General features: G+C 45.9%; 3 protein-coding genes and 1 pseudogene across 3 annotated transcripts in view; 3 read left to right on the forward strand and 1 right to left on the reverse strand.

The window, feature by feature from the left end:
• Positions 761-2313, forward strand: LOC110255903 (annotated as a pseudogene).
• On the forward strand, positions 14401-20791 carry CCL5 (C-C motif chemokine ligand 5). The gene is given in 3 exon segments (NM_001129946.1): positions 14401-14535; positions 15902-16013; positions 20308-20791. Coding segments are annotated over 3 exon segments (276 nt in total). The 5' UTR covers positions 14401-14459; the 3' UTR covers positions 20396-20791.
• On the forward strand, positions 24456-41458 carry HEATR9 (HEAT repeat containing 9). The gene is made up of 15 exons (XM_021067398.1): positions 24456-24956; positions 26667-26716; positions 29006-29187; positions 29412-29538; positions 29757-29813; positions 29991-30047; positions 31235-31292; positions 31682-31812; positions 36571-36753; positions 37146-37238; positions 37341-37460; positions 39333-39406; positions 39868-39919; positions 40585-40671; positions 40926-41458. Exons 1-15 carry the CDS (start codon positions 24869-24871, stop codon positions 41337-41339), a joined length of 1773 nt encoding a protein of 590 aa, XP_020923057.1. The 5' UTR covers positions 24456-24868; the 3' UTR covers positions 41340-41458.
• Positions 48841-71714, reverse strand: part of TAF15 (TATA-box binding protein associated factor 15) — a gene marked incomplete at its 5' end in the record, with an annotated part of 29591 nt that continues 6717 nt past the window's right edge. Inside the window, 11 exon segments of the mRNA NM_001315764.1 lie at positions 48841-48880; positions 50160-50754; positions 50862-50950; positions 51067-51148; positions 51949-52041; positions 54348-54477; positions 55553-55662; positions 57252-57284; positions 57919-57953; positions 67391-67511; positions 68964-69157. Of these exon segments, the coding sequence (NP_001302693.1) occupies positions 48841-48880; positions 50160-50754; positions 50862-50950; positions 51067-51148; positions 51949-52041; positions 54348-54477; positions 55553-55662; positions 57252-57284; positions 57919-57953; positions 67391-67511; positions 68964-69157 (1522 nt within the window).

The following is a 71714-nucleotide window of genomic DNA, read 5'->3' on the forward strand; positions in this document are numbered from 1 at the left end:
CGCGTCTGCAACCTACACCACAGCCCACGGCAACGCCTGATCGTTAACCCACTGAGCAAGGGCAGGGACCAAACCCGCAACCTCATGGTTCCTAGTTGGATTCGTTAACCACTGCGCCACGACGGGAACTCCTAAGATAGGTTTGAATGCAGCACAGAATAATTCAGGTGAGAACTTGAAATTGGATATTAGCCATAAAAATCCTCTGCTATAGAAACCCACTGGCCATCCCCTCTGCTATAGAAACCCACTGGCCATCCCCTGCCAGAAGAAATGAGTCTCTCCCTGGCCTGATGTTTCTCCCCAAGACCTGGGACCCCTGCACATCTCCCCTCTTCTCCTTCACAACCCCACCCCAGCTCTCAATTAGCCCTCCCTAAGCAATACAGGTAGGGAGGCAGGGAGGTACGGGGGTCTCCTCTTTGATAATCAAACATGCCCATGATGCATCTTTTTTCCATAAACCCACAAATAATTCCCTCTCTAAGAAGATGTTTTGCCCTCATTTTGCGCCGATCAGCTCAACTTAAACCAGCTCTACTAAAACATTTTTTCTGCTGCCTCACACATTTGCTTGAATGCTCACAGTGTAAAGTAGTCGTATTGTTATCCCCATTTCATAACCAAGGAAACCGGGCCTCTGCAAAGTTAAATAACACAGCCACTGAGTCAATCCACAGCCAGGCAAGAAATCAAACCCAGATCTGCTTTAGTTTAAACACCATGCTCTCCACCACTGCCCATCCTGGAAGAGGGAGCGATGTTTCTGCAGCTGGGAGGAGAAGCCCATTTTCAGAACTATTCCCACGAGGCAGGAAAGGCCAGCATGCTGCAGGGTCCTCCGTGGAGCCAGGAGATAAGAACCCCCGAGGCCGAGGGAGGCTGCTCCCCTACAGGCCTGACACCCCCATCCTCACGGAGCAACTTCAACTTCCAGAACTTCTGCTCCTCCCTGAGTCAGTCTCTTCCCTGACCATAGAGCCCCCTGCAAACGCTAGTGCAAGACCCATCCTGCAAACAGTCGCCTTGGGGCTGGCCGAACCGTTTCTCGGGGCTACAGAGAGGCAGCTGTAAACTCTCCCAGACGATCTACTCAGTGGGCACCCCCGGCGGGCAGGCACTGTGCCTCTTTCACCTTTACTGGCAAAGTGCCAAGCCCGGTGTTGCCCGAACTGGGCCCGGTTCCACGCAGGGCTGCTTCTTCTCTCCTTCTCGAGAAAGGGCTCGTGCAGGCTGACCTGACCTCAGCGACAGTGGGCACAGCTGCGACCATTCTCTGAGCACCTGCTGTATTCCTCCTCTCGTCTTCTCACTCCTGGAGTTCAGTAGTACTTGGCCCATTTTACAGATGCGTGAACCATCTAGCAAGATCACAGCAGTTTTCTGAACTTTTCACGGCTTCAGCAGCAAAAGCTGGAATTTGAACCCACACTTGTGCAACTCCCAAGCCTGTGCTGTTTCCACTACACAGCAGCCCCTGTGGGAGGAGATGATGACCTGCTCTCCCTCCCGGGGTCCAACCACCGGTCCCCTTTATGGGAAGGCACATAAGGCTGTGTTTTGGTGTGTGATTTGCAAAGCCCACTCACCTGATGGGACGAGAAGGAGGGAACCACGGGGGTGACTCATCCCACTTCAGAGAAGCCACTGAGAGGACCTGGGTCTCTCACTGGGCTCAGGGGTCAGAGAGGCCCTAAGACTGGGACTGAAACTCCTCCTGGACACCTGGGCGCATCCTGCCAGAGGACCCTTTATAAACAGATATATGCACAGGATACAACATCCCAAAGATACAAAACAGCCATTGTAAATCAACTATACTTCAATAAAGCTTTTAAAAATGAAAAATAATCAAAAACAAATAAAAATTCAAACACACACAAAAGCTGTAAGACCGAAAAGAAAAAAAAAAAAAAAAAAGAGAGAGAGAGAGATACAAAATAGCCCTTTCCAGTGGTGACAACCTCCCCATGAGAACACGCCTCTGGCAAAAGGTCTCCTTCATCCTTCTCCAAAAGAGGAGAAGAGGAAACATAAGAAGGAGCTCCTGGTGTGGAGCCCCAATTCTTTTTCCTGGATGTGAAATGCCCAGGATGCTATAAAATCACCACCCGCTTTAGCCATGCGCAAACAGTACTTTTGTGTGTTGGCTGCTGGACTGTTCTCTGCCAGCCCACAGGAGGGAAGGCAGGGCTTACAGAGGATGCTCCTTCAGACCAGAGCAGCGCCAAAAGCACCCAGAATCAAGATGAGTGGGAAACCATCCCAATAAACACATTTTAGATACAAAAAAAAAAAAATTGTACAAAATAGTATCCCTCCTACCCTATCCCCAAGCTTCCCTCCCTCCCTCCCATCATCCAACCTAAAAGGAGGGGAAAGTAACTGGTACCAGTACCTTGTGAGCCTCCAAAAGAGAATCTATACATTTACAAGCATAGATGCATCTTCCTTTTTTTTCCCCACATACACATAGCAAACTATAGAAGCTATTCTCTTTATTTCTCTCTCTCCCTTTTATTTTTTTCTTTTGCATTTTAGTGCTGCACATGTTGCATAAGAAAGTTGCCAGGATAGAGGGTGAATTGGAGCTATAGCTGCCAGCCACAGCCACAGCAACACAGGATCCAAGCCTCGTCTGTGACCCACACCACAGCTCACAGCAACACAAGGTCCTTAAACCGATGAGTGAGGCCAGGCATCGAACCTCCATCCTCATGGTTACTTGTCGGGGGCTCATTATTGCTGAGCCACAATGGGAACTCTGCTAATCTGTTTCTTACTTCTTGTATCTTAGAGATCATTCCATATCTGCATGTGGGAAGCTGTACAGTAGCTGCCCGACATTCCATTAGATGCAAGTGCCAGAATTAATCAATCAGTCCCTTGCCGATGGACAGTTACACTGTCTCCAATCTTCATTATTATTACAAACCAGGCCTATCTTGTATATATCAGGTTGCACATGTGCGCATATGTTTATAAGAGTAAGGCCTAGAAGAAGAATTGCTAGGGCTTATTAAATCCAGTACGTGATTTTTTTTTTTTTTTTGTCTTTTTGTCTTTTGTCTTTTGTTGTTGTTGTTGTTGCTATTTCTTGGGCCGCTCCCGCGGCATATGGAGGTTCCCAGGCTAGGGGTTGAATCGGAGCTGTAGCCACCGGCCTACGCCAGAGCCACAGCAACATGGGATCCGAGCTGCGTCTGTAACCTACACCACAGCTCATGGCAACGCCGGATCGTTAACCCACTGAGCAAGGGCAGGAACCGAACCCGCAACCTCATGGTTCCTAGTCGGATTCGTTAACCACTGCGCCACGACAGGAACTCCCCAGTACATGATTTTAAAATTTGAGTGGATTTTGCCAAACTGCCCTTATGGAGGATGCAGCAAAGTGTAGCTCCTCTACAATGAAAAGCAGCAAAGAGGGTGCTTTTTACATACGGAAAAACCTTTAGTTGAAAGAGACTGGCTGGGGGCAGACAGGCAGGCCTGTGCCTGGCCCAGACATTCATCCTAGGACAAGTGACAGAGTTGAGCCAGCACATTCAGCAGGATGCTCCCCACAGGCAAGCCACTCATTTCACCAAGGAGAAAACAGGCAGAGAGTGTTGGCATGCCTCACCCGGGTTGGAGCCTGGAAGTCTGGAAGCACAGGGCAGCTGTCCCTCACCCCTGATCTCAGCTCTGGTCTCCTGTGCGGACTTGGCCACAACATGCAGAACCAGCTCCTTTCTACTGAACTGAAAAGAGTTGGGCCGCCCACGTGGTTCGGGGCTTCCCTGGTCATCACATTCCCACCCACAAGGAACAAGGACTTACTCCCATACACAGTCACTCAGCCAGCTGCTGCTTCCAGGTTACTTGGGGCCCCGGAGCCCTGACCATCCACCGCTTGGAGGTGGGTAGCAGTGATTACCCTGGACTTTCATCCACCCACCTAGAGACTTGAAAAACTCAACAGATCCTCCCTGTGGTTACCGCTGGGTGGTGGGCAGTGAGGACAGAAGTGAGAGTAACACAGGAACCATGGGTGTTATCATCAGCCACTCTGGAAACAGTTCTCTAACCCTGTGCTGGGGAACTGCCATCACATCCACTAACGCATTTCACCTCCACAGCAGTTCTCTGACTCACACAAGGCAGGGATTCTTCTATTCCTTTTTCCCATTTTATAGATTTTAAAAATGAACTATGGGAGTTCCCATTGTGACGCAGTAGGAACAAATCCGACTACGATCCATGAGGATGTGAGTTCAGTCCCTGGCCTTGCTCACTGGGGTCAGATCCCAAGTTGCTATGTCTGTGGCTGGCAGCTGCAGCTCTGAGTCAACTCCTAGCCTGGAACTTCCACATGCTGTGGGCGTATCTCTAAAAAAGACCACGCACAAAAAAAATGAACTGTGAATTGCCCACTGCTAGAGAGGAAAAGAGACTAGAGACCTCGGGTTGCTGGTGGCTAATCCTGGCCATATCCTGTTCTACACCCATGATAAGCAATCTCCTGTGATACGTGACCACAAAAACCATCTCTTATCTGCCCACAATAACCCTGTCCCTGGAAATGTAGGTCGGGACCCTTCAGTAATGCAGATACACGAATTCCTTTCCCTGCATCCTCATCTTTTTCAGTTCCACAAATACATCCTTTGTGAGGAGACGGGGGTATTTCTGATGGGTGGCTTTGCACTGTATCTTAGCGCCTGGTGGTGGCCTCTGGAACATGAAGTTTCATGGTTGGCTGAGAGGATGGATAAGGTGGATGGATGGGTGGATGGGTGAATGGATGGGTGGAATATTAGTTTAATTTGTTTCTTTTTTTCCAATTTTAAAGGATTTCATTATTTAATTTTTTAATTTCTTATTAACTTATAGTACCATATTGTGTTAGTTTCTTGTCTTTTTTTTTACTTTTTAGGCCCACACTTCACCGCTAAGAAGTTCCCAGGCAAGGGGCTGAATCGGAGCTACAGCTGCAGGCCTACACCACAGCCACAGCAATGCCAGATCTAAGCCGTGTCTGTGACCTACACCACAGCTCAGGGCAATATTGGATCCTTAACCCACTGAGTGGGGCCAGGGATTGAACCCACATCCTTATGGATACTAGTCTGGTTTGTTACTGCTGAGCCATAATGGGAACTCCATTTAGCTTCTTTGCTTGTTTATTTTGTTCGTTTCTTACACAGCATACACTCCCCCTTCCAAACATCACCTTGACATCCTTTTATGGAATTGCTTCTCCCCCAGGATATAGTCTCTGTAGTACCACCAATCAGATACTCTATCCTCTCGTGGCCAAGAAGCATGCAAATGACACCAGCTTAGCTAGTTACCCTCCTTCACCTAGGACTGTAAATCCTTAACACAGGGAGATGTGGGTAGGAAAAAAGGCTAGAGGACATTAATCTCAACAGTAGTACCCTGAGGAGACCATCAAACAGTACCTGCTGCCCAAATACCTCGAGCTCCTCTGGTTTCTCACATGTCCTTTCCTTTTTTTTTTTTTTTTTGCTTTTTAGGACCGCATCTGTGGCATGTGGAGGTTCCCGGGCTAAGGGTCGAATCGGAGCTGTAGCCACTGGCCTATGCCACAGCCGCAGCAACATGGGATCTGAGCTGCGTCTGCAACCTACACCATAGCTCATGGCAATGCCAGATCCTTAACCCACTGAGTGAGGCCAGGGATCGAACCCGCATCCTCGTGGATACTAGCTGGATTCGTTTCCACTGAGCCACAACGGGAACTCCCTCACCTGTCCTTTTCCTCAGCCAGGTTCTCCAAAGTTCTGTCCCTTGTCTGAGCTACTCAGCATTACCCCTAGTACCTTACCCTCCTGCTTAAGTTGGCCAGAGTTGTTTTCTGCACAAAGAATTCAATGACACAGACGTGGAGGGGAATGGCTGGGTGGCTGGGGGAATGGAAGGAGGGAAGGGGTGAGGGAAGTGCAAGGGCAGAGCCGTGCGCAAGTGGAAGGACCTCACGAGCTGAGCGGTGAGTCCCAGGCCTCGGAAGGATGGGAGGGGAGGGAAGGAGACAATGATACCTGCAGAAGGAGTGCTATGAACCAATTTTGGGGGCAACAGGGCACCTACTCCCAAATCTCCTCCAGGGCACTATAAATCCTCCAGTTTTGTATCTTTTAACAGAAAATGGCCTCAGAAAGAATATTTCAAACCTCCATTTCCTAGATGAGGAAACTGAAGGCCACCAAGGGCAAGAGGTTTGCCCAAATCTCACAACCAGGTTAGGAGCTGATCTGGAACTAGACCTCAGGTCTCCTGATTGCCAGTCTCTTGCTCTTTTCACTGTCCAAAGCTTCCCCTGTAAGGAATGACTAACGTGCAGAATTTCCAAATCCCATTTTGAGGAAATTCCCCGAGGGGACTTCCTCCCTTAGGCTGGAGGTCCTGAAAAATGCCAATGCTTCAGGTGGTTCTAAGGTCCCTTGAGTTGTGGCCTGAATGTTCTATAGGGGGACAGGTTGGGGGGGGTAGTAGGGCAGCACGGAGAAGAAGCAAGAGACTTCAGGCCTCCATCCCCAAGAAAGGAGGCAAAGGGCAAGACGCAAGGGGCTTCCCAGGACCAGCGCAGCAATGGGGCAGAATCCAGACCACAATCATGAGAGTCCTGCAAGATTCTCAAACTTCTGTCACATCCTCTGCAAGCCTGCCTGTGAAGCTGTTTGATTTAAAAGAAAAAAAAAAGCTATTTGATAAAGGGCCTGTGTGTGGGCCTTCAAGGATAGCCGGGAAGGGAGAAGAGGGGGTGGGTCATGTCTGACCCCATGGCCAGGCTGAGAGAGAGAGAGATCCAGGAACCCAGGAAGAGCATGGGGCTGAGTCTCTGAAGTCTGTGGCACACAGGGCAGGAGCACTCAAGGCAGGTCTGAGTCATTACTGTCCTCTATGTGTTGTCTTCCTAATAAGTGAAACAGTGCCTAAAATAACTAACTCAGTGCTTGATAGCTGGTGGAAAATCACTGTCAACTCCCCTGAGTCTCCTGACACTGAGTGGAGAATAATAACTCACGTGGGGGTGGGGTGCATGGAGGAAGGAAATGCTGCCTAGACATCTGGGGAAAGAAAGAGACAGCATGCCTTTCTGAGCATCTACTTGTGCCAGGATTGGGTGCTGGCCAGGCCACTGGTTGCCTCATTTAATCCTCTGCCCGATTTCTAGTAAGGAAACCAAAGTGTAGACTAGTTAACAACTCAATCAAAGACCCAGAGAGTAAGTGATCTGCTTTCAGTCCCAAGTGCGTCCCTCTTTACCAGGCTTCCCACACAGGGGCTGGGGACAGAGGAAGGGAGGGGGCTGCCATGCTTTGAAAGTACACACACAGAAAAAGGGGGAGCTGCGGACAAACATGCAGAGGAAAACAAAAACAAAAAACAGACCCCGAAGTGTCAGGAGGAGGAGGCCTGAAATCATTGGTTCCCCCACTTTTGGAAGAACTGATTCTTCCGCGTGGGCCTCGCTCCCACGGCTGCCCCATCCCCCAGGTACCTTGTGGTGGGCTCCGCCAGCCACCCGAGGCGGATGATCACATCAGCAAACACACGTCTGTGGTCTCCAGCTACAGAAAACAAGCAGGCGTGCGCAGCCACTGTCCTGTGTGGTGAAGGTGCAAAGAGGCAGGGGAGGTCAAGCTGCAGCCTTCCAGCCTGACTGTGGTTGAACCAGGAGAACCGCTGTCATAGTTGGTACCCTACCCTTGACACATCGAAATGTGCCAGGTGATGGAGAAGGGAGGGGAGGCACAGAACAGGACGCCAGAGAATGAACAAACCAGAGCTGGACCAAAAGGCAAGGGCAGGAAGGAGCAGAAAAAGTCCTGGGGTTCTCATTGTGGCTCAGCAGGTTAAGAATCCAATTGGTATCCATGAGGATGCGGATTCAATCCCTGGCCTTGCTCAGTGGGTAAAGGATCCATCTTTGCTGTGGTGTAGGCTGCCGGCTGCAACTCCAACTGAACCCCTAGCTTAGAAACTTCCATATACTGCAGCTGGAGCCCTAAAAAGCAAAAATAGAGAGAGAGAGAGAGAGAGAGAGAGAGAGAGAGAGGGAGGGAGGAAGGAAGGAAGGAAGGAGAAAGAAAGAAAAAGAAGGAAAAGAAAAAAAGCCCTGGATGGGGGGTTTGAATCCTGCCCCAAGTCCCCTGAGCCGGCTGGGAGGCCTCCCCTTGCACCTTCACACTGCTGCCCCCTACAGCCCTCCACCAGCACTGACAGCGTCTATCCCAAGCAGGGCCCTGTGACACAAGGAAGGGGGAGAGAGCAGCTCACTGGCTCAGGTGGGAGATGCTTATGCTAGAAAAGAAGGGCTGAGGAGTTCCCGTCGTGGCGCAGTGGTTAACGAATCCGACTAGGAACCATGAGGTTGCGGGTTCGGTCCCTGCCCTTGCTCAGTGGGTTAACGATCCGGCATTGCCGTGAGCTGTGGTGTAGGTTGCAGATGCGGCTCGGATCCCGCGTTGCTGTGGCTCTGGCGTAGGCCGGGGCTACAGCTCCGATTCAACCCCTAGCCTGGGGAACCTACATATGCCGCGGGAGCGGCCCAAGAAATAGCAACAACAACAACAACAAAAGACAAAAGACAAAAAAAAAAAAAAAGAAAAAAAAGAAAAGAAGGGCTGAATGTAGGTATATGCACAACAGAGTCACTCTGCAGTACAGCAGAACTCGACACAACCCTGTAAGGCAACTATAAAAAATACTTAAAAAAAAAAAGAAGAAGTTCCCTTGTGGCGCAGTGGGTTAAGGAGCTTGTGTTGTCACTGCAGTAGCTTGGCTCACTGCTATGACGCAAGTTCGATCCCTGGCCTGGAAATTTCCACATGCCACAGGCACAGCCAAAAAAAAACAAAAAGAAGAGAAAAGTAGAAAAGGAGCGACAACAACCAGAGAACAAATCTCCAGTCCAGGAACGGAAAAAAGGAAGGTTCATGGAGAGGATGAGTGCAAACGACTTTTCCTCCGCTTCCCTGGAAGCCCAGACTGGGAATTCCTAGAGGGGGGAGGGGCTTTCCCGGCTTGGGGCATTTTTTTAAAAGCTGCCAGAAAAGCCAGAGCTGCTCCCCACGTGAGGGGGGGAACTCCGGCTCAGGGCAAAGCTCCAGAGTCCTGGTGGCATGAGGTTTCACTTTCCTTGCCCTTGGGTTCCTAACGTCAGTGTCACAATGTGAGGCTGGGCAGGCAGCCAGCTTAGCCTAGGAAGTGAAATGAAAGATGAAAAAGGAAAACTGGGCCAGGAGTGGGGGCAGGGGTGGTGGTGGGGGGACATTGGGCTGGGGGGAGCATGCATCTGGCTTTCGCCAGGAACATGCTAGTAGGAGGGGGGTGAGGACCTATGAAGGTGGATGAGGGGGCTCTGGACTCGGGGGGCGGGCAGTGAGCCTGTCGGGTCTATGGGCCTCTTATGCAAAATTACACACGCGGGGGTGGGGGTGCTGTCTCCACATGTTTGTGGAAAGTGTTTACAGCTTTCATCAGATTCTTAAAAGGCTGCTCTCCCCAAATCAGGTTGGAACCAATCTCTCACTCTACAGATGAGGAAACTTTGGCCCAGAGAAAGTAAGCAGCTTGCTCCAAGCCAGAATTAATAAGTAATACAGCTGGGGTTTGAATCTAGGAGTCAGACTTTAGAGAGCCCGTGAACTTAATAGAGATGCTGTAAGTTACTAAGACAAAAACAGCATTAATTTGGCATCTGTCAAGACCAAGACATTTGTTTGAAAGCAGAGGGAGAATACAAACAAACGAATGGACATGAAAAGGCATGGGACATTGTTACTTACCATTGCAAACACAGGTAAGCAAGTCACTTTACCTGTCTAGGCCTCAGCTGACCCACCTGCTTAAAATAAATACACGTTGTAATAAAGTGCACGAATCCATATCAACTGGGGGAGGGGGGCTGGCCTAGATTCCTGAAAAACCTCTACCAGCAAGTAGAGAGTATCCTTAAAAGAACTGCCACTTTCTTATTCTCAATAATAACATGATAATAACTGTGATTGTTATTAAGTACTTAGCAGTGTCAGGCATTGTGCTGAGAGCTTCACAAGCATGAGCATGCTTATGAGACCCTAACTGTTCAGGGAGTGAAGACCAGTGGAAAAGATGACTCAAAATAAAGGAGTGTGGCTTCCCTGGTTCTGAGTTAGCTCTCCCATCCCCCACACGCAAGCAGAAGCTCCAGAGGGCGGGTCTTTGACAGACTCACATGGTGTCTGCAAAGAGAGCAGCGCCTGGCTCACAGCAATTCTCAGCGACAATTTGTAGAGGGAAGAGGCACGATGGAGCGGTGGAGGCCAAGCACACTGGTGGGACACGGAGGGCAGAGGTGGTTTTGAGACGTTCCCACCTCCCCTGAAGGTCTCCTAAGCACGTCTGCAGTCATCACGTCCCCTGATCCTCTCAACCACCCGTGTGGTGGGTCAGACAGGCAGGTGTTTCTGGGGTTTTTTTGTTTTTTGTTTTTTTTGCATGTTTAGATTTTTAGGTGTTCCTGGTTTGTTTGTTTGTTTCATGTTTAGATTTTTAGGTGTTCCTGGTTTTTTGTCTGTTTGTTTGTTTTTTGCATGTTTAGATTTTTAGGTGTTCCTGGTTTTGAGGAACATAAAATGCCAGGTGACCAGGTGAATCATAATGACAGGCGCCATCCTTTGGTCACCCCGCTCCCCCCCCCATACCAGGTACCATACCGTTTGCATAGGTGCTCTGATTACCTTCTGGAATCAGTACATTAGAGCCAGAGAATATACGGATTCCATGAGTCTGAATTTTGATTTCGCACGGGAGAAAGTGAGTGGCAGAAATGGAATTAAAATTAGGTTCTTCTCTTTTCCTTGGCACCCCCACAATCCACTGGAACCAACAGGCAAGAAAAATACTCCTGTTGTATCTATTGCTTATCCTGCTTCGCAACTCTGCCATCCTACCCCCGCCCCCACTTCCCCAGTTCCCACTTCCATTTGCACACAGACATGCACACGCACTCACACACAGCAGAAAGGTTTACCAGGATTTAAAGACGAGGATGATGTTGGCTCATCTGTGGGTTCCTCACCTCTGTCCTCAGCTAGTGTCCCGATTTGGCGTATTTGGTATTCAGGAAAGTACTTTCCTTTCTTCCTTAAAGAGGGAAACTGAGATGGAGGAGAGGAAAACAGAAATAGAGCCCGCATGGAAAAACTGAGCCTTAGCAAGTTTCACGATTTCTATAGAAGCCATGCAGTGTGGTAGGAAGTCTAGGAATCCGACAGACTTGGGTTCCATGTTGAATTCCACCACTTTAAGCTACGCGGCCGGAAGCAAGTCACTTTACCTCTTTAAGCCTCAACTGACCCACCTGCTTAAAATAAATACAGTTTGTAATAAAGTGCACAAATCCATATCAACTGGGGGCAGGGGAGGAGGCACTGGTCTAGATTGCTGAAGAACCTCTGCCAGCAAGTAGAGAGTATCCTTAAAGGAACTGCCACTTTCTTATTCTCAATAATAACATGATAATAACTGTGATTGTTATTAAGTACTTAACAGTGTCAGGCATTGTGCTGAGAACTTTACAAGCATGAGCATGTTTATGAGAACCTAACTGTCTCAACAGCTGTGGGAGGGGCCGTTATTATTACCCCTGATTTATCGATGAGGAAACAGAGACCAGGGAGATGAAGTACTAGTCAGAGACCTCCTGGCTAATAACAGACAAACACCAAAGCCCCTGCTCTTAACCATTAGGCCACAGAGCCTCCTATGTGTTTGGTGACTAAGGGGACTATGAAAAGGGAAACAGTGCGTTGACGGTTGGATGTTTCTTAAGTGCTTGCAATTTATTTCTTGAATTTATTTCTTTACGTGAGATGGGTTAGGCTTTCCAAAATTGTGTTTCTATTGCTAATTGGTTAATGAGTCAGGAGGGAATGAGGGGATTCTTGGGACAAGCTCAGGACAGCACCCCTGGCATCTAGGGAGAATGCAAGAACAGTTGAACTCCCTGAGGGTCAGTGGAAAGAGCTTGAGTCTGGTCATCAGAAACACTCAGGGGAGTTCCCACTGTGGCTCAGCAGAAACAAATCTGTCTAGTATCCATGAGGAGGTGGGTTTGATCCATGGCCTCGCTCCGTGGGGTGAGGATCCGGCATTACCATGAGCTGCGGTGTAGGTCACAGATGAGGCTCAGATCTGGCATTGCTGTGGCTGTGTGTAAGCTGGCAGCTACAGCTCTGATTTGACCCCGAGCCTGGGAACCTCCATATGTGGCAAGTGTGGCCCTAAAAAGACAAAAAAAAAAAAAAAAAAAAAGGAAAGAAAGAAAGAAAAAGAAACACTTGCGTTCATAAACTGGTGCAGCCACTATGGAAAATAGTATGGAGGATCCTTACAAAACTAAAAATAGAATTACCATATGATCCAGCAATCCCACTCCCGGGCATATATCCAGAAAGGACGAAGACACTAATTTGAAAAGATACATGCACTCCCATGTTCACGGTAGCACTATTTACAAGAGCCAAGACATGGAAGCATCCTAAGAGTCCATCAACAGATGAATGGATAAAGAAGATGTGGTACATACACACAATGGAATACTACTCAGCCATAAACAAGAACAAAATACTGCCATTTGATCTGCAGCAACATGGATGGACCTAGAGATTATCATACTAAATAAGTCAGAGAAAGACAAATATTATATACCACTTATATATGGAATCTAAAAGAAAATAATACAAATCAACTTACAAAACAGAAACAGACTCACAGACAGAAAACAAATTTATGGTTTCTAAAGGAGAAAGGTGGGGGAGGGATAAATAAGGGGTATGAGATTAACAGATATCTACTACTGTATATAAAACAGATAAATAAGGACCTACTTGTAGTACAGGGAACTATATTCAATATTATAATAGCCTATAATGGAGTTCCCATCATGGCTCAGCAGTAGCGAACCCAACTAGTATCCATGAGGATGTGGGTTCAATCCCTGGCCTCGATCAGTGGGTTAAGGATGTGGCATTGCCATGAGCTGTGGTACAGGTCACAGACACAGCCCAGATCCTGTGTTCCTGTAGGCTGTGGTGTAGGCCAGCAGCTACAGCTCCAATTCAGTCCCTAGCCTGGGAACTTCCATATGCCTCAGATGCAGCCCTAAAAAAGATAGATAGATAGATAGATAGATAGATAGATAGATAGATAGATGACAGATAGATGATAGATAGATCGATGATAGATAGATAGATAGATAGATAGATAGATAGATAGATAGATAGAGACAGACAGACAGACAGGCAGATGATAGATAAAATTTGCTAAAAGTAAATCTTCAAAGTCCTCACAATTTTTCTTAACCTATAATGGAAAAGAATCTGAAAAAGAATATCTGAAAATTGGGTTGTGATGATCATCGTACAACTATAAATGTAGTAAAATTCATTTAAAAAAAGAACATATCTGTTATTATATTCCTGACTCACTTTGCTGTACAGCTGAAACTAACACAATTTGTAAGTCAACTACGGAGTTCAATTTTTTTGAAGTCAATCTGGAAAAAAAAAAAAAATACCTGGGTTCACATACCACTTATTGCTGTGTGACCTGAAGGACCTTAACGACCTGTTCTGAGCTCAGTTTGCAACTTTATAAAAGGAGAATAATAACCATCTGCGGAAGACACGTTCTCCCCATTCTGGGTGACTCAGTCGCCCTCGGCCACCAAGTTGCTATATGACAGTAGTGAGCAAGAAACATCCTTGGTGTAAGATTACTTTTTTTAAGTTATATTTTTTTAATATGTTAGCCTTTGTCACTGTTGATAGACACTTTTAGATAATTCAGAAGTCAACTTCAGCCCAGCCCAGGCCAAAGTGTCACTAATTCTGAATGATCCAAATGGGCATTGGTGAAGACTATTTCTAACCCAGAGCACCACATGGGTTCAGTTTCCAGGGTGCTACACCCACGAACCTTTTCATGGTGAGGTGAGCAGGGCTTGGTGGGATCACGGCAGTGGGAGCCAGGGCACCTGGGTTCTGATCGCTTCATTCTGCCCCTCCTCCTGCCCCAGGGAAGCAGCTTCCTGACCCTTTGCCCTGGCAGACGAAGCTGAGGATGCCAGCAGAGGGAGAGAGTTTCCACCACCATTGCTTGTGCTGGCTTTTCTCGAGGGCAAAGAGGGAAGTGATGAGCTCACTCTGGATCGAGGGTGGTGAGAAGGAGAGAGAGAGAGAGAAACAAGTTTCCAGTGGCTATTTCAGTTTTCTTTTCCGTTTTGTGCAATTTCACTTCTGACATCAGCCGGTGTGGGGCTGCTGTTTTGGAAACTCCCCTCGTGGGGGCGCCCCCTCTGCCGGCCTGGCTCCCTATAAAGGGCCAGCCTGAGCTGCAGAGAATCCCTGCAGAGGATCCTGAGACAGCCCGTGGATGTCCCACTGCCTCTGCCCACAGCTACCATGAAGGTCTCCACCGCTGCCCTTGCTGTCATCCTCGCCATGGCCGCCCTCTGCGCTCCAGCATCAGCCTCCCCATGTAAGTCCTGACACCACCGCCCCTGGGGCCCAGACCTCACCCTCTTTTCAAAGGCAGCATTTATACTGTCTGAACCCTCTGATTTACAATCTTCTGTATGGCTTTGCCTGGATGTCCAGTTGTCCCTGATAGGTCTCTAAGCCACTTCATGGCAGGGACCCTCTGATGCATTTGTCTGTGTCTTTGAGAGCTACACCACAAGCCCGGCAGGTGCTCACTGAGTGTGGACTGATGCTGAGGACATTAGCAGGCAGGGGCAGCTCGAGCTGACCTTCAAACATGACTGACTCATGTCTTCCACCAGCAGGGCCTCTAGGGAGCCTCTGAGCACTTAACTGAAACCCTCCTGACACAGTCATAAGCCCACTATGGGTCAAGTATTGTGCTGCTTGCTTTGCATATATCATCTTAGTTAATACTTGCATCTACTCTTTGAGTAGCTGCCCTTGATTTATAGAGGCCCAGAGAGGTTAAGTAACTTGTCCAAGGTCACACAGCTAGGAAGTAGTGTTCAAACCCAGTTCTGCTTGACTCTGAAACTCTAGTTGGGAAATGACAACTGACATTTCCCAGGGTCATTCTGAATTAACTGACCAACAACAAGTGCTCCTTCTCTGTTCAGAGCCCTTCTCACTAATGCCTCAGCCAGAGGCTCCAAGGATGCAATGTGCCATCTTCAGACCCTCTTAGGGGTCCTGGCTGAGCCATGAAGTCTGAGTTTTGGAAGCCTCTCCCCAACCCAGCCTAGGTCTCAAAGAAACCAAGTCCTGAATCCATTATGGACTCTAGGAGGGGGAGTTCCTGTCGTGGTGCAGCAGAAATGAACCTGACTAGGATCCATGAAGAAGCAGATTCAATCCCTGGCCTCGCTCAGTGGCTTAAGAATCCGGCGTCACCATGAGCTGTGATGTAGGTCGCAGATGCAGCTCAGATCTGGCATTGCTGTGGCTGTGGCATAGGCTGGCAGCTGTAGCTCTGATGATTCAACCCCTAGCCCAGGAACCTCCATATGCCCTAAAAAGCAAAAAGCAAAAAGCAAAAAAAAATCTTAGAAGGCAAGAATAAGGGTAGAGGGCCCAAGACAAGCCAGGAGGAGGCTCGGCATGCCCTGAGAGTCAAAGGCATGGGGTTACAGTGTAAAGGGAAGGATGCCAGCTGGGCTCAAGGAGTAGGTGAGGGAACTCCCACTCTGCCACTGTGTGTCCACAGCCAAGGGTCTTTACCTCTCTGAGCCTCAGTTTCAGCCAAAGGAGGATAATAGTGTAGTCAAGATAAATCACATAAAGCTAAATAAATCAAGATAAATCAAAACAATACTCAGTGTGCGCTGGCAACGACCCAGGGTCTCCTTCCTTTCTTCTCCCAGATGCCTCGGACACCACACCCTGCTGTTTTTCCTACCTCTCCCGCCCGCTGCCCCGCGCCCACCTCCAGGAATATTTCTACACCAGCAGCAAGTGCTCCATGGCAGCAGTCGTGTGAGTCTCAGCCCTGTGGAACCCTTTAGGGGGTGAGGAAGGGACAGCTTTTGCCCCAGAGTCGGTCCCCCCCGCCAGGAGCCCTCATAGAGGGTACCCCATCCACGCCCCCACTACCCTCCAGAGGGCACCCCATCCACCTGCTCAAATAGCCGTGACTCCTCCCTCTCTAGCTTCAGATCCCCCAGCTATCCTGGGAAAAGATTAGACAGTGTGTTCTTGGAGGATCCTCCCTGCTCTGATGGACTAGGCTAGGTCTCTATTCATTACAGTGACTTCTCCTTGAACTTGGTCAGCAACACCCCTATGTCGAGAGAGGGACTCAGTCATCCCTTTCCAGCTAAGAACCCCGCAGTCCCCCATATCCCACACCCAACCAAATCCACCCACAACCTTAGAGGAAATAGAGAGGTGAGGTCAGAGGTTAAGGCCCTAGTTGTCATCAAGTATGTTTAAAAAAAAAAAAAAAAAGCTATGGAGGAGTTCCCTTGTGGTGCAGTGGGTTAAGTACCTGGCATTGTTGCTGTAGGGGCCCGGGTTGCTATGGCACGGGTTTGACCCCTGGCCTAGGAACTTCTGCATCCCTCTCAGATGCAGCCAAAAGAAACCCAGTTTTTGTTGTTTTGTTTTGTTTTTAGGGCCACAGGTGCAGCATATGGAAGTTCCCTGGTTAGGGGTCAACTGGAGCTACAGCTGCCGGCCTACACCACAGGCACAGCAATGCCAGATCTGAGCCGCATCTGTGACCTAAACCACAGCTCACGGGAATGCCAGATTCTTAACCCATTGAACGGGGCCAGGGATGGAACTCGCATCCTCATGGATACCAGTCGGGTTCTTAACTCACTGAGCTACACAGAAACTTCCCCCAAAAAAGTTATTGATGAAGAAATAATGAAATGAGATTCTCCTTTAAACATGTAAACTACTACATTTAGAAAAGCAATAGTCTTCTACCTAGGAAGTGACACACAGTAGTGTGTGTCAATTGTCTAACATGCATTATCTCTAAATTTTATCATAACATCCCTGACAGGTTTGCTTAAATCTCTCCATGTTTCAAATAATCAAACTAAGACCCAGAGAGGTTCAGTGACTTGCCCAAGGTTGCACAGTGAGTGAGGGATGGAGGCTGTCTCTGGAGCCTCCTCTTTCTACACTAGTAGGTGATTGTGATAAGAAGTTTAGGACAGGAGTTCCCATCGTGGCGCAGTGGTTAACGAATCTGACTAGGAACCATGAGGTTGCGGGTTCGGTCCCTGCCCTTGCTCAGTGGGTTAACGATCCGGCGTTGCCGTGAGCTGTGGTGTAGGTTGCAGACGCGGCTCGGATCCCGCGTTGCTGTGGCTCTGGCGTAGGCCGGTGGCTACAGCTCCCATTGGACCCCTAGCCTGGGAACCTCCATATGCCGCGGGAGCGGCCCAAGAAATAGCAACAATAACAACAACAACAACAACAAAAAGACAAAAAAAAAAAAATTTAGGATGTTAGAGGCTTAACGAATGAAAATGGGGCAATTGTGAAGTTTTCTATATAATGATAAAATTTCTTAATCCAAAAATTCCTGTGACACTGGCAAAGTTAAAGGTGTTTAGAGTTGGCCTTTTGTTCTGATAAATCCTTTGAAGTATAGAAGTAATATTTAGCACTTCTAATTTTATTTCTGAAAACAAATATTTTTCAAAAGGAAAAAAATCCTTCTTTGAGCACCTATCATGGGCAGGCAGAGAGAAGGAAAGTACCATCCCCGCCTTCTGCAGCTCTCAGTCTAAGAGAGGCCGCCAGAGCCAGGCACCCTGCACGGGGGAGAGGGAACAGGGCACATGCCAAGAGAAGGGATTTAGGAGAAGTTTGCCACAAAAGGTGCTGTCTGGCTTGGGACTGGACCAGGCAGAGGGGAGGCGGTCAGGACTCTCCTTTGGTTTTTGCGGAGTCTCCGTGAAGGAAAGCACTGAGGGTCAGCTCGAGGAAGCAAAAGTGTGAAAGGAGCTGGACCCGGGAAAGCCTAGATGACAGGGTCCAGTGGAGAGGCTGCAGTTGTCCCCATGAGTGGGACTGAAGGGAAGGGAAGCAGCGACAGGGGTGAGGGACCTTTAGAGGCAGAACCAGCCAGCTCCAGAGGGTACCATGTGAGGTCGGGAGCAAGGAAGACAGGGGGCTGAGGATGATGCTGAAGTTTTGACACAGATGGATGGACAAGGGTGGAGCCCTGATGTCCAGAGGATGAGCTGTTTAAAAAGAGAAGGGCGAGGTGCCAGCACAACGACCCAGCAGGGACGGTGGGACCAAGGGTTGGTAGCTGAGGAACCGATGCTGGGGCTGGAGGTGTGATCCATAGGAGGCAGGGGTCTCCCCATGTAAGCGTGGCAATACGGCAGTCTTGGCTGCTCCAGCTGGTCGGCCTTTCTTAGAATCCTAGCCCTGCCAATGGGGAGCTGTGTGAGCTTGGGCCCACCCCTTAACCTCTCTGAGCCTCAATTTCTTCATCTGCAAAGTGGAACCAAATAGAAGTACTTCCCTCACTGGGTCAACGTGAGAATCATAAAATGAAAGATAAAATTAGATTATTTCTGGGCACATAGTAGGTGCCTTCTCGATGTTAACTTATCATCCTTCTCCTCTAAATAGACTATAATCTACATAAATGTGACAAATGAAACTTGATGAGAGACTGCAATTCATTCAGTCACTAACTCATTCAATGAACATTCATTAGGCAGCACGGTAGGCCAGACCCAGGGCCAGAGGCTTGAGGAGGCACAGGGGACAAAAGTGCAGCAACTATGAGCACATCTGCTCTCAGGGGGCAGGTGGAGGTGGAGGGAAGTCGGGCCAGGAGGGGGTCCCCACAATGGGAGGCACGGAGGGAAGGCTTGGCAAGGAGTAGCTGTTACCCAGCATCACATTCAGCAGCAGGAGGAGGAGCAGGAGGCCTGAGCGACGCCCCCTGCCACCGTGTTGGTTTCCTGGCCTTTTGATTTCCTGGCCACAGGCCAAGGGGGCTGAGGAGAAAGGACAGTGAGTCTGCAGGATTTCCTGTAAGACACCAGGCTGGTCAAGCGCAGGGTCTGCATTGGAAACTCCCTCACCACCCCAAATAAGGAGGCAAATACCAGGGGGCCCCTGGAGCCCAGAAGCTCCCCTTCTTTTCTCTGCGCACGGTGGGGGGCGGAGAGGTGGTTGGGTGGCTCTGAGTGAGGCTCAGAGAAAAAGCAGCAGCTTCCCTGAGAGCGAACGCTCTCCACAACAGAGCATGAAAAGGAGCCAAGAGGTCCTCCTTCTCTGTGTCTGAAAGCATCTTTCTGAGATGAGCATCCTGAAGGAGAAGCCAAAAGGAGAAAGTCCCAAGGAGGCAGGGCTAGCTCAACAGTAATATTAATCCAGGCCCAAGGTGTCCCCCAGATAGAACCGGTCTCCCAGCAAACAGGTGAGGCAGGCAGCTGGAGGGCGCCATGACTCCCAGCCTGTTAGACGCCCCCAGCTTATACCACTGACACCTGTAGAGATAAGGCTTCCGCCTTCATAGGCATCCACGTACTGGCGGGTTAATTGGTAGAAGGGCTTTGACACCTGCCACCATCTCAGGGCCCTCAACCTCTCTGAGCCACGATGCCCAGTACCAGGACCCTTGGTCTCATGCTGGTCTGATCCACCCTAAACAGAGGTCCCCCTAGCACCCCAATTATAAGGCATGTACGGTATTTTTCAAAACTAATTTACACGTGCTATCTCATCGGAGCTTCACAACAATTGTGCAAACCAGGAATTATCTCTCTGCACATTTTAGAGGTAAGCACCCAGGCATGCCCGGACGGGTTCATTCAATGAATGTCTTTGTGCACCAGGCAGTGTGTCATCTAAAGCGAAATCACACATATGTTTTACCACCTCTTGTCTCCCACTTACTCAGTCATGACTCAGTTCCTGGAGATCATCTCTATTTCTCTGCATCTTTAGCACCCAGCTCAGAGTTTTTGAAACAGGAAGTGCTGAGAAAAGGCTAGTGGTTGACCAGCTCAACCCTGCGCTCCTCAGCCCCCATATCCCCTTAGCACTCTGGGCTGCATGTGTTTGTGAGTGGAGGTTCAAATGCACATAAATCTGCTCCTGGCCTGGGGCCCTTTGATCCAACAGAAGAGAAAAACGCCCTTTCCTTGAAAGCCACAAATACAATCTTACGGAGCTCGGAAAATAACCCTCCCAGGATCATGTCCCCCCTGCCTCCATCCAAATCATTCCCAAAACTGGCTGTCCCGGCACTGACCAGGTCTCCCCCTCTTCTGCTCTCCCACAGCTTTATCACCAGAAAGAACCGCCAGGTGTGTGCCAACCCAGAGAAGAAATGGGTGCGGGAGTACATCAACTCCTTGGAGTTGAGCTAGGATGGAGGAAGCCTTGAGCCTGAACTCGTGCAAACTTTCCTACTGCTTCTTGCTCTTGTCCCAGCCAGCTTGGGAGGCTCTCCCCTGGCCCCATGCCCTCCCCCCACCTCCTCCTGGGAGGGCACAGACTCCACCACTTACAGCAGCTGCTGTAAAACCTCCCAGGGCTCCTGGGGGTCTCCTGCCTTGTGCCCAGAAGATCTCTAGGCTCCGAACTTTGGACCCTTGGCACAGCCACGACTCTGCAGTCAGCACCTCTGGAGGTGAAGAGGAGAGGGAGAAGGGGCTCCTACACCCTCCGTGGCCAGAGCACCCACCCTGGCCTCTCACTGGGAAAGGATGACTGGCAAATGTGAGAAATCAGTTTTCCATTAAAATCCTCAATGCAATTGCAAAGCTGGCTCCTGGTTTGACTTCCTGTCGGGAACCCCCTTCCTCATGGGCCTTAAGCTTTGGATTCAGGGCTTGTCACATTTGGCATCCACCCTGGATTTGGGGGCTGTGGCCCTGCGGGAGCACAGGCTCTCTGAGAAGGGGCCTGGGCAGGACAGAGCGGGTAAGCAACCAGTGGCTGATCCCCTCTGCGGGGGAACAACAGGCACTACTTCCCAGCCCCGAGGCCCCAAGAGTTTCTCTCACTCCCTGCCACACACCCCCCTGTTTCCTCAGACCACGGTCGGCCCTTCCACCTGCCCTGCTGGCCTTCTACCCTGACCACCCAACCCCTTACCCCCAGCGGGTTTCTTTAACATCACTCATGCCCCGGAAGGGGACCTTTTTTGGGGGAGGCAGGGTCTTTTGTCTTTTCAGGGCCACACCTGTGGCATATGGAGGTTCCTAGGCTAGGGGTCCAATCGGAGCTACTACACGACAGCCACAGCAACGCCAGATCACAGCCACGTCTGCAACCTACACCACAGCTCACGGCAACGCCGGATCCTCAACCCACGGAGCGAGGCCAGGGATGGAACCCACATCCTCATGGATCCTTGTCGGATTTGTTTCCTCTGCACCAGGACGGGAACTCCCAGAAAGGGATTTAACGGCACTCCCCAAACACCTCGGTTCTTTTAGATAAAGAGAATGAGGATTTTGTGGTTTTCTGTGACGGCACAAGCACGTTTCAGGTGGGAGGGTTCCAACTTTCCCATCTGTGCAGCCTGTCAAGAGAACATGTCTTAGCAAGTCAAATCCTCATAATTACAGCCAGCATTAACCGCGCGCACTTACGTGTGCCAGGCATTGCCAGCCCCTCACATTCACCATCCTTTATCCGCATGGCCCGTTGAGGCAAGTAGTATTATTAACTGTGTTTACAATGGGGGAGGAAACCTTTGGTAAGTGATGGAAAGAACTTGCCCAAAGCTCCAAAGCAAAATACATAAATAAATAAAATGGGGGAGGTGGGATTGGAGGGGGTACAACTAACATTTAAACTCATCAGGTCCAAGGTCCAACACCAAAGCGAATGCCCTCCCCTCCCCGCCCCCGTCTTTAATTTGAAAGATTTCAAACCCACAGAAATTTGCAAGAATATACTCATATATATACTTCATCTAGATTCAAATATTAACATTTAACCACATTTGCTTTATCTATGTGCATGTACACACACACATATAGATGGTTGGTATACACATTTTTTCTGAAATGAGAATAAGCTGCAGTTGTGATGTCATTTCCCCCTGACGGTTTTAGCATATATCGAATAGCAAGGACAGGCTACATAACCACAGAATGAGTAACAGTTAACATTGACATGATATTTTCTAATATATAGTCCATGATCAAATCCCCCAAATTGTCCCAACCATGGATTTTATAGCTATTTTTTTTTAATTCGGGATCCAATTTTATACACATATTGAATTTAGCTGTTATGTCTTTTTACTGTCCTTTATCAGACTTTTTTTTTTTTTTTTTTTTGTACAATGATATTTTTCAGGAGCTCAGATCAGACTTTTGTAGAATACGCCTCAAGGTGGGTTTGCCTGACTACCTCCTCATAACGAGATTCGGGCTGAACATGAATACTGCAGGAAAACCACAAGGTGACGCTGTCTTAAGGTGCCAAGTCAGGGCACATGATGTCAGTTTCCTGGAAGCGATGACTTGGTGGCCCCTGTTCTCTCACTACAACAAGCTGCCCGCTGTGTAAGGAGCATTACGCTAGGCATTGGGGGTGGGGTGGGGGCGGAATGAAGAAGTGAATGAGCCACAAGTCACAATCTTTACTTTTAGGAAGTTTCACCCTCCAGTGAGGAAGATGGATGGACAAATTAAACAGATGATGGTACTTAAAGGGAAGCAGCTGTGCAAAAGTCTGGGCTCACACTGTGGGGTTGGGGGAGTCACACCTCTGAACGGAGAGAGGCAGGGTGCCTGGGGGAGAAAAGAGACTTCAGAGATGAGAACATTTAAATGGAGTTTGAAAGATTTGAGACACAATTTTAACTGGTAGAAAAGGAAATGAAAGCGCTGAGGGAACAGTCCATGCAAAAGCAGAAGGTGTGAATGGCTGCTCCTTAGCACATAAATAAGAGTTTCGTCTTACAACAAGGACCTACCGTAGAGCACAGGGAACTATACTCAATGTCTTATAACCTATCATGAAAAAAATCTGAAAATAATATATATATATAAATGAATCAATTTGCTGTACACCTGGAAATAACACAACATTGTAAATCAACTATAAAATAAAGGACATACAAAACAATTAATTAAAAATAAATAAAAACTACGGCGTTCCCATTGTGGCTCAGTGGTTAACGAATCCAACTAGGAACCACGAGGTTTCAGGTTCGATCCCTGGCCTTGCTCAGTGGGTTAAGGATCCGGCGTTGCCGTGAGCTGTGGTGTAGGTTGCAGATGCGGCTCGGATCCCGTGTTGCTGTGGCTGTGGTGTAGGCCAGCAGCTACAGCTCTGATTAGACCCCAGCCTGGGAACCTCCATATGCGACAGGAGCGGCCCTAGAAATGGCAAAAAGACAAATAAATAAATAAATAAATAAATGCCAAATAGGACCCAAGAAGTTTGGGGTTTTGTTGATTTGTTAGTTTGTTGATGGCCTGAAAAATTTATTCCTTTTAACTATTGCATACTTTTTGGTTACTAAGCTTCAGAAAAAGTGTAGCAATCACTGCAAGCAATGACAGAAATTCTGTGTAGTACAAATGACATGTAACCTTCCGCTAGTGACTCAACTAGCACAAGGACTCTACAAACAGGGAGCCCCCGTTGTGGCTCAGCGGTAACAAACCCTACTAGCATCCATGAGGATCACTGGGTCAAGGATCAAGCATTGCCGTGAGCTGGGGCGTAGGTCACAGATGTGGCTCGGATCTGGCACTGCTGTGGCTGTGGTGTAGGCTGGTAGCTACAGCTCCAATTCGACCCCTAGCCTGGGAACTTCCATATGCCACAGGTGCGGCTGTAAGACCAAAAATAAAAAAATCAAAAAAAATGGTGGGCTGCTGGTCGCAATGGGACCTTGAGAACTGATGTACAGCTGATAGACTTTGAAGTAAAATCTATAAAAGGATGACATTTCTGCTTTTCCATGTTAATATGTGACTATCCACACTTATATTTTATTATTATTACTGTTCATATATTTTTTAAACTCCGGTTTCTAAAATGAAATGAAATAAATGTGTTCAGTGAACAGCAACAACAAAAAGAGCTCAATCTCTTGCTGCCAAGGAGGGAGGTATGTGTATGAAAGGGACTTTTCTAGTTTTTGCCATGCTCCTAGTGACTAATCCTAGGGAGAACCCGTGACCATAACATGGGCTACAGGAGCTTAAAATTCACTAAGTGCTTTGACTTTCCTTTTGTTTTTTTTGTTTATTTGTTTGGTCTTTTGTATTTTCAGGGCCGCATACGAGGCATATGGAGGAGCTTCCCAGGCTAGTGGTTGAATCGGAGCTGTAGCTGCTGGCCTACACCACAGCCATAGCAACGCTAGAGCCAAGACACGTCTGTGACCTACACATACCACAGCTCACGGCAACACCAGATCCTTAACCCACTGAGAGAGGCCAAGGATCGAACCCAAGACGTCATGGCTCCTAGTGGGATTTGTTTCCGCTGTGCCACAACGGGAACTTCTAACTTTCTTTTTGAATTTATGCCTCACCACTGCCCCTCTAGCTAGCCAGACAGGCATGGCTCTCCCACTTTTCAGAGAGGAAACCAAAGCTCCCAGAAGTAAAATGACTAGCTCAATCCACAGGCCAGCAGACACCAGGGCTGGGGCTCCAGAATGGAAGCAGAGTGTTCTGTTTACCTAGGAGGTCTTGTTGCTCAGCACTTGGAGGCTTCTACCCCCAGAAGCCCAGACACCTTACCAGTGCCCCTTGTCCCACAGAGGGCAGGTTTCCCCAAGCTGTGTCCCCACTCCCACGAGGGAGCAGTGCCTGTAGCCTCTTCTCCCAGCAGGTTCCTCCTGGCCCCACCAGGAGAAGAGGATGGCCCACCAAAAATCAGTCGACATCTTTGACCTCAACAGGTCAATGCTCAAGTACCCATGGCTGGAGTATCCAGAAAGGACCAAAGGTGAGGCTGGAACGGACTGGAGGGGAGTCAGGGACAGTGGCTGAAACGGAGAGCTGCCTGGCACCCACTCCCAGGCAGGGGTCTGGGAGATGTCAGCAAATCCATAGGAAGGGTCAGAGCAGACCCACGGATGCTTTCAGGGCACCCTTCAAGGTAAGTCTCCAGGGCCCCCTAAGGTGGCGCATCTCAGCTCCCGCTCCCTCATCTGCGCCCCACTCTCTACCCAACTCTCACACCTCCAAGGTTGTAAGCTGGTTCCTGTGCCTACTGCTCTTTGCCCTCATCTATCTGGCTAACTTCAACTTGCGCTGAAGACTCAGCTTGTGCATAGTCTCCTCTGGGAACCCCGTCCTGTTTAGGGACCCCTCACTTGAACCACCTGTGCCTTTATCCGTCCTCACCTTTGTTTCCCTTCATTCATCACTAATAAACAGTTCTGCCTCACCAGCTAGACCCGTGGTTCCCAAAGCATGTTCCCAGGACCAGCAGCAGCAGCAGTATCTTGTTGGAAATGCAGATTCTCAGACTCAACCCCAGACTGACTGAATCAGCACTCTGGGGATGAGTTTTCTGGGAATAAAGAAATCTGTGTTTTAGGCACAGAGAACAGACTAGTGTTTGCCAAGGGAGAGGGACAGGGAGGGAGGGATGGATTAGGAGTTCGGGATTAGCAGATGTAAACTATTATATATAGGATGGATAAACGACAAGGATAAACACTAGTATTATAGCACAGGAAACTATATTCAGTATCCTAAAATAAACCATAATGGAAAATAATTTGAAAAAGCAAATATATATCTGAATCACTTTGCTGCACAGCAGAAATTAGCACATTGCATATCAACTATAATTCAACTAAATAAATTTTAAAAAAGGAATCTGTGTTTTAACAAGCTGTCTAGATCTGTCTTTCTTTTCTTTTCTTTTCTTTTTTTTTTTTTTTTTTGTCTTTTTAGGGCCACAAGCATGGCATATGGAAGTTTCCAGACTAAGGGTCAAATTGGAGCTGTAGCTGCCAGCCTACACCACAGCCACAGCAACACGGGATCCGAGTTGCATCTGTGACCTACACCACAGCTCATGGCAACACAGGGTCTTTAACCCACCGATCAAGGCCAGGAATAGAACCTGCGTCCTCATGGATACTAGTCGGGTTCATACTGCTAAGCCACAATGGAAACTCCTCCAGTTGTTTCTAAGCACACTCAAGCTTAAGAACCACTGAAAGAGACCACTGGTTTTCACCATTAGAATCCTTGCGGGAGCTTTCTCAAATGCCTGCGCCCCTTCCTCAGAGAATCGGTTTCAACTAGTCTGATATCAGGCCAAGGCAGGTTGAAATTTCCCTCAAATAATTCTAACACATGGCCAGGGTTACGAACCACCTTGCTAGACCAGTGTCTCTCATATTTCAACATGCATAGGAATCTTGCTCAAATGAAGATGCTGCTTTGGCAGGTGTGGGGTAGAACTTGAGAGCCTGCATTGCTGAGAAGCTCCCAGGCTATGGCAATCCTGCAGTTCCACAGACCACATTTGGAGCAGCAAGGTACCAGAAAAGGGACCTATGAGCCCCTTCAGGATAGGAGTTATGCTTTATTTACCTCCCAGGTGCCTGGTACAGTGTTCACTAAATGCTGAACAAATGAATGCCTGGAAGGATGGCTTCAGCCCCCCTTTGTAACTTCTGCCTCATTTGTACCACAGAACTCAGAAGAGCCACCGCTCCTGTTGACTTGCCCTTGTCCTGCTACCAGGTCAGACCCCTAACTTCTGCCACCCTGGGAGCTTTGTTAAGGTAGGAGGGGCAGCAGACGGTCCCTTCCCATTAAAGCCAGTTCATAGAACATGACATTCACCCCTGGGGCTGCCACTAACTCTGTGTGACCCTGGGCGAGTCACTTTCCCTCCCTGAGCCTCAGGAGCTGCTTCTGTCACGGGCCAACCCCTGCCCAGCTCCCTTGGTCCAGTTGCTATGAGATAGTATCTATAAGGCTTAGGCTATTTTTTTTTTAGGGCCACACCTGCGGCATATGAAGTTCCCAAGCTAGGGGTCAAATCAGAGCTACAGCTGCTGGCTTATACCACAGCTCATGGCAACGCCAGATCCTTAACCCACTGAGCAGGGCCAGGGATCCAACCTGCATCCTCATGGATCCTAGTCTGGTTTGTTAACCGCTGAACCATGAAGGGAACTCCCATGAGTCATTGTTATTAACTGACACAGGAATCCTCCTTGTGAGAGATGCCAGATAAAATGGGGTGCTCAATTAAATTTGAATTTCAGATAAACAATGGCTGTTTTTCATATGCATATGTCCTATCGTCTTCATTACCTGGAATTAAAATTCAACCGGACACCTTGGTTTTTACTAAATCTGACAACCCTGCTCACAGTGAGTCAATGCCCCATTTTCTGAAATGATGACAATCACCTGAGGACCCTTGTTATGACCTTCTCAATCACCAAACTGGGGACCCCTGGCCAAAGCCCCTCTTCCTTGGTGCTCAGAGATCTGTTGTAGAGACAGGAAGGCTTGAGAGAAGACAGGATGGAATCCTAGCCAGGCCTTCAGAGAAAGCCCCTGACCCATCCAAAACCCTCCACTACAGACAGAGCTGCAGTTTCACAATTATTTAAGACAGATTACTTGGGGAGTTGCCATTGTGGCGCAGCAGAAACGAATCTGACTAGTATCCATGAGGCTGCATGTTTGATCCCTGGCCTCGCTCAGTGGGTGAAGGATCTGGTGTTGCCATGAGCTGTGGTGTAGGTCACAGATGTGGCTCAGATCCCACGTTGCTGTGGCTGTGGCGAAGGCCACCAGCTGTAGCTCCGATTTGACCCCCTAGCCTGGGAACTTCCATATGCCATGGGTGCAGCCCTAAAAAGCTAAGTTCCATGAAGTCAGGGATGATAACTCTAACCCCAGCACCAAGTGCCTGGCACATAGTAGGAGCTCAATAAGTATCTGTTGACTGCCCGAATGAGTGAGCACTAGCCTGAACTTCCCCCTCTTACTCCACATTTCCTCACCCCTTGCCTTTTACTTCTTGCCTTTTTCAAAGTCCTTTGAGATGCTCAACTAACCAAATTGTGTACAGCTGTCCCTCGGTATCCACAGGGGATTGGTTCCAGAACTCCTGTGGACACCAAAATCCATGGATATTCAAGTCCCTTCTATTTTATATGGTGTGGTATTTCTATATAATCTCTGTACTTCTTCTCTAGATTATTTATAATACCTAATACAATGTAAATGAGTTGCTGGGTGCACGGCAGATTCAAATTTTGTTTTTGGAAATTTCTGGATTTTTTTCAAATATTTTCAATCTGTAGTTGGTTGAATCTGTGGATGTGGGACCTGCAGATACAGGGGGTTGCTTGTACTCGGATTAATTCACAAACAACAATGGATTCACAATCTTTTTTTTTTTTTTCTTTTTGGGGGGCCACACCCATAATATATGGAAGTTCCCAGGCTAGGGATCAAATCGGAGCTGCAGATGCCAGCCTATACCACAGTCACAGCAATGCTCGACCCGAGCTTGTGGCAACACCAGATCCTTAACCCATGAGCAAGGCCAGGGAACCCACGGAATCACAACAGGAACGCCAAGCTTCACAATCTTTTTTTTTTTTTTTTTTTTTTTTGGCCATGCCCTTGGCATGCAGGGCCAGGGATCTAACCTCCATCACAGCAGTGACCTGAGCCACAGCAGTGACAATGCCAGGTCCTTAACCCACTGAGCCACCAGGGAACTCCTGGCTTCACAATCTTTATCTCATTTGTTCTTCACAACCACCTTGGGAGGGATGCAGAACGGGGATTATCAGCTCCACTGTGCAAATGAGAAGACAGATCGTGGTGGGGTGAAATAATTTGCTTGAGTCACACAGTGGGTAGCGAGGTGGCTGTGACTTCAGGTCAGATAAGAGGCTGAAGGGTATTTCTCTCATCTCGTCCCTTCTCACCCTGGTCCTTCTCCTGGCTGAGAAACGTCCCCTGCGACGGCTCTGCCACTCACACCCCTCCCATCTCCAGATGCCAAAGGAAGAGTTCCCCCCAAGTCCAGAGTGCTGGAGGCAGCACCCGAGCAAGCCAGACTCTGTACCTTACTGCCACTCCAAGAAGCCTGAGCTCTGCACACACTGGCGCACCCTGTGTGATCAGAGGAAGGAACGGGAGGCCCAGAAGATACCTCGGCAAATGAGAGATCACTCCAGGTGCACGTTTGCCCCTTCCTATTCTCCACCGGCCTCCACATATTCTAGGAAAGAAAAGAAAGAAAGGGGTGGGGTGGGACAAGTCCGCTTACAGACCCCAGAGGACACCGCAGGGTAGGAGGCTGGCGTCTGGGCTGGGCCGAGGTCAAGGGGTGGAGGAGAGTTTGTGAAGTAAGGAAGGAGGGAACAGGGAGCCAGGGCGGCCTGTGCAATTTCTTACACAGGAACATTGAGGAGGGAGCCCTCATCCAAAAACTCCATCTCCCCATGAGCAAGCTGACTATAAAGTCCCAGAGGGAACCCAAGCCCTTAGACCCGACTGGGGACCCCATGAAGTGGCAAAGATTAAAGGTCAGGGACCATGAGGGAGGGAGAAGGGGGAGACTCCCTTCCCGTGGGTGCCCTTACCTTGGACTTGCTCCAACCTTCAGCCCTCAGTCCCTGCCTGCAAAACGGAGGGAGGGGGAGGAAAAGGGACTGGACCGCTGAGCTCCTTCCAGTTTGAAAGTATACTTGCGGAACTATATTTATCCCTTCCTTCCCTTCCACTGGCTCCCCGGAATGGGCAGGAACTCACAAGAAGCCTGAAATCTCCCAGAGAGGATGAGCAGCTCTATGCAGCACAGGTGTGAAGTGCCAAGGGTGGGGGAGTGTGGCTACAGGAGCTGGCTGAGCTTGGGGAAGAAAGATGCTTGTGATGGGGGGGGGGGGGGCTGCAAGAACAAACCCCATGTCCAGAGGATGGTGACTCCTGGCAGTGGTGTCCAAGGTCTCTTCCCTTTCCGCTACCCCTGTTCCTGCAGGCTCTGGGGTGTCTGGGTGTCAACGACAAGTTTATCATGGAAGCACTATGGCAGGTGGTGAGTCTGGGGCTGCATGGAGTTCAGGAGAGGAGGAAACAGGGCTGAGGTGTGTAGAGGGTGAGCACACAGGCCAGGCAAGGCTCGCCAGGGTCAGAACCAGTGAGGACAGAACCGCTGTGTGCAGCATGTCCCCATTCCATGCCCTTGGCTTCTATTTTATTTTATTATTTTATTTTATTGTCTTTTTAAATTTTATTTTGATTTTTAATTATTTTATTTTTTTATTTTATCTTATTTTTAGGGCCACACCCAAGGTATGCAGAGGTTCCCAGCTAGGGGCTTAATCGGAGCTACAGCTGCCAGCCTATCACAGTCACAGCAATGCAGGATCCAAGCCACATCTATGACCTACACCACAGCTCACAGCAATGCCAGATCCTTAACCCACTAAGTGAGGCCAGGGATAGAACCTGCGTCCTCATGGATGCCAGTCAGATTTGTTTCTGCTGAGCCATGACAGGAACTCCCGTGGCTTCTTTAAAGGGCAGCACAATCTAAAAGGATGGGAGGGAATTCCCTCATGGCACAGCAGGTTTAGGATCCAGCATTGCCACTCCAATGGCTTGGGTCACTGCTGTGGCACAGGTTCAGTCCCTGGCTTGGAAACTTCCACATGTCGCAGGCTCATCCAAAAATGAAAAAAAGAAAAGAGGAGAAGGAGGAAGGGAGAGAGGAAGGGAAAGAGGGAAGGAGGGAAGGGGAAGGGGGAACCTGAAGATCCCCTTTGTCCAACAGAAAAGAGGCTCACTGAAGAGCCAGGAGAGAACTGAGTTCATTCGCTACCTTAACTGAATGAACGCCTTGTGCTATAAGCCAATATGTAATGGCGGGGGCGGGGGTGGTGTTCTTATCCATAATCTCATTTAAACCTTCCAACACCAGGATCAGGTAGTGGTAACTGCATTTTTCTAATGAGAAAATGGAAGCTCTGAGAGGCCAAGTGGCTTGCCCAAGGGCACGTGGCTGCCAGATATCAGAGAGGGACTTGAACAAAAGCCTTACTCCCAAGTTGCGTTCTGTCCATCGCATCACCCTGCCTGTACCCTGTGTTTGAGCAAAGTCAGGTCACTCTCTAGGCCTCGGTTTCCTCACTTGTCAAATTTAAAGTTCAGCCGAAATGATTCTCCAAGCTCTGACATTCTACCACCTCATGGTATGTTCCCACCACCTGCCTCCTCAATCAGGCCCAAACTGGTCCGGAGAAAGTAAAGTACGAGGCCTACCGAACCCTGGCCATCCTGGGTGAGTGCATCCCCTCCAGGGGTGGGGAGGAGGCGGGGGGTGAGGAAGGAGGCAGCGCAGCCCCTTCCCGCTTCGGGGAAGGGCAAATGGGTGCATCGTACCCCAACTCCAACCCAGCCAATGGCAGGGTCTGGGAATTATCCAAGGTATTGCTGGGCAGAGAGAGGAAGGTGGGGTGAAAAGGGAGAGAGATTGGAGGCAGGGAGAGAGGGAGCTCCTGCAACTGCGATCATGCTCAGCCAGCTGCTCTGGTGTCCTGGGAGGACCGACAGCCTTGGAACCTAGGACTCAGAGCTTTCCGTCTTGAGGGCACAGTGAAGTCACATGGGTTCTGGCAGAGAGGAGCAGCCCCTGAGGCTCTGCCTGACCTGAGGATCCGCCCTGTCCAGGCTGCCTGAATAAGCACGTGATCCACGCTCTCATCAAGCAACTGAAGGGGCAAAATGAGGGGAAGAGGATGGATACTCTGACGGTGCTACGGGCGGCTCTGAACTCCAGGGCTACTGTCCCCAAAGACCAGGTAATTGGAGGGAGTCAGTAGCTGGGGTGAGGTAAGACAAGGCAGTTGATGGCTCGGTTGAGGGTTAGGCCCGGGAGAAGGCAACCTAGCTCCCAGCTTTGAGGGGGGAGGATGCTGTTCTCATGGTGGCCCCTGTGGAACAGGGTCCCTGAACAGAAGCATCAGCAGAGCCACTTAACTAGCCATACAACCTCTGAAAAGCCAGCTTTCAGAGCGTCGCCTGTCCATCTCTAAAAGGGATACAGGAGTTCCCGTCGTGGCGCAGTGGTTAACGAATCCGACTAGGAACCATGAGGTTGCGGGTTCGGTCCCTGCCCTTGCTCAGTGGGTTAACGATCCAGTGTTGCCATGAGCTGTGGTGTAGGTTGCAGACGCGGCTCGAATCCCGCGTTGCTGTGGCTCTGGCGTAGGCCGGTGGCTACACCTCTGATTGGACCCCTAGCCTGGGAATCTCCATATGCCGCGGGAGCGGCCCAAGAAATAGCAAAAAAAAGACAAAAAAAAAAAAAAAAAGAAAGAAATAAAAGGGATACAGTAATTACCTTATAGCATTGGTGAGAAGATTAAATGAGATAAGGTGGGTAAAGCACCTAGTTCCACACCTATGCTCTCTAAATAATAAACCATCATTATGTTATCATCCCAAAAATAATACATAAAAAGAAAACCTCTGCCAAGAAGGGACAGAGACCAAGAGAGTCTGCCGACACGACTTGAGATTTTTCCCTTTTAGGGTCCTCTTACTTTGACCCCATCACTGCTCCACGTGAAACAGCATTCATCACTCACCCATTTACTCAACAAACTTGTATTAATTAGCTATCATGTGCCAGACACCATCCAAGTGAACCAAAGATCCCAGCTCTTGGGGAACTAACATTCTAGTCAGGGGAGTTAAATCTAGCCAGTAGGAGTTCCCGTCGTGGCTCAGTGGTTAACGAATCCGACTAGGAACCATAAGGTTGTAGGTTCGATCCCTGGCCTTGCTCAGTGGGTTAATGATCCGGCGTTGCCGTGAGCTGTGGTGTAGGTTGCAGACGTGGCTCAGATCCCGCGTTGCTGTGGCCCTGGTGTAGGCTGGTGGCTACAGCTCCGATTAGACCCCTAGCCTGGGAACCTCCATATGCCACAGAAGCGGCCCTAGAAACGGCAAAGACAAAAAAAAAAAAAAATCTAGCCAGTAGATTTAACTACATAGTATATTAGAGGTGACAAGTGCAATGGAAAAATTAGGTAGCAGGGTGAGGGTGATTAGGGATGTCAAGTGGAGATGGAACGGGTTGCAATTTTAAACACTGATAACAGGCAAGGCTTCATTTAGAAGTGGTCCTGTGGGTCAAAAAAAAAAAAAAAAAAAAGTTGTCCTTTGAGCACAGACAAGAAGGTGAGATATCAGCCTTACAGATATTTGAGAGGTACTCCTGGCAGAAGGACAAAAACCGCAAAGGCCCTGAGGCAGGAGCACGCTTGGCATGGTCACGGAACAGAAAAGAGGCCACTGGTGGAGGCGGAGTGGGAGTAGAGAAAGCAGGAGGAAATGAGTTTGGGCCGAAAGTCTTAACAGAGGAGAGCATCTGTGGCCTCCTGGATGACTTTACCTACTTGAGCTTTTACTCTGAGGTGGAACAGGCTTTTGAGCAAAGCACTGGCATGGTCTAACTTATATTTCTGTGGAGTTTTTGTTTTGTTTTGTTTTTGTCTTTTTGCTATTTCTTTGGGCCGCTCCCTTGGCATATGGAGGTTCCCAGGCTACGGGTCGAATGGGAGCTGTAGCCACCAGCCTACACCAGAGTCACAGCAACGCGGGATCCGAGCCACGTCTGCAACCTACACCACAGCTCACGGCAACGCCGGATCATTAACCCACTGAGCAAGGGCAGGGATCGAACCCGTAACCTCATGGTTCCTAGTCAGATTCGTTAACCACTGTGCCACGACGGGAACTCCCTCTGTGGAGTTTTTTTCTTCTTTTTACGGCCACACCTGTGGCATACAGACGTTCCTGGGTTAGGGGTCAAATAGGAGCTGCAGCTGCTGGCCTACGCCACAGGCGCAGCAACATCAGATCTGAGCCGCATCTGCAACCTACACCGAAGCTTGTGGCCAAAGCCACAAGATCCTTAACTCACTGAATGAGGCCGGGGGTCGAACCTGCATCCTCATGGACACTATGTCTGGTTCTTAACCCATGGAGCCACAACGGGAACTCCTGACTTATATTTCCAAAGGTTTACTCTGACGGCTATGTTGAGAAAAGATGGGTAGGGAGTGTGAAGCAAAAGTGGAAGCAGAAAGACCAGTTAAGAGGGGCTGCTGAAGCAAACCTGGTGAGATATGATGGTGGTTTGGACCATGGTGGTTATGGTGGGTTGGTAAGAAGTTATTAAATTCTGGATATATTTTAAAAATAAAACTCTGACAGGTTGAATGTTAGCTATAAAAGACAGTGAGGAAAAAAGGATGAAGCCAAGGTTCTTGGCCTTGAAATTGAAATCAACTTGAAAAAAATTGTCATCAACTAAGATGGACAAGGCTACAGGTGGAACAGACTTGGCAGTAATATCAGAAGTCCAATTTTGGATAAGTCATGTTTGTGACGTCTACTGGACCTCCAAGGGAGATGGCAAATAAACAGCTGGATGTACAATTTGGAGCTTAAAAGCCTGAACTAGAGAAAGAAATCTACGTGTTGTCAGCATATAGACAGCATTTAATGCCATACAACTGGATGAGATCACTAAGAGGCAAGCATCAAGCCTTGAGGCACCCCAATGCTAAGAAGTCCAAGATAAGAGGAAGAAGCAGTGAATACTGAGAAGTGGCGACAGGTATGCAGACAACCAAGAGGGTGGTATTCTGAAAATCAAGTGAAGAACATATATCAAGGGGTGGAGACAAATGAATTTATCAAATAAGACAAGTACTGAGAATCAAGACAATGGATTTAACAACGTGGGAATCACTGACTCTCCTAACAAGAGCCATTCCCGTGGGGCAGAGGGGGTGAGGGCTGGAAATGAAGTGGGTTTAAGAGAGACTGGGAAGAGATAAGTTAGACATGGCAAGAATAGATAACTTTTGGAATTCCTGTTGTGGCTCAGCAGTAACAAACCCAACTGTATTCGTGAGGACACGGGTTCAATCCCTGGCCTCGCTCAGTGGGCTAAGGATCCAGTATTGCCATGAGCTGCGGTGCAGGTTGCGGACAAGGCTCAGATCTGGTGGTGTGTGAGCTCTGGAGTGGGCCGGCAGCTGCAGCTCTGAGTCAACCCCTAACCTGAGAACTTCCATATGTCATCGGCATGGCCCTGAAAAGACCAAAAAAAACCCAAAAAGAATGGTCAACTTTCCAAGTTTTGCCGGAAAGCGATGAAGTTGGCAGCAGAAGTAAATTCTAGAAAAAAAGACAACAGCATGTTTCACTGCTGAGGGCAAATGATAATTTTGGGTGAGGAGAAGCATCGTTCTGAAGAGAGTGGGAAGAGTTGTGCGGCAATGCTCTTGAGCAGATGAGAAGAATGAGATTGAACACGTCGGTGGAGAGACTGCTGTCGGACAGATGGTCGTGGTCCACAGGAACACCTGGAAAGGAAGAACACGTGGGCACAGGTGCGAAAATTAGACAGAAGCGGTGGTACGTGTCTCTGGAACTTCTTTTCCAGTAGTTTTTATTTGCTCGGTAAGGTAGGAAGCAAGGTCTTCCACTTAAGAGACGAGAGGAAGAAGTGCTGGAGGTTCCAGAGGAAAGAGTGAGAATTAGGAGTGGGGGGCAGAAGAGAAATGCCTGGGAAAAGCACTCTGATCGCCAGGCAACACAGCGGGGCCACATGAGGTCTGCATTCATACACTTCAAGTAAGACCAGTCATCACAACTTTGTTTCCGTCCAGGAAGTGCAGGCACAGGGACAGCAGAGAGTTGAGTAAAATAAAGCAAGAGGGGGTAAAGAAGCTGGGCGAGCAGGACAGCAGAACTCAAGCTGGGTGAAGAGGGAAGAAAGTGAGGAGCAGTGAAAAGGTGCTTGATGAATTGTTAGTCTTTGTGGAATCCAACAATTGTTGACATCAGAGGAGAACCAGAGAGACTGGAGGGAGGTCAGAGAGAAGCTGCAGTCACAGGTAATGATAGTCTCTCTGGGAATTAGAGGCTGACATAGAGGACAAGGTGATCGGAGAGAAGGCACTGTATATTTTTTCAAATGCCAGGAGTTAAAACAGTGGAAGGGCTGAAGAGAGTAACACTGATCCATCCACAAGAAAGAGTCACAGGGAAAAAACAATAAAATAAATATTAGGAGTTCCCGTCGTGGCTCAGTGGTTAACAAATCCAACTAGGAACCACGAGGTTGTGGATTTGATCCCTGGCCTTGATCAGTGGGTTAGGTATCTGGCATTGCCATGAGCTGTGGTGTAGGTTGCAGGCACGGCTCGGATCCTGCGTTGCTGTGGCTGTGGTGTAGCCCAGCAGCTACAGGTCCAATTAGACCCCGGCCTGGGAATCTCCATATGCCATGAGAGCAAAAATGGCAAAAAGACAAATAAATAAATATTAAAAAGACAAAAAGTCATAGAGAAATGAAAGGATGCAACCTTAGGAGCAAGTAGATGACAGCAAAAATAAGGGAAGAGGGTAAAATAATCCCATGAGATTTATTTTAGGGGAGGGAGAATGGTCTGGAAGCAGTAATGATTTGCCCTCTTAACAAAGCCCGGCTGAAGACACAGTCCCACCACCCGCATCGCCTCCTCTCTCCCGCTCAGAGGACTCAAGTTGAGGACGAAGAGAAGCTGGTGCCTGTGCTGCAAATGCTGATAAAGAAATCAGTGAACAAAGCAGCGATGGAGGCAGCCCTGTGCTTGGGGTTCCTGAGGCCCTGTAGCAACATAGCCCGAGAGTACCTGCTGCAGTGCCTGTGCCAAGGGCCAAAGACCCAGCAGATGAAGGTGGGAGGGCCAGGGGGGCTCCCTGGGGAGCACTGGGGAAACAGTGCTGACTTTGGGGGGGGGGGTCTGGACCCTGTCATGCTCATCCCAGGGAAAAGAAGCTTTGGTAGGGAGCACTGCAGTGTCCTCTGTGTGCTTGTGACAATGGACGGACAGGAGTACGCGGTCATATGGATGTCAGTGTACACGTGTCTGTGTCTATTCGATTGGTCTGGGTGTGCATTCATGTACATACACCTGTGTGCACACATGCGTATGTGCTCTTGTTCAAGAGGCAAAGAGGGAAGAGAAAGGACCCCACCTGCTCCCTACACTTCTAGCCCTCAAGTCTGCTTGGTCATCCAGAAGCCTCCTGGTCCTGTATACCCCACCCTGCCTTGCCCGCCCCACAGGCACTTAGTATGCTGGTCAAGATAATGGGTGTGCACTCGGCCACGGTCATCAGGACCATCCTAGACCAGCTGTGCGATTCCAGTGCCCTTGAGGTAAGCTCGAGGGCTGCCTAGTACCCCTCCTTCTCCAGCACCAGCACAGGGCTGGGGGATGAGGGGGTCTATCCTTCACACCTCCCCTACCCCTGCCCGCAGCATCGCTTTGAGGCCATTCAGATGCTCAAAACCATTGGGCTAGAGCGGATCCAAGCACACGGCCTGGAAGGACTCACATTTGACCTGCTCAGGAGGAAGACATATAATGAACCCTTCTTCGTGAGTGAGACCAAAGCTCCCAGGCCCAGACAGCCCAAATCTCTCTCCACCTCTCTCTAGAGAGCCCCTGGGCTTGGCTCCTCCCACATTGCCCCCCACCACCCCCGTCAATTCAGAGCCTCACATTCACCTACCTACTCAGCCTGTTTTCAAGCTAACTGGCCTTCCACCAGGCAGTTCTCTCAGCTTAAAATGCCCTGAGTCATCCCTCCCTCCTCTGCAAGGTGGAAAACTGTCTTATGCTTTCAGTCCCACTGGTAAGTAACTCCTCTCTCCCTCTGCCTATTAAAATACAGTTGCCCCATCGAGTTCCCATTGTGGCTCAGCGGTAACAAACCTGACTAGCATCCATGAGGATGTGGTTTGATCCTTGGCCTTGCTCAGAAGGTTAAGGTTCCGATGTTGCCATGAGCTATGGGATAGGTTGCAGACACAGCTCTGATCCCACGGTGCTGTGGCTGTGGTGTAGGCCAGCAGTTGCAGCTCTGATCTGACCCCTAGTGCCAGTGTGACTCTAAAAAGCTAAACAAATAAATAATTGCCCCATCCAGACCCATCCACACACCTCTTATGGGAAGTGTTCCCAAATCACCAAAACCAGACTCACCCTGCCTTCCTCTGTGCTCGCTCGCTTTTTCTTTTTTTTTTTTTTTAATCTTTTCAGGGCCGCACCCATGGCATATGGAAGTTCCCAGGCTAGCAGCGGAATCAGAACTGCAACTACAGCTGCCGGCCTACACCTCAACCACAGCAACACAGGATCTGAGCCATGTCTGCAACCTACACCACAGCTCATGGCAATGTTGGATCCTTAACCCACTGAGCAAGGCCAGGGATTGAACCTGAGTCCTCATGGATACTATCAGGTTCATTACCGCTAAGCCACAATGGAAACTCCTGTGCTCCCTTGCTTTTATCTTTGATACAGCTTTTTACAAAAGCAGCCACAGAACTTCTAAAGACATTTTTCTAAAGTGTAAATCAGACTGCAGCTCACCTCTGGCTAGAAGTTCTCAATGGTTCCTCAAGCCCTAGGACGGCTTACGTTGCCCTCTACCACCCAAGGCCTGCCCACCCCTCTAGCCTCACCACCCTCCTGGCAAAGACCCACACAGCTGAGCTTGGGCACACTCTGTCCTGATTCATACCTGTGGTCCCAGTGTAATGACTCAAGAGTGCCCCACTCGGAAGAGGCCATTTGGCCACTTAAGTAAACTGAACTAATTTCTGTTCCCAAATCTGCACTCTCTTTTGCCTCCAAGCTTTTTTTTCCCCCTCTGTCTTTTTGCCTTTTCTAGGGCCGCTCCCACGGCATATGGAGGTTCCCAGGCTACGGGTCGAATCAGAGCCGTAGCCACCGGCCTACGCCAGAGCCACAGCAACTCAGGATCCGAGCCGTGTCTGCGACCTACACCACAGCTCACGGCAACGCCGGATCGTTAACCCACTGAGCAAGGGCAGGGATCGAACCCGCAACCTCATGGTTCCTAGTCGGATTCGTTAACCACTGCGCCACCACAGGAACTCCTGCCTTCAAGCTTTTACACATGCTCTCCCTCTGCCCAGGCAATCTCCCGCCAGCCCTCAGCCTGGTTAACTCCCACTCATGCTCCAGGTTTCAGCCGAGGCATCACTTCCTCCAGCGAGTCTTCCTGGTACCCAGGCTGAGTCAGGAGACTCTCTCATTGCCCTTCCGCTTAGTTCAGTAGTATACCACCTATTCACCTGTCTGCTTCTGCCACCAGACTACGAGCTCCTCAAGGCAGGGACCACATGTAGCACAAAGTAAATGTTCAATAAAGGTCTGCGAAGCACTTAAGTGTATGCCCCTGCGACCCCTCTCTCTGTTGTCCCACTTTAACCCCTCTTCAGGCTATGAGGCAGGCTGTTGCTGAAACTGTGGAAGAGCTCAAGATGAAGCCCGCAATGATGAACTTGGTGGAGGCGTGAGTGGCTTGGGCTGGAGCTGCCAGGGCAAATCCCAGGCTGTGGGAAGGGGGCAGAGGGTCAGAGAGAGTTGAGAACCTACTGCCTGTTCTCAGTTCATGCTTGTCCGTCCACCTCCCCAAGTCACGCTTAGCCCAGTCTTCATCTGTAAAAAGGGGCTGAGAGTGTTATTAGCCACCATTCAGGGCTGCTATAAAGCTCAAATTAGGATGAGGACATGAAAGGGACTTTGATGGAGGTAAAGTTCTAGACAGATTCGAGTCCTGAGCAACACTTACTGCCTGCTGGAAAACTGTGGTACCAGCCTTTCTCCAGTCCTTGTTCTGACCCAAGAAACGAAGAGGAGGGAGTTAATGAAATTAACATCTCTCACTGGCCTTAAGCCCGACTCATCTGGACTGTAAGATGCAGCCAGCCTCCCTCTTAATTGTACATAACACATCCACGCCCTTCTCCACAGGCAACTAATGAGCTCAAACACCACTGCACGCCAGGAAGCAGTCATCTCTTTGGTAAGGCCAGCTCCACCACTCTGACCAGATGGGTTGATGGCAGGCAGGGTGGGCAGTTGAGCCGAGTTCCTGAAGAAAAGAAAGGGCTATAAAGTTTGGGGAGGTGGTGTATTGGCTTTTCTTTCTTTTTTTTTTTGTCTTTTTGCCTTATCTAGGGCCGCTCCCACGGCATATGGGGGTTCCCAGGCTAGAGGTCTAATCAGAGCTGTAGCCGCCAGCCTATACCAGAGCCACAGCAACGCGGGATCTGAGCCACGTCTGCGACCTACACCACAGCTCACAGCAATGCCAGATCCTTAACCCCACCAAGCAAGGCCAGGGATCAAACCTGCAACCTCATGGTTCCTAGTTGGATTTGTTAACCACTGCGCCACAACGGGAACTCCTGCTTACCTTCTAATTTTAGCATTCTAGCCCTACCAGTTCAGGAAAACCTTTCCTTCAGGACTGGAGGTAGGGAGAATAAGGGATGGGAAGAAGGGACACTGTTTAGAGATGGCTTTAACTCTTCTGGTGAAAAACTGTACCAGAACCCAATGCAGTGGCCCCAAAAGGCAAGGAAAGCCACCTCTCCCTATCTTGACCGGGGTCATCACTAGTGCGGTAAAGAGCATAGCATTTTCCTGGGGCCAGCGACTTAGGCGCCCTCATCCTGCCTCTGCCAGGGCGTCCTGGGGATCCGAAGCCCACAGGTGTTCTACTTGGTCCTGGACATGCTGGATGTGGAAAAGAGCCCGTCTGTGAAGAAGAGTGTAAGGCATTCACCTCTCCCCCGTCTCAACCCTTCCTCCAAGCCTCTCCCACCTACCCTCACCACTTGCTCTTTGTCAAGGGCGGCGGGGGTGGGGGTGGGGGGTTAAACCCTTACACTCTGTCCCTTGACCTCACTCCCTCACTCCCTGGGGCCACAGTGGCCTGTGGCCAGAGTCCCCCTCTCTGGGAGCAATCCTCCCCTCCCAGCATTGGCCTGAAGTGAGCCAGCTGCAGGGCCTTTGTTTCAATGCAGCTACAAGAAACATTAATTCTTTTGGCCTCAATTGATCCCTGGATCCAAAACAAGCTGAAGAACAAGGTTCTCTGCATCTATGAGGTGCCTAAGAGCAGCTTGAAGGAAGAGCCTACGAAGTTCCAGAAAAAGCCTGAGGACCCAGAAGAGTTCAATGTCCCAGATTTTCAACTTGCACAGCTGAACCCCTTGTTCCTTACAAAGCCCAGAGCCACATCAGACCAGCAGAAAAGGCTAAACACCCACAAAGGGTCTGAAACCTCTCCTTTCCCACCCTGTTACTCTAAACCACAAAAACACGGGTCACAGGACACCACAGGGTCCTGGGCACGAGCGATCAGGAAACAGCTTCGGATCCTTGCTGAGACCTCCAGTAGGTCAGTTCTTTTGGCCAAGTCCCTGCTCTCTCCTTAAGGATGCTTCTCAGAGTTCCTGTCATGGCTCAGCAGAAATGAATCTGACTAGGATCCATGAGGACACAGGCTCAATCCCTGATCATGCTCAGTGGGTTAAGTCCATCGATGCCATGAGCTGTGGTGTAGGCCGAAGACGAGGCTCAGATCTGGCATTGCTGTGACTGAGATGTAGGCCAGTGGCTGCAGCTCCAATTCAATTCCTAGCCTGGGAACCTCCATATGCCTCAGGTGTGGCCCTAAAAAGACCAAAAAAAAAAAAAAAAAAAAAGGTTGCTTCTCAAGCTCCCCCAAGAAAACAATCTATATTTAATTTCCCATGAATAAAAGAGAGTCACTCTCCATACCACTGCTGTTCCTCTCATCCTGGAACGATCATGTGGCAATAAAACGCAGGTCTCCTCAGTCCTGGCTGGGGCCTCCTCCCACTCAGCCACATGTCCCTTTCATGAGACTGAGCTGATCCGGATGGCCAGCCTGCCTCCTAAATCGAGCCAGAATTTGATGACAAAGCTAGAGTTGAGCCTCTGCCCAGAGGGGGCTGTCAAAGGGGAAATGGGAGAAGATCCTGGGAAGCTTAGCCTGTGAACCATTTCCTTTTACTAACTTGCCCCACCCAACCCCACTTCCCTGGTCAGGAGGTAAATTAGGCTTAGGCGAGACCAACCAATCTCTCTGCTGTCTTTCCTATACTCTGCTTTCTACCTGCCTCAGGGTCACTCCCTTTATCAGACTCTATTTACTCTCTATAACTGCCTTTCTTTCTTTCTTTTGCTTTTTGTTCTTTCGCTTTTTAGGGCCACACCCACAGCGTATGGACGTTCCCAGGCTAGGGGGTCAAATCAGAGCTGCCCCTGCTGGCTTACACCACAGTCACAGCAACGCAGGATCTGAGCCGTGTCTGCAACCTACACCACAGCTCAGAGCAATGCCGGATCCTTAACCCACTGATCGAGGCCATGGATCGAACCTGCGTCCTCATAGATCCTAGTCAGGTTTATTACCGCTGAGCCACAACGGGAACTCCCTTACTTTCTTATTTTTACTGAAAGCTCCCATTTCCCTTTGCCAACAGGACTGGCTACACTGATCCTAAAAAGCTACATCCTCCATCAAAAAGGAAAAGCCCAGACTTTGGAGTCAGATCTGAAATCGAATCCTAGGGTTCATCGCTAACTAGATCTCTGACTTTGGACAAGTTACTCAATCTTTGTTTCCTCGCCTATAAAATGAAGAGAATAACACGTATGATTTCTGAGAGCTCCTATGAGAATTAGACAATAAGACAAAGTCTGACAGTGCCTGGCATTCCACCGCAGGCACTCAGATGTGGACTTCTTTTCTCTCGTCTTCTCTTTAGTTTGTCATGTGAGCACGTGACCACCAGAGGTTTAAAAGGTCCTGCTACCACCATTTACTCCCCCAGTTTTGTTGAGTGATCCAACAGGAGGTCAAGCTTTTCCCATCAAGCAGAGAAGGGCCAAAATGAAAGAGATGCTCGCTTCTACTTCCCTACACTCCAGGTTCTATCGTGGTCCAGTTATTCTGAATTCAGCATTGTGTGTCACTGAGATTTATCTGCCCACCTGCCTGCCCCACCACTTCCAGATACATGTTTTGCTTCAGAGCTGTAGGTAAAAACCAAAAGACTAGTTCCAATATTCTGGAGTATAAGCAACACTGCCTCTAATAGTTTGGCACAAAGACCAAAGATGGACAAATGATCTTTCTCTCCTTTGCCCATTCTGCAGTTTTGCACCAATGAGCAACATCACCCAAATTTCCCTGGGCCTTAACAGCCTATGAGTACAAACAAGGCCTTAATAACTACATAATTCAGGCTCTCAACTCCTGCAGAATGCGGCCCACAGCAAATGGGAGGAGGGACACCTTTAGGGTGAAAGACAATGACTGTATCTTTGGGTTTGTTTGGTAGCTCTGCCTGTGCAACAGACACAGGGAGATGTGTCTGGTACTCAATGCATTAAAACTTTTTTTTTTGCTTTTTAGGGCCATACCTGCGGCATATCGAAGTTCCCAGGCTAGGGGTCAAGTGAGAGCTACAGCTGCTAGCCTGGACCTCAGCCACAGCAACTCGGGATCTGAGCCACATCTGCAACCTACACCACAGCTCATGGCAACGCCAGATCCTTAACCCACTGAGCAAGGCCAGGAATCAAACCTTGTGTCCTCATGGATACTAGTCAGATTTGTTTCCCTTGCCCAACAACGGGATCTCCCTAAAACATTTTTTTTTTTAAACTTAAAAAAAAAAAAGAATCCTGCCCACAGATCTCCAATCACTCCTCTCCCATACTTCTGGGTCTTTCCAAAGAGTGTCTCATTACTCAGCCAAATACTAGTCTCTGTTCAGTTGGACATCAATCCTAGTTTCACCAGTCCACACCAGATTTAAGATAGCACCAAGCATAAAGGTCTGCAGAGAGCACCTACCATTTGGTATGCCACCAATGTGCACAGGTTTCCCGGTGTCAAAGCTACCTGGCTCCAATATTCTTAGCAACACACTTAATCCAAGCTGTGGCCAGCTTCTCCCAGAGGCCTGAAATGCCTACTCTGCTTGGCCATCAGGATTTATGGGGACTGATTTTTGGACACCAAAATGTAAGCCACCCTCCTCTCCCTCCTCCCTTTCAAATGAGATCTCTGGATACTTGCACTGATGGCAAGAAAGAAAGGAGAGAAAGGAAGGATGGACGGATGGACGGAAGGAAGGAAAGAAAGAAAAAACATTTATACCCTCTACCCCTTCCTCAAACACTCTCACCCGTCTGTGCCATCGTGAAATCTGGCTCTCTCTTGAACTGGCATCTCAGATGCTGCTCAACCTTCTACATTCCTTCCAATGTCACAATGTCCTGTCATTGTTTCTCTGAGGTCTTGGCTCCTCAGAGAGCTCTACCACCCTCTAGTCCACTTCCCTGTTTCCTCTCCTCCCTGCCTGAATCTTCATCTTGCTATCACCACCCCTTTGGACAACCATCCAATACCTCAGCTCCTCAGTCCTTAAGCTCAACTACAAAGGCTTTTTTCCCCTCCATTCACTTCAACTACCGCTTCCATGGCCGCGCTTAGCTTTTGTCATCCCCAGAAACGGCTGCATCTCCAAAATCTTGAACATCCACTTTCTGACCCAAACCTTCTATCTATCCAGCTCCTTTTTGTTTGTTTTTTATTGGCTGAGCCCACGGCGAGTTCCTGGGCCAGGGATCAAACCCACGCCATCGGAGCAAGCCAACCCATCACAGTGACAACACTGGATCCTTAACCTGCTGCGCCACCAGAGAACTTTTATCCCATTATTATGCCCAATCCCAGTCCTCGGAATCTCATCAATAACACTAAGCTCTGGCCTTCCCTACATTCTCTTCCTGTCAGCCTCTCTTTTACATTTCTACTCAGCCCTGACTCCATCCATCTGAGTATCCTAGCTCTGTAACTTACTAGAGATGTGATCTTGGGTAAGTTGCTTAACCTTTCGGAGCCTCTGTTCCTCAATGTCCCTTCTGAAAGCTCCTTCCAGTAGCAATCAAAATCTCTTACACCAGTCACCTCTTCTGTGAAACATTCTCTATACCTCCTTGCCTCGCAGCATTGTTGAGAATTAAATGAGTTATGCACACAGATTGCTTATAACAGTGCAAGGCAGAGAGTAAGCTCCCAGTAAATGGTAGTTACCTGTTACTACCATTATCAGCATCTGCATTTATTCTTACCTCCAAGTACAATGCAAGAGGCAATTCTCCTCTTCTGAGGCAAAGTCCTCCAACAAGGTTCTGGATGCCATTCCTTCAAGGAATTTGAATATCAATTATCCCCTTTTTCCTTCCAAGCAGTGTATAATATACGATCAATTCCCACCCACCTTAAAAATAAACCTCCCGCAAACCCACACCCCTGTCTAGATGCCACCTCCTCTTCCCTCATCCCACCTCTGCCCACCTATCTCCATTTCTCTAATTTCTATTATTCATGATCCTACTTCAGTTTGAGTTCAGCATTCAATTCTCTACCCAAACCTTCTTTTGTTGAGACAGTGGTTCTCAAAAGGGGCAATTTTGCTCCTCAAGCAACATTTTGCAACCTCAGGAGACATTTTGGTTGTCACAACTGGAGGCTGCTACTGGTGCCTTGTGATAAAGGGCAGGGATATGGCTACACATCCTACAAAGCACAGGGCAGTCGCCCACAACAAATAATCATCCAATCCAAAATGTGAGTAGCACCAAGATTGAGACACCCTGAGCTAAGATAACTCACAACGTCCATATAGCTAAATACAATGTTTACTATCCTTGATGACATGGCCAACTTGACACCGTAAGCGTCTTTTTTTTGTTTTCTTTTTGCGTTTTCTAGGGCCACATTCACGGCATATGGAGGTTCCCAGGCTAGGGGTCCAATGAGAGCTGTAGCCGTTGGCCTAGGCCAGAGCCACAGCAAAGTGGGATCTGAGCCATGTCTGCAACCTACACCATAGCTCACAGCAACGCCAGATCCTTAACCCACTGAGTGAGGCCAGGGATTGAATCTGCTACCTCATGGTTCCTAGTCAGATTCATTTCCACTATGCAACGATGGGAACTCCTGTTATCTCTTAAATATTGGTATTTCTCAGGGTTTTGTTCTAGGCTCTCTTTAGAGTCTCTAAAACCATGAGAAGTAACGGGGGTGTTTTATTTATTTATTTATTTTTTTATGGTTGCACCCATGGCATGTTCAAGTTCCCAGGCCAGGGACTGAATCCGAGCTGCAGCTGCAACCTACGCCACAGCTATGACAATGCCAGATGCTTTAACACACTGAGCCAAGCCAGGGATCAAATCCGCAGAGATGCTGCAGTTGGATTCTTAATGTACTGTACCACAGTGGACGCTCCTGGGGTTTATTTTTTAAATGTCCCTTTTAAATATCCCAGGCCTCACCGACTCCACTGTTTTGGAGTAGAACCTAGATATCTTTTATGTTTAGAAAAGGTTCCTAGCTAATTCTAGTATTCAACTAGGATGGAAAACTACTTCTCTAGACAGTCTTAATCATATCCATTCTTATCACTTTAATTACCCATTTATATATTAATGACTTTCAAATCTGTGATAGATTCCTTTAGTCAATATTCACTGAGTATATACCCTGTGCCTAACACTGTTCTAGGTACTGGGGTGGAACAGGGAACAAAGACAAAGTTCCTTACTCTCCTGGAGCTTATATTCTAATGGAGGAGAGAAATTTAACAACCACAACCATTCATACAATGGTAAGGATTGTGACGACACTATTTTAGATGGGAAGGCCAGCAACGACCTGGGAAGAAAGTGGAATCTGACCCAATATTGTAGTGAGAAAGGGTCAGCCATATGAATACATGAAGGAAGAGAATCCTGGATGAAGCAAATGCAAAGATACCAAAGCAGCAGCATATTTGGTACCATCAAGAGTTAGGGCCAGGGAGACCCTGCTGTGGCACAGAGGAAATGAATTCAACTAGTATCCATGAGGATTCGGGTTCGATTCCTGGCCTCGCTCAGTGGAGTGGGAATCTGGCAGGTGGCGCCCTAAAAAGACAAAAAAAAAAAAAAAAAATTCTAGTGGAAAGGTCAAGTAGGCAGATGGATATAATTCAGAGTTAAGGGAAGAAATCAGCACTGGAAACACAAATTTGGTATAGTCATCACCAAATTAGATGATATTTAAAACCATAACCAGAATGAGTTCACCCAGGATAAATATGAGTGCAAACATAAAAGAGAAAGGGAATCAGAACAACGTGAGAAACTTCCAACATGTAAAGGGCCAGGAAAGAAACTAGCGAAGGAGACACACACAAATCAGTAAGGAAGAAATCAGTGGAATGTAATGTTGAATGCTATTATTTTCTGAGCTGTGGATTTTGCACACCCAGCTGCCTACTCAATGTCCCTACTTGGAAGTTACATAAGTGCCCCAAATTCTACTTACTCACAACTGAATTCATCCCCCTCACCTTGCTCCCAAACCTGTTCCTTTTCCAGTATTTCCTATTTCAATGAACAGTTCATCTACCCAACTGCCCAGGCCAAAAACCTGACCCTTTTCTCCCTGCTACTTCTGACATCCAGCCAAATCCTATCAAGTCTCCCCCTTCATTTCTCAAATCTCTCTAGTTATCTCCTTGTGCAGTCACTATCTGAGCTCAGACCAGTATTACCTCTCACCTGGCAAACCATTCTGTCTCCAGTCCAGCCTCTCTACAAGGCAGCCATAATTATCCTTCAGGTGATGCCACTCAGGTCAGGCCAGTCCCCTGCTTAAAAGCTTTTAGTGATTCCCTATATGGAGGAAGGGAGGAAATGAAAAGCAAGAACCTTATCATAGAGCTGGTTTACCTCTCCAGTCTTATCTTTTGCATGACCATTCTTAAACTCCTTCCTCCAATCAGAAAGCACTGCATAGAATTCTCAAGTGCACAGCTGGCTCCTTACCCCTGATTTGTGGATGTCAGCTTTCTCCTGGGAACACCGCTTCCTCACCCCAGCCTCTGTACTGAGCCGATTTCTACTCTTCCCTCCAGACTCACCAAGCCTTTCCCAATCCCACATGACTGGGTTAAGTATCCTTCCAACCAGCACTCAAAGCACCTTGTACTTATTCTTACTGGAGCACTTATCAGGCTGTATATTGTGTTTCTTGATGAGCAATACATCCAGCATCTGGTGTAGGGCCTTACTCATGGTAAGGGAAGGAAAAATAATATTTTAATGAATACCAAATAACATACTCTGTACACTGTTATCTTAAGCCTGGTTTGTCACAGCCTTCCTCTTCCTACCTAGCCCTTCAATCTCCATATTCCCAGAATCTAGAATACTGCCCAAAATAAATACTTCTCAACTATAAACTGGAACTAAACTGACCATATCAAAATCACCTGGTGAGCTTAATTAAGATTCGCAGCCCTGCCTCCCCACGTCTCACAAATTCCTGATCCAGTAGACCTGGGGTGCTGCCTAAGAATCTGGAATTACGACAACCTCCTCGATGGTTCTGACATGCAGTCATGCTTGGAAACTACTATTCTAAACAGAGTTGGAGCTCAATAAATATTGTTGGAAGTAATATTTTACTTTCATGAAGTAGAATTCATCTCCTAATTCCTTAGGGTTTGAATATGCATCCTGAGTGAGACAGAACAATGCACTAATGTACAAAAGTCCACAAAACAAGCAGTCTTTATTGCAGTATTACAAAACACCTTCCATTTTGGCAATATTTTACAATGCACTTAGCTTCAAGGGTTGGGAATGAGAAGGTTGGAAACTAAAAGGGGAAATTTCAACGGACATTTCTAAAAGAAAAATTGTCCCAGCCCTCCCACCCAAATAAAAATCCAAATGTCACTTAATTTCACTACCCAAGAAGAGGCCACGAGGAAAGCAGCAGGCAAAACTCTGGCAATTTCACTATGGATCATGTCAGAGACAAAGGAACATTCAAAACAGTCATCAGTATGGTCGGTTGCGCTGATCATTTCTGTAGTCGTTTCTGGGAATGAAAAATAAAGAGCCACACTAAATTCTAATTTTCTACCAAGGGGGAGCATCAGACACTTCTCCAGTGTGCTGGTGGCTGGCATCGGCTTGACAATTTCTATAAGAATACATCATGCCCAACTTATTTATCTACTCTTAGAAGGTGCTTAATAAATGTCTAATTTCTCAGCTTTAAGACACAAAGTTTCCTAGAAACTTTGCTAACACGAACTCTCTTAAAATTTTTTCCATCTAGAATAAGGACTCTAAACGACTGTGGCATTTTGGGTTAGACTTTGCCAATGCCAGCACTCCACAAAGAAGAGCTGCTAGTAGAATAAGCAAGCAAACACTCTCATGTAAGAATTCTGAATCTGCCGCTTACTTTGAGATCTTGGAAAAGTTACTCAACACTTCTTACTCCATAAAATGGGAAGTAACACCTACTTCATGGGATTGACAGGACTAGAACTAAAGTATACAAAGACACTTTCACAGGATTTGCCACATGGTAAGAAATGTTCAATAGATGATAATTACCAACAATTATGCAGTGCTTCCCATGCCAGCAACTGCTAAATGTAAGCTAATACAACTCCATGAAAGGAGATATCAGCTCTGTTTTATAGATGAGAAATCTGATGCTCCAAAGGGTTGAGTAACTTGCCCAAGGTCACACAGCTACTACGTGGTGGAGCCAGGATTTGAAATAAGATAGTCTCCAAACCCTGTGTTCCTAACTACATGCTGTGCTAATACTTGTTACCTGCACTGTCTCTGGCACAGAGATGCTTACTACAGCGACTCAAGTTATTTTACACCACTGGTGATTCGACTTTGTCTATACCTTTCACACTCCCTTTAGTACCACCAGTGATTTTCACCTGGAAAAGCTGTAACAGAATCTCCAGAGAAACAAATACAGGGTAGCGTATGTGATTTGAAAAAGCACACCCCTATAAAAGGGGTGTTCTCCCCTCATTTAGATTAGGCATCCCTGATTTACAGACAGTTTCGAATTATCTCTCAACCTCATCTTTAGCTAGGAGAAAATAAACTAATGCACAAACTCATACAAATATAAATATTATGAATAAGAAGTTCCAAAACAAAATAAACTTTAGAAAATGCTAAGCAGAAAGCAAATGGATCTTCTCCATCCTAAGAGCTGCCAATGGGAAATTCAAGTTCCAAACAACTGGATAAGAAGAAAATGTGACAAAAAGGATTTAGACACTAAAAATCTAGGCGCAATGAGGTAAAAAAGTTAGCACGTACATTCTAATACTCACCTTCCTCCCATCTTGCCTCCATAGCCACCTCGGTCTCCTCCATAGCCCCCACTTCGGTCTCCACCATAGCCGCCGCCACTCCTGTCTCCTCCGTAGCCTCCACTTCGGTCCCCACCATAGCCACTGCCACTACCACGGTCTCCTCCGTAGCCCCCCCCACTTCGGTCTCCTCCATAGCCGCCTCGGTCTCCTCCATAGCCGCCTCGGTCTCCTCCATAGCCGCCACCTCGGTCCCCTCCATAGCCGCCACCTCGGTCTCCTCCATAGCCGCCACCTCGGTCCCCTCCATAGCCGCCACCTCGGTCCCCTCCATAGCCGCCACTTCGGTCTCCTCCATAGCCGCCACCTCGGTCTCCTCCATAGCCACCTCCTCGGTCCCCACCATAACCTCCTCCTCGGTCCCCACCATAGCCACCCCCACTTCTGTCTCCTCCATAGCCACCCCCACTTCTGTCTCCTCCGTAGCCACCGCCGCCACTTCTGTCTCCTCCATAGCCACCCCCACTTCTGTCTCCTCCGTAGCCACCTCGGTCTCCACCTCTGCCCCCACGACCTCTGTAGCCCCTCTCTCCACCGTAGCCTCTTCCCCGGAAATCTGCAAGGTAGAAATGCAAACCAGTAAGGCCAGCAGAATAATGGAAAGCCTCCCTAATGCTGGTCAGAAGATTGACATCATGTAGGTATTGCTAAAGGCCCACCCACCTCCTCCTGAGGGACGAGAGTCCTCCGGTCTGGGCTCATTGCACTGATTGCAGGAATTCCTTCGAGCAAAGTTCATATTTCCACATGACCTAAGAAAGGAGTAAAACAATACGCTCAATAGTTTCCAAAGGATTCAGAACCCCCTCTTGCACCCTCCTACTCCAATCCCGACTCCTACTCCCACCAAAATAAACAGGATACTTACGGATTAGGGCAAACCCAGTCTCCACTTTTGGGGTCTCCACCTCTCCCCTGAAAGCCTCCCCGGCCTCTATATCCTCCACGGCCTGGGGACAAGAGGAATCAATAGCAGACATTAACAAAGCAGAGGCAAAGCACCAGATCAAAGAACTAAGAACATGTGCTCATCAGTAACTGCAGCTTCCCTACTCCTAAACTAACCCCTCATGGCTGTACTCAGTGATTCTTCGATTTGGGGCTTTCCTTATTTAATCAATGTAGGAAATGTGGGAGAACTCCCCCAGGCACACATCATAGCACAAATACTGCACTAAAAAACTTCAAAATCCATTTCTGTAATACCCTCCTTAGTCCGAAAATCTAGGTGATTAAGGTTAAGCAAAAAGACATACTTAAAAAAATTTTTTTGGCTGCGCCCGAGAACACAAAAATTCCTGGGCCAGACACCAGACCTGTGCCACAGCAGTGACCCAGCCACAGCAGTGATGTCAGATCCTTAACCCACTGAGCCACGAGGAACTCCGAATTTAAAGAATCAGACGTAACAAATGAATGAGTTGACAGTAACTGTATCAGCAAATTTACAAACTGGTCAGTTAACTACCTAACTATGTATCATTTAAACAACTGCCTCCTGATTTCCACGTGAACAGCAAACTGCCCACGCTGGTTTCCAAAGAGATATCTAGAACCTTCTTGCACTACTTTCTTAGCTAGTAACACCTTACTTACTGAATCTCCTACTGTGTACCTCACTATAAGACAAAAGGAAAAAGACCCAGGGGGAGAAAGGTAGTATCAAGTTCATATAGCAGGGACAGAACGTGGACTCAAATCCAAATCCTCTGTAATCCCAAGGCCTATGAGCAACAAGTATCTTACTTACCTCGCCGTCCACCCCCACTTCCACCTCCTCTCATGAACTCAGGTCTTCTGGTGGCGAAGGACACTTTAATGATGTTGCCATGAAATTCTTTCCCTAAGAAAAAAGAAAAGGGTTTTGAAGAAATTCTACTCCCCATCTCCACCTCTCACCAAAAATATAAACTGTCTTGAAAAGTTTTAGTGTCAGATGAATAACTGACACGTCCCCACAGAAATTCAAACACACTAGTGTTCCCAAGAGTCAAGATAACAGTACTAGAACATGACAAAATTTATTGAATAGAGCAGACCTGTCACTGGAAGATAATCATTTCTTACTAAGGGAAAAAAAAAAAAAAATCAACCACATCTATCATTTTCACATGAAAAAAGCCAAGTATAAGATAATGTGTCTAGTATGCTATCATTTGGAGATAGGGGGGCCAGCGTTGGTTAATTTGTTTTTGGCCATACCCATGACATTCCGAAGTTTCAGGGCCAGTGATCAAATCCCCACTAGAGCACTGACCTAAGCCACAACAGTGACCACCAGGTCCTTAACCACGAAGCCACCAGGGAACTCCAACCATTTCTGTTTTTTAAAGAGAACACATGTGTGTGCATGCATGCCTGTATAGACACTGCCTATTGCCCTTAACTCTCAATAAGGAAAACAAGATCACTAGGAAGCAAAGGTGGAAAAAAACTCATTTTTTACTATATACTGTTTTACTGTTTAAAGCATTTTTCACCTTAGGTAAGCGGTATCTTTTCTTTCTTTTTTTTGGTTTTGCTTTTTAGGGCCTCACCGAGGCATATGGAGATTCCCAGGCTAGGGGTCCAATCAGAGCCTCCACCACAGCCACAGCAACTCAGGACCCAAGCCATGTCTGTGACCTACACCACAGCTCACAGCAACACTGTATCTTTAACCAACTGAGCAAGGCCAGGGATCAAACCTGCATCCTCATGGATACTAGTCAGGTTCACAACCCACTGAGCCACAATAGGAACTCCTGGATTAGAATTTTAAAAGCTATAAAAATACTTGGTAAGGTCTAAACTATGGAGTTATATTAAGAGGCTCATTTGGGACAGGCAAAATAATTCTTTACATATCATGAGCAAAACAAATTGTTTTATGAGTCACAGAAACTATGAAACAAGCAGAAAAGTGAGGAAGAATGCTTCAAGAGCAAGGTGATAGGGCCTGACTGGTGAAAAAAGTAAAAAAAATAGAGGTGAAGAGAGGGTATCACAATCTTGTCTTTGAAGAAGTAAAGAAATACAATTATGTATTGGAAGACACTGGTGCAATAATCTTGAAACTGGAAGGGACCTCAAGTGCTTGTCAATCAGGCATAGTTTAGTACTTCAGAAACAGTGGGACTAGACTGCCTAAGTCTGAATCCTGACTCTGCCACTTATTGTGTGAGCTTGGAAATCACCCATCTCCTCTGTGCCTCAGATTCATCATCTGTAAAATGCTAATAAAAAGGTATGTGTTATCATAGGATTACTGTGAAAATCAAACTGAATCAATACATATAAACTTCCTAGAACTGTGCCTAGCCTAAAAACCACAGTAAGCATGCAGTGTTAGTTATTATTAAATCAGGGTAAAATAAAAACAATGAATTTAAAATAACATGGGAAAATGACTGTTAAAACGTTAAGTGAAAAAAAGCATGAGACAAAACTACATTTGCTATGTGATTATAAACTATTTTTAAAATACATTTTAGGAGTTCCTATTGTAGCTCAGCCGGTTAAGAATATGACTAGTATCCATGAGGATGCAAGTTCGATCCCTGGCCTCACTCAGCGGGTGAAGGATCCGGCGTTGCCTCGAGTTGTGGCATAAGTCACAGACGTGGCTCAAATCTGGAGCCTCTGTGGCTGTGGTATAGGCCGGCAGCTGCAGCTCTGATTTGACCTCTAGCCCAGGAACTTCCATATGCTACAGGTATGGCCCTAAAAAGAAAAAGAAAAGAAAAAAAACAAAAAAACAAAGAAAGTTAATTAAAAAAAATACCAGTAATTGTTTCTGTATAGAGAACTATGGATGCTTTACTCCTTTCTTCTTCTTTCCTATATTTTATTTTCAGGGGGAAAAAAAATCTTATTGTTTCTTCTGAGTATGTACTAATATTATATTTGAAGAGAAATTAACCTAAATTTAAAAAAAATATAGAATAAACAAGGCCAACTTTCTACATCTCTATCAGGGTGGCCTCACACACAATATAAGGAAATATTCTAGACAGTGAGCTCATTTCATTTCTAAAGGTTATGTAAAAACTCTGGCCTGTATTCTCAACAGACATGAAAACTGTCATTGTCTACCAGAATTTATTTTCACTTCAAGACTAAGAAACATTTATCCAAACTGTACACTGAAACTGTATGAATGAGGTATACCATCAAACCAGTCAATGGCTGCCTTAGCTGAAGGAGGGTCATCAAATGATACTGTTGCCTCCCCTTTTGGCTTCCCCGTGTCCTTGTCTGTGTATAGATTTATCATTGGCTTTCCAGTCTTCTTATTTGTCTGAGGAACAAACAAATCGATGTTAGCATTTTAAGAAAAAGTTAAAGGTTTTTTTTTTTTTTTTTTTTTTTTTGGTCTTTTTGTCATTTCTAGGGCCGCACTCGAGGCATATGGAGGTTCCCAGGCTAGGGGTCAAATCAGAGCTATAGCCGCTGGCCTACACCAGAGCCATAGCAACTCAGGATCCGAGCCGCATCTGAAACCCACACCACAGCTCACGGTAATGCCAGATCCTTAACCCACTGAGTAAGGCCAGGGATCGAACCCGCAACCTCATGGTCCCTAGTCGGATTCGTTAACCACTGAGCCACGATGGGAACTCCGTAAAAAAATTTTTTATAAGGCTAGAAAGAATGTTCACCAAGCAAATAAATAAATTGACCTTAAAGCATACACACTGGATTTGGTTGGGAAGGGAGCAGAAAAGAAGAATTCTACTTTTAAGAACTGTGTGAATTTTTTACATATTCATGTGTAATTAATAATTTCTTAAGAAATTTTTACTCTCCAAGAAGGGGGTAAAATATCTAATTCCGTAGACACCAAAACAAGGGCAATTACAAACTGATTTCAGGCAAATGCTACAATCTGCTAACACCGCTCTAAATGCCACTTTCCTAGTTGGAGATGAAAAATATATGCATGAACAAAAGCACAAAAAAGTTATAAAGTAAAGCATTAAATATGGGGTGAATATCTAGCAGATATTAAATACCATCATAAAAAGTTTTTAGTAATAATGGGTTTTCATATGTTGGCATTTCAAAATATAAGAATGTTCTCACAGTCTCATTTGATTCCCACAATTTTAGGAGCTAGGAAGAGAATATTTTTAGAGCCCTAAGACTGAAGGCCAAAGCTATGAGCAGCCGTGGAAAGGTAAACACTGCAAGGAATAAAATCTTTGTGTATTTGGCAAACATAGCAAAGGCCTACAGAGAAGAGTGAGCATGTGCATGAGGAAAGTTTAAGAGACAAGCCCTACTGGAGTACAGGCTTATTATGTAATCTATGTATCTTAACCAGAATATGTTCATAATTTGTAATTTTCAACATAAACCAACTTTTTACTCACCTTGATAATTCCTATTTGTTTAAAGAATTCCCCCACTTGATCTGTAGACACACCCTCCCCAAGTCCTTGCACAAAGATTGTGTTGTTATCTGAATTATCAGATTCTGAATCTGAGGGGAAAAAAAAACATGGTTAATTTTACAGATTCCTTAGGTTTTTTACATCCTGCTTAATAATCAAGAATAATTTATTGTTCAATATTCAAATATTTCTATGACCAAAAAGAAAAAAGACTAATAGACAAAACATCTAAAACATGCAAAGTGGTCATAGTAGTTATTGGGTGTTTTTTTTTTTTCTTTTTTTCCTTTTCTTCTTTTTTTGGCTGTACCAGCAGTACATGGAAAGATGAAGTTCCTGGGCCAAGGATCAAACCGCACACCACTGCAGCCTGGGCCACAGATATAGCAATCCCAGTTCCTTAATCTGATGCACCACACAGAAACTTCCAACAACAGTTCTTCGGTAGTTGAATTCTCACAACTAAACTTCAGGTAAAGTGGATCAAAGTCCACACTATGTCAAATATATAGACCAATTAAAGGAGCTCTTATAAATCTCACTCTTTAGATTCAGATACAGGACTCAAGCTCATGGAAAGATGAAGACAGTTGGCATAAAGGAGCATTCCTTTCTCTGGAGAGCTTTAATTGTTTCTGGCTAATCAATACTTCTAAGGCTCTCTAGTAGAAAATTTCTCAAATCTGACACTTGGACTTCCAAGCAAGCCAAGTAGAAATGCTGGTTTCCCATTCACTGCAATAAGCTTTATATATACCAGATGGTAGGGGCACCCTGACAGACACCTTACCTTACATGCACACTTTTGGATTAGTACAACAAAGTAAGAAGGATGTATAAAAATTCAGTCCATCAAGGGATAATTCAGAAATTCCATCCATATAGACAGAATACTATGGCTTCTTAATAAAAACAAAAGTTCTGATTTCAATATATACCAAATTTTGGCTCAAATAGAATTTTGGCTCAAATTGATTTTTTTTTTTTTTTTTTTTTTAATCTTTTTAGGGTCACACATGCGACATATGGAAGTTCCCAGGCCAGGGGTCCAATCAGAGCTATAGCTGCTGGCCTACACCACAGCCCACGACCTACAGAGCTCATGGCAACACCTGCTCCTAAGCAAAGCCAAGGATCAAACCCACATCCTCATGGATACTAGTTGGATTTGATACTACTAAGCCATGACAGAAACTCCCTCGAATAGATTTTTAATCTCTAAACCATAACTTTCAAAAGGCTCCAGGTAGCCCCGAATTTCATTTACAAATAAAAAGCCACATGAAATTAGTAACTTGTACTTAGAGTTAAGACAATTCTCTCATGTGTGAATTTAGACTTCTTAGGCCCACAAAGCAGACTATCAATCCAATGTAATATTTTCCTAAACATGGCTATTCTAATCCCCCAGTGATACTAATTCTCTCCTATCTGATTTACAGTAATTAAATAATACTAACTAGCAGTACAAAATCAAGTAACTTCTTCACAAAAGAAAAAGCAGAGAGCACAGGAAAGCACAAACACGGGTCTTCAGAACAGCTCTGGCGGCATTATCAAATGCAATCTCTCTCCTTTACTAACTCCTCTGAATACACACACTTTTGCCTTGAAAAAAAAAAAAATGGAAAACTAACATTCTCTTAGGGGCAAAGTCACAAACTACCATAAACCTTACCAGCATCTGGCCTGGGTCCATAATCCCTGTGACCTAAGGGAAAAGAAAAGAAAAACAAAAAGAAAGCTATTTAAGGCAACTCATTAGAAAGCATTTAAAAACAGCAATAAGAACCAAGGCATTAAAAGTCAATACTTCCAAAATCCTTGAAAGTCAACCAACACAGATTTACAAAGTAAATATATAAATTAAGCTTTATTAAAAGTTTAAGAAATCAAGATGAATGTCAATATTCCCTTAATCTTGTCCCAGACGGCACCAGCCACTTTGGCGTTATGCTAGTATCGCTTCTGTTAAGCTCTGGTTGTGAAGGCTGATTGGAAAACCCTAATAATTTAAAAACACCATGTCAGCTACCTTTATTAAAAAACATACTAACAAAAATCCAGTGAAGGTCTCATTCATTGGTCACCACAGACTCTTTCATGCAAATTCACTGTGTAGAAACCCATTGGACTGTTTGAAGTCAACTGTGTCTTTTTAATGTTTTGAGATACATATGTGTATATGTGTATACATATATATATATATATAATTTTTAAAGCACACAACATACACCAGCCTCAACAGAGTAAGAAAGGGCTTAGACTGCATCTACGGGAGATTGGTGGCTTTTTAGATTTATATAGCATTTCCACTGAAACATTTTGGGATACTCAGCACTTACCACCAAAATTTTTGAAGCCACCGCGGTCACCACCACTGCAGAGGAAAAATTGAAGAAATGATTTCTTCCTTAAGTCTCTAATGTGCTGAGCCCTGGGCTCAATCTACACTTAACTGTCACAAGTAGAGCACCTAGGAAAACAGTAGCACCTCTAACTTTCCAGTAAATTCCATTTCATAGACTTCAAAATGTTGTTTTCACCTAAATGTTTTCCCAAGGATCTATTTCTACTAGGGTGCCTTTTAAAGCTTATTACAGAACATATCTAAATATATTCTTATTTTAAAATCTTCCCAACCCCAAGCCAACGGGATACTATTCAAACCGAAACTTAGAACTGGAGGCACAACATGAAGAATGCTAAACTAGAGCAAACATTCTTCCCAAGGGGACAGTTTTGTTAAATATGAGAAAAAGGAAAACGAACTACAAGAATAATGTAAAGGTTAAAATTTTGATAGCAGAATAAAGGAGGTAAAAACTTGAGCACTATGTTCAACTATGGGTTTTATGAGATGAAGAAAAAAAGTAAGGTACAAATATACACAAAAGTGAGACTGATTGAAAGCAGTCTTAAAATTTCCAATCTTCCAGAAATCTGGTAAATTGAGCACTAAAAAAAGCATAACCTGAAACTGCCCTCCTACTCCACACCCACTGTAACACGCTAGATCTCTTCCAAGCAGAGCTGCTGAAATTCATGCTGCCAAATGCTCTCTGCACACCCATCAGTAGACCATATCAGAGACAGAATACTGCATACCCCACAAGAAGATGACTTTATTTGGCAATTTCCACTGCCAGGTAAATCAATGGTCCTTGGGTGCATAGCTTTACGTAAGAAATCTAAGATTTCTCTTATCACTTTTTTTTTTTTTTGGCTGTGACTACGGCAAGCCAAGTTCCAGGCCAGGGATCAAACCCAAATCAAAGAGTGACAATACCAGATCTGTAACCTGCTAAGCCACCAAGGAACTCCCAAGAGACTGTAAATACTCCTAGATTAAAAGCTTGTTTCTCTTAACTGAATTACATAATCCTCTAAGATTCATACGCTGACATGAAAATAAAAACACCAAAGTTCTCAAATGATACCTAATTTTCTACTATAACCCAAGAAACTAATCCAGTATACTAATGTCTCTTCACTGCTTAAAGCCCAGACCTCTAGATGGTTTTTCTGAATCATCCTGAGAAAAACCACTTTAACCAAATTGAAAAAGCATTTTTCTTTATAAATCTATTCTACTACCTTGATGCAAAAAAAAAAAAAAAAAAAAAAAAACAAAACTCCCTTGCAGGTAGCTTAGGTATACACACATGCATCTTAACTTGATATAAATTTCTTATCTGATCCTCAGGAAGTCTAAAAAGGAGAGTCGGGCTATGCAGACAAAATGAAGCTCAAGTCCTTCATAAACAGTTTCCAACTGAGTCTCTAAGAACCATCATAAGACTTTCAGAACATTACCCAAGCCCTTTCCCACCCACATTTCTAATTGGCCTACATATTACTGCTTAACTTTTTTTTCTTTTTGTCTTTTCGCCTTTTCTGGGGCCACTCCCATGGCATATGGAGGTTCCCAGGCTAAGGGTCTAATCAGAGCTGTTGCTGCCAGCCTACGCCAGAGCCACAGCAATGAGGGATCCAAGCCCTGTCTTCGACCTACACCACAGTTCAGAGCAATGCCAGATCCTTAACCCACTGAGCAAGGCTAGGGATCGAACCCCCGACCTCATGGTTCCTAGTCAGATTCGTTACTTACTGAGCCACAATGGAAACTCCATTGCTTAACTGTTTAAGTAAAGGAAGCCAATAGAATTCTTGAGGTTAAATTGCTAAAAATTGTATTAGAAACCAAGACATCCTCAGATTTCTTCAAAGATGATCATTAGAACTCTAAAAAATGATGAGAAAAGAACTAGCGAAAATATTAAGCCCATATTCCTATTCCTATGTCAGGACTTTAAAGCACATTTTTTTTTTTTGACCACACCCATGCATGTGGAAGCTCCCAGGCCAGGGATGGAACACAAGCCACAGCAGTGACTTGAGCTGCTGTAGTGAAAATGCCAGATTCTTAACCTGCTGTGCCACAAAAGAGCACCCAAGTAGATTTTTTTTTTATTAGGAAATTTTCACAATTAAGTACTGGAAGAGATACGGCTTAATTATTTTCCTGTCATCTTAACAGAGTACCAAATTGTTTATCTGGCCACAATGGAAGGAAAATACAATTTCATACATGAATTAGTTTTTATAATTTCTATTCTGGCCAGCAATTTAAGTTTGAATAATTTAAAAAAAGACACACTCCTGTAAAATACAAAAGATATAAAACAAGTAGGGGAGTTACCATAGTGGCTCAGTGGTTAACAAACCCAACTAGTATCCATGAGAATGCAGGTTCGATCCTTGGCCTCACTCAGTGGGTTAAGGATCTAGCACTGCCATGAGCTGTGGTGTACGTCACAGATGCAGCACAGATCCCGAGTTGCTGTGGCTGTGGCGGACTCTGGCAGCTGTAGTTCTGATTCGACCCTTAGCCCAGGAACCTCCATATGCCACAAGCACGGCTCCAGAGAGACAGAAGAAAACGAAAAAAATTAGGTTTAGGAGTTCCTGTCACGGCTCAGTGGTTAACAAATCCAACTAGGAACCATGAGGTTGCAGGTTCGATCCCTGGCCTTACTTTACTCAGTGGGTTAAGGATCCGGCATTGCCGTGAGCTGTGGTGTAGGTCGAGGTCGCGGCTCGGATCCCACGTTGCTGTGGCTGTGGTGTAGGCCGGCGGCTGCAGCTCCAATTCAAACCCTAACCTGGGAACCTCCATATGCCACAGGAGTGGCCCAACAAACAACGAAAAGACAAAAAAAAAAAAAAAAAGTTCATAATTTCCTATTCCTTTATTTAATGGCATTTTAACTTTACATCATCTTTACTGAGCACTTACTTTATAAATTCAACCATAAATATGGAATCAACATAAGTGCATTCAAAAAAGCACTAGTTTTCAAACTAACAGACTCAAGGTATAGTCTTAACAACTGCTAATCAACCTTAAAATCTGGACAAGCAGGCTTCAGTTTCCTCCCTCCCAAAATAAGGGTTCTACATCCTTACTACTCAAAAGGTGCTCTATGGAATAGCAGCAAAGACAGGGCTTGGGAGTGTCTAAGAAAAACAAACTCAGAGTTCTCGTCTGGGTTCAGTGGTTACGAACCAAACTGGCATCCATGAGGACACAGGTTTGATTCCTGGCTTCACCCAGTGGGTTAAGGATATTGAGATTCCGTGAGCTATGGAGAAGATCACAGACGCAGCTAGGACCCTGTGTTGCTGTGGCTGTGGACTAGGCCGGCAGCTGCAGCTCCGATTGGACTCCTAGCCTGGGAACCTCCATATGCCATAGGTTTGCCCCTAAAAAGCAAAAAAAAAAAAAAAAAAGGAAAAGCAAGCTTGCCCCAGACCTTCTGAATCAAAATCTTCATTTTAATAAGATCCCCAAGGAATTCCTAAGTACATTACAGTTGGAGAAGCACAGGTCTAAATGATTTATAATTCTATGTAAGGCTTTCTTTCAAACTCCAATGTTTCAATCACTTTCTTTTTCCTTAGTAAGAAATCCCATACTTACTAGTTATATTACAAAACCTTATTAGGAAATTTATTACATTAAATATGGTAAATAAACCTCAAGTAGTACCACTATTAAATCAGTTAACAGGAATTCCCAATGTGGTGCAGCGCAATCGAATATGACTAGGAACCATGAGGTTGTGGGTTCAATCCCTGGCCTCGCTCAGTGAGTTAAGGATCCAGCGTTGCTGTGAGCTGTAGTATAGGTCACAGCCAGGGCTCGGATCCCCAAGTTGCTGTGGCTCTGGTGTAGGCTGGCGACTACAGCTCCAATTAGACCCTAGCCTGGGAACGTCCATATACCGCGGGTGCGGCCCTGAAAAGAAAAAAAAAAAAAAAAAAAAAAAGTGTTAAATCAGTTAACAGAAGATGGCCTGCAGTTAAGAATCTTTCTTTCAGGAGTTCCCATCATGGCTCAGAGGTAATGAACCCAACCAGTATTCATGAGGATGCAGGTTCGATCCCTGGCCTCACTCAGTGAGTTAAGGATCCCGCATTGCTGTAAGCTGTGGTGTAGGATGGCAGCTGCAACACCAATTCGACCCCTAGCCTGGGAACTTCTATATGCCTCTTGTGCAGCCTTAAAAAGCAAAAAAAAAAAAAAATCTTTCTTTCAAATCCGTAGTCAAGTTACAAGTCCCTTTCCATATACTAAGTTAAGGCCCCACTAGCAAATTAAGGGATGAAGGCACATGAACATCTATGAGTCAAGATGTTGCCACAACAAATTTGTTTTCCTCTCCAGAAAAGCAAACTTGTTGGAGTTCCCGTCATGGCACAGTGGTTAACAAATCCGACTAGGAACCATGAGGTTGCAGGTTCGGTCCCTGCCCTTGCTCAGTGGGTTAACGATCCGGCGTTGCCATGAGCTGTGGTGTAGGTTGCAGAGGCGGCTGGTGGCTCAGATCCCGCATTGCTGTGGCTCTGGCGTAGGCCGGAGGCTACAGCTCTGATTTGACCCCTAGCCTGGGAACTTCCATATGCCGAGGGAGTGGCCCTAGAAAAGGCAAAAAGACAAAAAAAAAAAAAAAAAAAAAGAAGCAAACTTGTACACATAAAGAATTCCTGAAATAAGGACATTCTAAGGTGAATTAATAGATCTATTTACTAGAGACATAATATAAGCACACTCAAATTTATGGCTGACTGACTCTTGCATAAGAAATAAATTGTTTGCTCTTTTTTTTGGCGGGGGCACTCCCACAGCACCTCCAACTTCCCAGGCCAAGGAATGAACCCAGTGACCCAAGCTGCCACAGTGACAACACCAGATCCTTAACCACTGCACCACGAGGGAACTCCTCACTTGTTTATTCTCTTTTTTTTTTTTTTGATTCAATTATAGAAATAGTTGTACCAAGTTCGAAACCACAATGAGCAGCCTACCCAGGGGTAGACTCTGAGACTTTCACTATTACAGCATTACATATTTAGAAAAGACAGTCATTTAATTTCAGGTGCTTGCCAAAAAAGAAAATGTTCCTTGACAAAATCTTTATTCCCAAAATTTGATTTTTTTTTTTTTTTTGGTCTTTTTTTTTGCAATTTCTTGGGCCGCTCCTGTAGCATGTGGAGGTTCCCAGGCTAGGGGTCTAATCGAAGCTGTAGCCACCGGCCTATGCCAGAGCCACAGCAACGCCAGATTGAAGCCACGTCTGTGACCGACACCACAGCTCACGGCAACACCAGATCCTTCACCCACTGAGCAAGGCCAACGATCAAACCCAAAACCTCATGGTTCCTAGTCGGATTCTTTAACCACTGTGCCATGACGTGAACTCCCCAAAATTTAATTTTTAAAAATTCAAATATGTCTATATTCAAGGACTGAAAGTGTCAAGAAATAAGAGGACAATACAGGAATCTATTCCCAGAAAATTCAATACCTAGAGAGAAAAAGAAATTTAGCTAAAAACTGAAAAAGGTTAGTTTCTTAAAAAACTGTGCTTGTGTTTGACTTTTCATGCTAGCAAATCCAGAGCACAAATTTTAGACGTGAAAACTAACATTAATTCCAAACATAAACGACTCAACCAGATTTAAATACCATTCCCAACAATAGCTGTATTTATGTTCTATTTCTTCCCATGTCTTATAGGTGTGGTAAAAAGGCTTTCTGGGAGTTCCCGTCATGGCGCAGTGGTTAACGAATCCGACTAGGAACCATGATGTTGTGGGTTCGGTCCCTGCCCTTGCTCAGTGGGTTAACGATCCAGCGTTGCCGTGAGCTGTGGTGTAGGTTGCAGACGCGGCTCGGCTCGGATCCTGCGTTGCTGTGGCTCTGGCGTAGGCTGGCGGCTACAGCTCCGATTCAACCCCTAGCCTGGGAACCTCCATATGCCACAGGAGCGGCCCAAAAGAAATAGCAAAAAGACCAAAACAAAAAAAAAAAAAAACCTTTCTGGATTCAATATTTACCAACATTTCAGAAGGCCAAGAATCTATCATTCTAGAGCTGTACTGTTCAATATAGCATTTACTAGCCACATGTGACCACTGACCCTCTGAAATATGGAGAATCTAAATTGAGATGTCGTCTAAATGTAAAATACAAAATGAATTTCAAAGACTTAGTATGAAAAAAAGGAATGTATGATATCTCCATTTTTATACTGGTTATATGATAAAATGATATTGATATTAGATTAAATAAAATCTATTATTAAAATTAATTTCACCTGTTTCTTTTTAAATGTGATTTACTAGAAAATTTTAAATTACACATGTGGCTCACAGTTGAGACTTGCATTATATTTCTATTGGGCAGCACTGCCTAGACTATCAACAACACATATGCACATTTTTAAGGGAGCTAATCAAAAATTCTTATAAGACATTCAAAATTTAAGATAACTCTTCTAAGGCTTGAGATATTAAAGCCTAAAAAAGCTACTCAACTTGATGACACACTATAATGGAAAACGGTTATCTATGAAGTTCTAGTAATTTTGCATTCATCACAACGCTAAAAAAACACAGAAAACGTATGGCCTTAAGCTTCTAGTCCACTATGAGGTCAGGGATCTATTTTAGATAACAATTAGAAATCCAATCTTTGTTGCTGCAACTCCTTTTTCAAAGAAAAACACTGTTTCCTATAGGCTCTATAATCTTCATGTTTCTCTTCCATATTTGGAAAGCTAACAGCTTCCTTTGGTTCTGAATTCGTCCTCCAGCCACGCAATCATACAACCTGAGTCTAAGAATGTCACACACTCCACCTTCACCTACAAACTGCATCCCTTCTTCTTTAATTATAAACCCAACTAATGATATTCTTCAAACAGCACTGAAAGGATCATATGTTCAAACTTGCTGTTTTTAAGATGATTACAAACACAAATGGGAGTGTTGATGAAGACTAACCAAAACTGTTTGGGTATTTTTGGTACTTAAATGTAAAACCAAATGTGGGAAAAAAAAGCCTCGGCTTTTTTTTCTTTCCTTTTAAACCCTTTATCCCCATAAATAAGCTAAAAGTCACATGTTGAGGAGTTCCCATCACGGCGCAGAGGAAACGAATCCGACTAGGAACCATGAGGTTGCGGGTTCGATCCCTGGCCTCGCTCAGTGGATTAAGGATCTGGTGTTGCCGTGAGCTGTGGTGTAGGTCACAGACACGGCTAGGATCCCAAGTTGCTGTGACTCTGGCATAGGCTGGCGGCTACAGCTCCGATTAGATCCCTAGCCTAGGAACCTCCATGTGCAGCAGGTGCAGCCCTAAAAGGATTAAAAAAAAAAAAAAAAATCACATTTTTGAGCAAGATATTGCAACACATGATAACTATGTGAACTTCATATTTCAGTATCCATAAGTGAAGCTTTCTGGAACACAACCACATTTATTCATTTATATATTATCTACAGCTGTTCTGGTGCTACAAGGGCAGAGTTGAACAGACGTGACAGAAATCATGATCTGTAAATCCTAAATTACTTACTATGTGGCCTTTAACTTAAGTTTTTTACAAGTGTGCCAGCCAATATAGACAGTAAGCATAATCATCCATGTAAATTTCTTACAAAGGCCTTTCAGGTGCATTCCATTATTGCTTGGGGGGGAATGGAGGATGGAGTATGTAGACAGCAACTAGGCAAGACCCATCCCCCCCAAAACCTACCCTAACTTGAAACAGATTACCATCATTTTGACCTAATTTACATGGGCTCCTACATAACATCTTGCTTGAAGATTTTCTAAGGCTAAATAAAAAGATCTGAAAATCAAAAACTTAGTTTCTAATTCAGTACATAGGCCAAAATTTATGCTGAAATATGCTGCCAAGGAGGTTATCAAAGTGCTTAAAACTGGGTTAAGATATAGACCTTCCCTCCTTTATCAGGAGGATCACTCAAAGTGACCTCTAAAATGAGTCATCTCTCAAAGGTAAAAACATATTTTTAAAGACTTCCCTACCCTCCACCTTCTGAGAAGTGGGATTCTACCATTCTTAGTGAGACATTGGCGTAACTTAATAGATAACTTATAGATAAAACTATAACTTTCTTATGAAGAAAAGTAAACCTATGATATACTAGGAAACATAGAGCATCCCAAGGCAGCCAATTATCTAAAACATATTAACTGGAAAATCACATACACCTGTTATCTTATTTAGGCTTCTGTTTGAGGTGGGGGGAGACTATGAGATAGAGGCTAAGAACCATGTCACTCTACGTGCCCATTTATATGCACGTGATGGCAAACTCCTCTCTTTGATAATGAAGAGGCATATATTTGTTTTACCTCAATAAACTTTGGCTATTCATCAAAAAACACTTAATGTTCAAGTCTTATTCAATATGTTTAGACTTTAGTTTTGCCAGATCATTAAACATAAAGTCCGTGGGATCAAATTCCTGGCTCATCTTAAAAAATAATAATGCTGTATATAACTGATTGTCTCAGATCACTTCAGGGAATAGACACCCCGTCCCTAAGAGGCAAAAGAGTGACCTGGCACTGATAAGTTATTAAGTGTCAGTTAACAGGCTGCTGACAATTTCAATTCCCAAAGAATACAAATATCTTTTAAGCCTCTGTATTCTACATTCAAATTTGCAACCCACAAACCTCATCTGAGGACAATAAATGTCAACTATTTTTTCATTCCTGCTTTTCAAGCTAAACTGCTGAATTTACAGCTACATTTGAAAGTAATTTTAAAACCAGCTTTTATAACATATGCCATAAGTAAATAACAAAACCTGGTAATACCAGCAATGGAGAAAAGGAAACTGAAGGAAAAAGTCATTCCCTTTCCACAGCTTAGTCTAGACAAAATACACAATGGTATGTGATATGGAATAAAAGAGTTTAGTTACATAAAATCTTTCTCTCATTTGTCAAACCCAACTTTATACTCTGCTACTGCCTCCTAAAATTTTCCCTTCCCAAGAAGAATCAAGGTTAAAGAATAGCCTCTCTATGCTATAATCTAGAATTAACTTACCTTTTATCTTTTACAGATAAAACACTTGGATTTCCCAGAGACATCTTTTAAAGTAGTTTAAATCTATAGCTCTGGCAGGAAAAACACAGTTATGTGGCTTAACCACACCACAGTAGGGGACTTTTCGCCATTGATATTTTATATATATATCACATAAACTAACACAGTCTATCCTGAGGTGATTTACATGACATCCTAAGACTGAAAATAAAATTTGAATTTCTGTCCTCTTCTCTACAGCATCATTCTTTTTTAGACTTCTTAACTAAATTAAATGATGGAATCAAACCAGCTAAGTAACAACAACAAAAAAAAAAAGTAAGAAAGGAAGAAAGAAAGAAAAGAGAAGAAATGTAGACATCTCTATCTGAATACTTACCTTGATCCTGTCATAGGACCTCTTCCATCCTTGTCATATCCCCCACGCCCTCTACCTCCTCCCTGTGACCCGCCATATCCTCTATTATCTTCTCCATACCTACTCACATCACGACGGTCATCTACAAAAAAGATAATGAATACATACATACATAAACACTGACATTTCTGACAAAGGCTTCCTATCACATAAACATAAATGGCCCTTTTGGTCACCTGTAACCATCGGAAAGTAGCAAATGCGCACAAAACTCAAATGCAAGTCAACATAATACCATCTGGAGTTAAATGTATTTGAACATTATATTTAGGTCAGATTCCATTCTACTAAAGTCAGATAGCAAAAATGGTAATGTAGGAGTTCCCATGGTGGCGCAGTGGTTAACGAATCCGACTAGGAACCATGAGGTTGCGGGTTCGGTCCCTGGCCTTGCTCAGTGGGTTGACGATCCGGCGTTGTCGTGAGCTGTGGTGTAGGTTGCAGGCGCGGCTCAGATCCCGCATTGCTGTGGCTCTGGCGTAGGCTGGTGGCTACAGCTCCGATTAGACCCCTAGCCTGGGAACCTCCATATGCCGCGGGAGTGGCCCAAAGAAATAGCAAAAAAAAAAAAAGGTGATGTAGATACCAGCACGTGATGCGATGGTGATATGGAATAGTTTGAGTAAAGTACATGAGAACTGAAATACATGAAAAGAATACCCTAATTACTTAAAAGTTATTACTTTTTTTTCTTGTTTTTTTAGGGCTGTTCCTGTGGCACAAAAGTTCCCAGGATAGGGGTCGAATCAGAGCTGTAGCTGCCAGCCTGCACCACAGCTCACAAAAACACCAGATCCCCAACCCACTGAGTGAGGCCAAGAATTAAACCCACGTCCTCACGGATACTAGTCGGGTTTGTTACCACTGCACCACCACAGGAACTCCAATTTTTTTAACATCAAAAATATTTAAATGCAAATCAAACATGAACAAGGACTATCTGGATCTTCAAAGCAAGACATAGTAAGTTTATTCAATGGAGATATCCAGTGAAGGAGCTTCCACTTTTACTCATTCACTTATTCATTTTCAACTATTCAACAAATATTTATTGAGCAGGTCCATAGATGAATAAATTAAGACTCCTGCCCTTAAAGCATTCATTTTCATGCCATAGTGAGATTCCTAAATATCAGTGGTATATACAGAGGAAAAGAATGACTGGTCCTTCTTAGATTAGATTAGAGAAAGCTAATATAGGACCATAATTTCCTCAAATTACATACACCACCACTACCAAAAAAACTGGGAGCAGCAGCACTGTCAAATAATCAGCTGATTGAGACAACAAAGGAAATTCAAAAACTCATGTGACAGCAAAAAGTCATGTGACCATCAGGGGTCGCTAAGAAGTTCAGAAATAGAAATCTAATAAACTAGTTCTGATAAACATGAGAGAGAACATAATATTCAATACCACTACAAATTTTTATAAACAGTTGAAATTCTATGTGGGTCTTTTGACACAAAACTCAATAAGCAGACAATTTATGAGAGGGAAAAAAGAAAAATAACAAAGGTCAGCATATCTTACCTTGTGTGTGGTGGCTGTAATTTTCCCTTTGTGAATGGTAGGACTGCTGGTTTTGATTATAGGAATCATGCTGCTGATTGTAATTTGACTGCTCGTCATATGAGCCTTGATGGTGATCATAGCCTGACTGCTGGTTATATGAATCTTGTTGACCATAGTCTGACTGGTCATATGAAGGCACTCTTCCACTTTGGCTAAACAGAAATCAAGAACGTGAGCAATTTACAGCAGGATTACATCTACCGCAGCAGGCTGACAGACTAACTGCTCTGAGAGGCTTGCCCAGCTAGACCTCAAATTCACGACTCCCTCCGGTGGGAATTATTTAGCTCTTTCATCTACAAACCTATCACCAATGAAATGATTTTAAAATAATTCTACTATCACTGAAAAGGCACATTATGAGAAAAACCACACCTACCCTTTAAAACTATCATGAAGCAAGAAAATCACTATGGTTTCTATCATCGCATTGAATTAAAAAAAATTAAAGGTGGGGAGTTCCCGTTGTGGCGCAGTGGTTAACGAATCCAACTAGGAACCATGAGGTTGCGGGTTCGACCCCTGGCCTTGCTCAGTGGGTTAACGATCTGCCGTTGCCATGAGCTGTGGTGTAGGTTGCAGACAAGGCTCAGTTCCCGAGTTGCTGTGGCTCTGGCATAGGCCGATGGCTACAGCTTGGATTCGACCCCTAGCCTGGGAACCTCCCTATGCCATGGGAGCAGCCCTAGAAAAGGCAAAAAAACAAAAAAACAAAAAAAAAATTAAAGGTGATGTAAAATACAGTAACATGTCTGACTCTTTAACAAACATGACAAGTGCTGAGTACTTTTAACAGCTACACTAAAAGGCTCTATCTCAGTGTTTTATTTTAAGGCTCTATCTCAGTTTTAATAACATTATAATGTTTTGGGGACTATTTTCTTATAATTATCTTTGAACCTATAATATATTCTTCTAAACATCTTTGATAATAGAACATTTTTTTTTTATGGCCGTGCTTGCAGCATGCAAAAGTTCCAGGGCCAGGGATCAAACTCTTGCCACAGCAGCAACCTAGGCCACAGCAGTGACAACGCTGGATCCTTAACCCACTGCCCCACCAGGGAATTCTGAGAATATTCTAAGCAATATGGCTATTAATTACCTGCTCTCAGGATGGGAACGTTGAAACCTTAACTGGAATTGAGTTCTAATGTTTATTCAAAAGAAAAGAAGAGCAGAGTTCCCATTGTGGTGCAGCAGAAATGAATCAGACTAGGAACCATGAGGTTGTGGGTTGATCCCTGGCCACGTTCAGTGGGTACAGATCCGGCGTTGTCGTGAGCTGTGGTGTGGTGCAGCAGAAATGAATCAGACTAGGAACCATGAGATTGTGGGTTTGATCCCTGGCCTCGTTCAGTGGGTTCAGGATCCGGTGTTGTCATGAGCTGTGGTGTCAGTCACAGACGTGGCTTTGATCTGGCGTTGCTGTGGCTCTGGCGTAGGCCAGCAGCAACAGATCGATTCAACCCCTAGCCTGGGAACCTCCATATGCCGCAGGTGCGGCCCTAAAAGGACCAAAAGACAAAAAAAAAAAAAAAAAAAAAAAAAAAGAAGGGGGACCAATATAAGGCTTCACAACTTAATAGTCACATCTTATTTTGCATCGAATGATCAAAACAATCTAATAAAGATTCCCTAAATCCAAAACATATCACAACAGTGGTCAGAACCCTAGCACTTCACTTTAAAATGACTATCAAACCAAACCAAATTTAATGTTCCTCTTTGGCCCACATTTATATGTCACATTTCCAAAAAATAGATTCTTACAAAAAGATTCTCCTAAAATTGAAAACTAACCAGCAGGGCTTCAAGAGCCTTCTAACATAATGTATTCCCTACATTTGTACTTCATTATGCACTTTTCTGTTTGTTTTTTTTAAAGGGCTGTACCTGCAGCATATGGAAGTTCCCAGGCTAGGGGTAAAACTGGAGCTTACAGCACAGCCACAGCAACGTGGGATCTGCACTGCATTTGCAACCCATACCACAGCTCAGTGCAGCGCCAGATCCTTAACCCACTAGTCCAGGCCAGGGATCCAACCTGCATCCTCATGGATACTAATTGGATTCATCACCGGTGAGCCACAGTGGAAACTCTCTCACTTTTCTTTCTTTCATGTTTTAAAGTTTTATTAAAGGAACAATAATTTTTTTTTTTTTTTGTCTTTTGTCTTTTTAGGGCCTCACCCGCAGCATATGAAGGTTCCCAGGCTAGGAGTCTAATCTGAGCTGCTGCTGCCAGCCTACGCAAGAGCCCCAGCAACACCAGATCCAAACCGCATCTGCTACCTACACCACAGGCCCACAGCAACGCCGGATCCTTAACCCACTGAGTGAGGCCAGGGATCAAACCCTCAACCTCATGGTTCCTAGTCAGATTTGTTTCTGCTGCGCCAAGATGGGAACTCCAGTATCAATAAATTTGATTTACGAGTTTGCGATACTTTTTGCTATTCAACAAAGTGATTCAGTTATATATATATACATACAACCATTCTCTTTCAGATTATTTTCCTACATAGATCACCACAGAATACTGGGTAGAGCACTCTGTACTATATAGCACTACCCATTTTTCAAAGCACTATCCTGTCTATAATAAGACTGATAATTTCTCTTTACCAATGATAATTTCTGACACTTTCATAGTGTTTAAAACAGGATCAATTAAATTAGGGAATGCAAAAGTATTTCACAAATTTT

This window comes from Sus scrofa, chromosome 12 (genome assembly GCF_000003025.6).
Source record: "Sus scrofa isolate TJ Tabasco breed Duroc chromosome 12, Sscrofa11.1, whole genome shotgun sequence".
Classification (NCBI taxonomy): domain Eukaryota; kingdom Metazoa; phylum Chordata; class Mammalia; order Artiodactyla; family Suidae; genus Sus; species Sus scrofa.

Coding starts and splice junctions, on each gene's coding strand:
- HEATR9 (XM_021067398.1), top strand. CDS start 24,869: ATGGCCCACCAAAAATCAGTCGACATCTTTGACCTCAACAGGTCAATG. Junction 39,920..40,584: donor AGGAAGCAGTCATCTCTTTG/GTAAGGCCAGCT, acceptor TGCCTCTGCCAG/GGCGTCCTGGGGATCCGAAG. Junction 40,672..40,925: donor GCCCGTCTGTGAAGAAGAGT/GTAAGGCATTCA, acceptor GTTTCAATGCAG/CTACAAGAAACATTAATTCT.